The following is a 52,114-nucleotide window of genomic DNA, read 5'->3' as shown; positions in this document are numbered from 1 at the left end:
GTTTCAAAATTTTGTTTGAAAATTTTTTTCGCTTCAAAATTTTGTTTGAATTTTTTTCGTTTGAAATTTTTTGTTTGAATTTTTTTTCGTTTCAAAATTTTGTTTCAAAGATTTTTGTTCTAAATTTTTGTTTCAAAGTTTGGTTTGACATTTTTAAAAGTTTGTGCACTCATTAGTAAAGAACCGGAACTGTTTAGAGCAAAAACCTTTGACAACATTGTGGTGCAATAGTACACGTCAGAACCTGGGGTTGTACTTGAAATGAAAAAACACAATTCATTGAAATGGATCATTTTATTACACTCCACATACATCCATACCAGATAGTGGTTCTGGATATTGTCGATACAATGTATTTTGAACTTCTTGCACTAGTTTGTCTTTAGCATATAATTTTAATTCCAGTTGAAGTCTTTTAAGGTCTATTCCAATATCAATTGGTGGAAACTCAATGTCCATTTGATCACAAATAAACTGTTTATCAATACAGGTATGCACCCACGAACGATGTTGACAACCATCACAATATCTAGATACATGTTGTACAATATGCATAACACATTTTTCAAAATAGTACTTTTTCAGGAATATACTAGTTTTGTTGCACACTTCCACTGCATGTTTCACACACTGAAATACGCTGATGAATTTGTTCCATTCCGTTTGCGTTAGATACACCATATTGCGAGGGACATGAAATGTACTCTTTTTACGTAACAGCACCATCTTCTCTTCGAGGACTGTACGCAGCACCACTTCATGATTTGAGCCTAATGATTTGACTATGGTCACATTTAGCTCATCATGAAAATAATCGTTCATTTGGTCGATTCGTGAACATAATATTTGCCATTCTTCACAGGTCAGTTGTACACCAAATTGTTTTGCTTTGCCCAATCGAATCACAGGTTCAAATGTTCTAGCACTGATACAAATCATCACATGTTTTGTTTGAAATATATTTATTGGATAATAGCTTGCGAAGATGAACTCTTTATCGTTAGAAGTACACATCTTTCCTCCTGAAAAGCACTTGCTCAAATGATTTCGTGGGATGACACTGTATTTGCTGGTTTATAGTTATTGCTGACGTCATTGGTAAGGAATGTGCTGACGTTTGAATTCATGATTTCATCACAGTTGCTGACGTCATGCCGACCAACCAAATTCATACAACTATGTCTGACGTGCTGACGTTTGAATTCATGATTTCATCACAATTGCTGACGAATCTGGCTATGTACTAAATTCAAGTTGATGACTTCGACCCAAGAATCCTTTGTAACATAAAGATACAGATCCAGTATTTAAGAAACACAGCAGTTCTTCTTGTTTTGATGCTTCCATGGGTAAATATCTTGCTGGTAAAATTATATTCTTATCATTTTCAAGCTTCACTACGATTCTTAATCCAAACTTTGTAGGGATCATTTGGCTAGCTAAGATTCTATAAGGTACATTCTGTTGTAAATCAGTAATCTTGGTAAATGATTTCATCACATCACGCGTGTTTAGAAACTGCAGACAAGTAGCCATGATGATGTTATCATAAATACTAACTCGAACGATACTTATATATGATGAAAAACTGATGACGTTGCATTATCATGTTCTGACGTGTACTATTGCACCACAATGTTGCCAGAGGTTTTTGCTCTAAACAGTTCCGGTTCTTTACTAATGAGTGCACAAACTTTTAAAAATGTCAAACAAAAATTTGAAACAAAAAATTTTCAAACAAAACTTTCGAAACAAAAAGAATTTAAACAAAAAAATTTGGAAACGAAAAATTTCAAAACAAAAAATTTCAAACGAAAAAATTCAAACAAAATTTACAAACAAAAAATTTCCAAACAAAATTTTGAAACAAAAAGTTTCAAACAAAAAAATTTCAAACTAAAAATTTTACGTTTCACGGTTAACCGTCAAACTTTATCCGGTTTTTAACTATTCGATTAACAAATAAACGGTTTTGATCATATTTATCAGTGAGTGCAAAATGTTGAACGAAACCAAGATTTTTAAATCTTAAACAAAACTTAAAACTGAATACAGCAAAGATTTGAAAATCATCAACCAATCAGATTGCACGAAAGATAGTGATCAACCAATCAGATTGCAGGAAAGATAGTGGTCATCCAATCAAATTGCATTAACAATAACTTTGCTAGTGTCAGATTACATCACCTTATGATTAAATTTTAAACTGTTGTAGCATGTATTGCCTTTCGTCTATGAGTCATAAGATTCAATAAGGTTAGCTATCAGATTTCAAATCAATCACCACCAATGATCTTAGACTATGAGCTGTGACTAAAGTTCAATGTATTGTTTCAAATTTCGCACCTTATGTTAAAATTCTGTTTATCATCATTCCCAAATTTAAAGAATACTTCTCTTGATATACCTAAGTCTTAGAGTTAATCATATCATTATATGTTCAATAAGGTCAATAATGTCTGTCAATTGTTTACCTGAGTAGAACCAACTGTTTTCTAGAAGTGTGTGTGTACTCAAACTTAAGAAGTACCACAACAAAGGAAATGAATCCCTGTACACTACCTCATCAAGGACAATCACGTGGTACAACGTCTTGCTTACGTTTATATTTGGCGGGAATAATCAAAACCAATGACGCATTCTCAAATTATCCTACAAAGTTTCAATGTACCAATGTCCTGGACTCCTAATCCCATCATAGGTTAATAACTGATCACGTGATCACAATGATTTACCCAAAGAACAATTACCAATTATTGATATGACAATAAGAAATGTACCCCTCCCAAAATTTAAGATTGGTACACAAATACACCTGTGTCTTATGAAAAAGTAATAAATCCTGTACTTATTCAATAATAAAGCCGGTCAATAACCTTTAAATTTTGAATATTTGGCCATAAGAGGAATACCAATGGGTCCTAGAAAACGTTTACCGATTTTTGTTATTTGATAATTCCCAAATTTAAAAGAGAACATAAACATATAGAGGTAATAAACCTCTGTACATACCCATATAACGTGCTAAATAGGTGTCAATAACCTCCGAAATTTGATTTTTTGGTAGTTCTTTACCCATGAAAGGGAACGATGTGGACCATCCAAATTTATAGTGGTACATATTGAAGTCCTGTACTATGATACCAAATGCTTATATTAAAAAATTTCTAAAACCGAGTGGATGAGCCAAGATACTCCTCCCAAATTTTTAAAGGGTGCGTCAATGTACCCATGTCTTATGATAGGAAATGAACCCATATACATGACCATATAACCATATAAGGTAATAGGACCTCATCCAAGGGGATAAATTGAGCCAAAACCAAACACGTGGTTGTACTAAAATTTGGCAATTGTGTACCCATGAAAGGGAACGAGGTGGACCACCAAAATTTATAGTAATTTATATTAGGGTCCTATACTATAATACCAAACATATAAAAGGGACAATTTCCAAAATTAAAGGGGTGGGTCAAAGTACCCCTCCCGGGTGCACAAATGTACCTATGTCTTATGATAGGAAATGGATCCCCATACGTGACCATATACCGTATAAGGTAATAGGACCTCGTCCAATGGAATAGATTAGGTAAAAAAAACGAAACACGTGGTACAACGTATTGCTTACATTTATATTTTGGCAATTTTGTACCCCTAAAAGGGAACGAAATTACATTAATATATATTAGGGTCCTATACTATTATACCGAATGTTTAAATTGGGCAATTTCCAAAATTAAAGGGTGGTCCAAGGTACCCCTCCTGGGGGTGCATTAATATACCCATATCTTATGAAAGGTAATGAACCCCATGTATACGCCCATATAACGATATAGGATAATAACACCTCATCAAAGGTGATAAATTAGGTCAAAAGACCAAACACGTGGTTGTACTAAAATTTGGCAATTGTGTACCCATGAAAGGGAACAAGGTGGACCACCCAAATTTATAGTGATACATACTAGGGCTCTATACTATTATACCAAATGATTAAATTGGGCAATTTCTAAAATTTAAGGGGTGGGCCAAGGTACCCCTCCCGGGGGTGCACCAATATATCCATGTCTTATGAAAGGTAATAGACTCCTGTATACGCTCATATAAACATATAAGGTAATAGGACCTCATCCAAGGGGATAAATTAGGTCAAAACCAAACACGTGGTACTACGTATTGCTTACGTTTATATTTTGGCAATTTGGTACCCCTAAAAGGGAACGAGGTGGACCATCCAAATTTATCATAATACATATTAGGGTCCTATACTATAATACCAAATGTTTAAATTGGACAATTTCCAAAATTTAAGGGGTGGGCCAAGGTACCCCTCCCAAATTGTTCAATGGGTGCATTAATATACCCATGTCTTATGAAAGGTAATGGACCCCTGTATACGCCCATATAACTATATAGGGTAATAACACCTCATCCAAGGGGATAAATTAGGTCAAAAACCTCCGAAATGTGAATTTTTGGCAATTTTTTACCCATGAAAGGGAACGACATTGACCCCCAATACTGATAGAGGTACATACTGTGGTCCTAGGCTACCATACCAAATTTTTAGATTTGGCAATTTCCAAAATTTAAGGGGTGGGCCAAGGTACCCCTCCCAAATTTTTCAAGGGGTGCATTAATATACCCATGTCTTATGAAAGGGAATGGACCCCTGTATACGCCCATATAACCATATAGGGTAATAACACCTCATCCAAGGGGATAAATTAGGTCAAAAACCCCCGAAATTTGACTTTTTGGCAATTTTTTACCCATGAAAGGGAACGACATAGACCCCCAATACTGATAGAGGTACATACTGTGGTCCTAGGCTACCATACCAAATTTTTAGATTTGGCAATTTCCAAAATTTAAGGGGGGTGGTCCTATGTACCCCTGCCAAAATTTAGGGGGTGGGCCATGGTACCCCTGCCAAAATTTAGAGGGGGTGGTCCTATGTACCCCTAGGTCATTGACCCCGGCCAGGGTAAAGGGGTGGGCCAAGGTACCCCTCCCGGGGTGCACCAATGTACCTATGTCTTATGATAGGTAATGGACCCCTATACATGACCATATAACTATATAGGATAATAACACCTCATCAAAGGGGATAAATTAGGTCAAAACCAAACACGTGGTACTACGTATTGCTTACGTTTATATTTTGGCAATTTGGTACCCCTAAAAGGGAACGAGGTGGACCATCCAAATTTATCATAATACATATTAGGGTCCTATACTATAATACCAAATGTTTAAATTGGACAATTTCCAAAATTTAAGGGGTGGGCCAAGGTACCCCTCCCAAATTTTTAAAGGGGTGCATTAATGTACCCATGTCTTATGAAAGGGAATGGACCCCTGTATACGCCCATATAACTATATAGGGTAATAACACCTCATCCAAGGGGATAAATTAGGTCAAAAACCCCCGAAATTTGAATTTTTGGCAATTTTTTACCCATGAAAGGGAACGACATAGACACCCAATACTAATAGAGGTACATACTATGGTCCTAGGCTACCATACCAAATTTTTAGATTTGGCAATTTCCAAAATTTAAGGGGGGTGGTCCTATGTACCCCTGCCAAAATTTAGGGGGTGGGCCATGGTACCCCTGCCAAAATTTAGAGGGGGTGGTCCTATGTACCCCTAGGTCATTGACCCCGGCCAGGGACCATGGGTCCTGAGGCAGGGACCCAGGGGCCAAAAAGTTAGGCAAAGTGACGCGATTACTACTGTAGCTGTGTTGACGTAGGCAGGAGATCTTGTGAAATCATTTTTTCGAAAATGAGTAAAGTAGCAGGTCTGCATTAAAACTTAAAATAAATGTACTAGTGTTAAACGTACTGCTTTGACATTACATGTACTAAAGATTTTCTTCCTTTACGTAATGATGTGTTTGTTTTGCAAATAATATACACCATTACTCGTCAAGGTTATGTTGAAGTTCAAAAATGGCGATGGGGCAGGTTTTCCAATATACGGGGCATTCCAATATTTTTCCGGTCTCAGTTAGTTTCTTTAATTTTAGTGGACTATAACAAATGTATGTAGGGCCTACTGTGTAAAGAAATCTCCGAAAAAACGATGTATGGTACACTACGTAGCCCGTGACCATGCACGCAGTCAGGGGGAACGTAAAAAAAAAGCTAATGTTATTCTATGCTGACTTTTTTTTCTTGCAAAAATGACGTCCGAACAACCCTCTCGAAATATCGAAGCGGCTATTGCCCTATCCCTCACCCCAAAAACAATACTGAATACGTGCTTGCCATTGACTATATAGTCTATTGTGTAAAAAACTTTAATTCGAGTGATGAAGATTGTTTATGCATTTATTGCTTTGAACCTTTCCCCAACTCTCAGGCAATGGTAGAAGTGGGTCAGGTACACAAAATGCAACAACTGGGCACATGAAAACTGTACAAAGGGAGGTGTATTTTTTGTTCGCGTTCATTGTGATTCAGACAATGATGACTTTTGTTAACTTTTTGATTAGTCCTACCATAATCTCACTTCTCTATACTGTCCAAGCAATAAACAAAAGGTACATTTTCAGTAAAAGCAACGATTTATTACCTGTGTTTTAGCATGTGAAGTAGTTGTAACACTTGCCCCTGTATAGTTTTAGTAGGTTGGCCAACTTGCCCCGCATACGGGGCACATTTTCCAACGTCACATGATCACACTTAACCATTGGTAGTGAAACTCAATATTCATTTTGTGAAAAAATACCTATTCCACTTCGTTCATAATGGTATAAGGAAGAAAATGATATCCTGTTTACCTCTAAATAGGTTTCAGATAATATACCACACATGCAATTAAAAAAAGTTAGCAAATGTGCCCCGGTCTCCCCTACACAATTGATTTCATAAACCTCCATGCAAAAAAGTCCAAAGATATTAGATCTGACGATTGAGCGGTCCACACCCGACTTGCCGGATTTGCGACTCGATGAATTCTTATAGGATATTGAGGTAGGTCAGACTCATCACTGTGTATTAGGCAAAGAAAAATGGACTGCACATTTTGTTTCTGCCTAAGTCTAGCTATACATTGTCTTTGGGAGAATCTCGAATCCATTTCATAGTGTCGGGTTGTTCACTGGTCATACATGGTAGTTGTATGTTTACCATACTGCACGTGAAATATCATCTCACCATTGAACATGATGTGATCCATTAATCCTTAACTGGTTACTACTCAAAGTTTACTCGACTAGCAATCCTCATCCGCAAGATTCTCCACATTGTGGTTTGTGGAATGTCATTTTAATGACAGAACCGACGGATAAATGGTTTCGGGTTGCTGGTTATTGCATTCCTTGCTGCCATAATGATCCTTCAGACACACTGGGCTTGCGTAGATGATCATCAGCAAAGTTCTGGTCGATCGAATTTGTTAACGAGACCTCTAATGTTTACCTGCGTTGTAGCTGGCCTGTGGAATTTCTGGATAAGCTTCATAGGTTAGTCCTCGTAGACGTAATTTTACAATGGCTATTATCTCCTCTTTGTTAAACCTCTTCGTCGACTACTGTTGCACCTGCAGATCAAAACAACAAGAAATAATGTTAATATTACCATTATTGGGAATCCTTTCGTACCAAAATAGCCAAAACATGGAAAATATAACAATTTCACAGAAATAAGTCGTTTGTGTAAAATATCCCTGTGTATACATGTGTACAAATTGCAACACCAAGGTATATACATGTGAGAGGATGGGATTTATATCTCAAATCCACTTCATGACTTTGCAAAAATAAATATAATTTCAGAAATGTAGAACACCTCAAACGTTGAGAAATTAGTATGGCTTGAAGGATTAAATTTTTGCCTTCTGAGCCTCTGTACGTTGTGATATCGAATAAAACAAGCGTTGGATTCTTTTTCGTAAATTCTGAAAAGAAATCCCTGAAAGGTAAAGTACTTGAGATGTTATATTTCACCTACACAACTTTGCTGCAGTTTTGAAAATGCTCTTTTATTACATTGTTGGTGCATATCAAGTGCATATTTTAACACATTTGACAGCATAGTTGCGTACATATTTCACGAATTTTAAGTGCATAAAAGTCCTAATGTCTAATTTAAGTGCATAAAATGTCTAATTATTCAACATTGTAATGGTAAGCTCCGCCTTTGCTCTTGTCACTTTTTTTTATTAAAAGCAGAAGTGATAATGTAACATTTCCGGCTTAGGGTCAGGTAGCGAATGGGACACGCTGTATACATACATTAATGTATTACGGTAAAGTGCAAAAAAACGAAACTTTACACTTCGCATTGCGACCACGGTAACTTCCAAACCGGCCTAATATGGAAAACAAATTTGGAAGATTACTGCGTGTGACGAATTAAATCTAGGGTAGCACCTATTTTCTGTGACATGAAGTAGTAGTACTTTAGCTAGCCAGCGTTTCTCGTCGTAACTGACTCAGATCTACTGGTCTCATTTACTTTGAGATTTGTCTGAGGTTGCCTACACAGGTTTATTGTTCGTTGATTTGATTTTGAATTTAGCACCCCTTTCAGCAGCAAGGCTATATGAGAGTGGACCTACAGCTTTACATGGGATCCGAACCACATGAGCTCTAGTCGGAAATGAACACGGGTCTACTACGCCAAACTCGCGTACACAAACTTCTTAGCCACGAGGAGACTTGATTTGTTGTTTGTGTGATTGTTGATAATGCGCCGGTATACTCTAAAACAAAAGCGAAGTTATGACAACAGTGATTCCTGAAAAGGCTTGGACATCTAGTAAGCATTTGGACATGAACCTCGAAACCAAAAAGAGCCTGACCAAGTGAGAGCAGCGGTACACTAAATGTTTCTAACACTTCATGAGAATCTGGTCATTTTAAGCTGCACTTAGGTCTCGGGTAAGTGTCGAATGTAAAGCATATAAATTGTATGATTTTCCGTTATTAGACAAATAAAATTCTCAACGAAAGTTACAAGAACTGCTCTTTTATTTCATTTTTTTAAAGTATAAAAGTTCATTTTAATAACCGGCTAAGTCGGGAAGAGTAAATGTTACAGGAGAGCAGTTTAAAGGTAAATTTTACAGCAGTTACCAGTCTAATTTTGACAACCAAATGGTGTAACTTCCTCAGTTTTATGAGGGGCCACGGTGGCTCAGTGGTAGAGCTTTCACCTCTGGTGCTTGGGGTCCCGGGTTCAAACCCTGCTCCCGCCATGTGAACTTTGTGGTGGACAAACACCGTGTGCGTGGGTTTTCTCGGGGTTCTCCCGTTTCCTCCCACTTTCTTCATTCCACCATTTCATTCATTTCTCATAATCACCGTCTCCTTTAGCCTAACCGGCATAACCGTGGGACGTAAAACTAAAGATTTCATTTCATTTTTTCATTTCATTTTCAGTTTTATGAATTCGTCTTAGCCGCTTCTACACAATGTAGAACTCACCAAAAGAAGCTTATACCTGTGAAATCTCAATTTTTCAAAAAAAAAAAAAAAAAAAAAAAAAAAGAAAAGAAAGAAAGAAAAAGTCGACTTAGCCGGTTATTCACTGAAACCAGCCAATTGTGGCTCGGAATTCTCACCTAAGATGCAAATGACAATATTTCATAGCATTATCACTCATATAAGTTTCGTCAGTGTTAAATGAAACGTGATTGCGTGCCATGTATTACGTGACTCGTATTGGATTATGAAATGTGTGATTGAAAGGAATAGCGCATGGTGAATTTTAACTTGTGAAAACTGCTTCGAAGACATGAAATTGGGCACATAGCATTCAATGATGCATCAATGAATCACATGACGAGCTTTCATTGGTTCGGCCGTTTTAGAAATACAAAGAAGGTCCGTGAAGGATGATGAGGAGACAAGTACAGACAGATCATTAACTGGCTGTCCGTGAAATTGCTTGATAGTTGAACATTTCATGTCCATATCAGCAAATCTTTTACGTAGACTTGACGAGAGGGAAAATTTCCCTCATCATCTCGTTATCAGACCCTGCTTGAACTTTCTGAAAGGCAGTGTTGGGTAAGTTACTTGCCCCAGAAAAGTAGCTCTTACCCTACATCGAAAGTATCGCAAGTAACGCATTATTTTTAGATCCGAAACTTTATGTAAAAAATATATATATTTATTATTTCAATTTTTCCTACTACTACTACCACTATTATTATTACACATTCTGATTTTCCCCAATCATCGTAAATGATAGTAACAGCTGTTACTTTGTTGGAAATTTGATGTGCTTCGCTAACTTTATAAATGCTATATTGCACTTTCTGTCAAAATCTATGACAAAATCTTCCAGGTGCTTGCAATCAGTACACGTGGTTTCCATGAGGCTGTACTCATCTTCCAAAAACAGCAGTAGTGCTAAGATTTTATCTATGTATTGGTGACTATCTGTCACTGGCATAGTTCATGCTCCTTTGCTCCGTTCTCAGAAATTTACTTAAGGAAAGAAACATTTATTTCGCAAGAAAATATACATACAGTATAGTTACTTATCCGAAATGTAACACAAATTAGGTACGCTACTTACAAAATTGTAACGCGTTACCGTTACAGTTACTTTAGAGAAAATGTAATGCGTTATTGGAAAACATTACCTAAAAAGTAATCGTTACAAATAACGCGTTACTTCCCAAGACTGCTGAATGGTATGCAAAACATTGAGACTAACAGTGTAAATAATGTCTTTGAATCAGTAACGTAAGTAAGGATGCGTGGTCCACCCATGAAAATGTCAAAGAGCCCCGTCTTCCCACGCTCATGAATACACGTAAAATTTATACAGCAATACAAAACTTTTTTCTCTTGCTTTGGAAATGTCATCTAGTCGGTCACTACTTATTCATATTATACAAAAGTTGTGCATATCAGTACTAGATATGCATTTATTGCAAATGTGAAATAAAGCAATCGGCCTTTATCGATTATTTTTTAGTGTGTCAATTATTTTCGTGAACAAACACGACATGCAAATAGTTGAATTTGGCATATCCACGAAAAGCATAATGGTTTTGAAAAATTGTTTGCAGAACAAAATTAAAAGGCTTCGCCCTATTTCTAATGCTGAAAATTCTATTTTCCATTGTTTACAATGAGAATCCGCGCGCCAAATGCTTTTCAATGTTAAGTCTATGGGCATCCCGTTTTTCGGTGATTATTCCGCAATAGTATGTCCGATTTGGGTAAGCGATCCGTTACGACAATCAACGCGAGTTCTCGAATCACCTACTCAAAAACGGTTCAGGCATTTCGGAGATCTACTTTTTCGGTGATAATTCCTCAATGGTATGTTCGGTCGGTACATACAACTTCTTACGACACTCAGTGTGTACTTTCGAATCACTATGTCACATTTGGTTAAGAACGACTCATTCATCAGAGGAGTACCCGAATAAACGAACACCTAAGTCGAGTAAAGAGGAGCTTCGCTCCATTATTATTATTATTATTATTAATATTACTAGCTGAACCTGCGCTCTTTATACAGCGCATCATTCGCATAAATCTCCTTCTCATTTCTCACAACATATGTATCCTCGTCGCCAAAAGTGCCTTTACATCGCTGTGACGGGTATGTGATCGCGCAGTACTGCAAGGAAGGGATGGTTGCATAAGAAATTGTGATTAATTTTGAAGAGTTTTTATTTTGACTAGGGAATTAACATAGGTGAAGGGAGAAAAGACACAGATTTTAAGCATCAGTGCACTGTTATTGAAGCATCAGTGCACGAAAAGATTCGTATTCTCAGTTTTTCTATTTATTGTTTTACATGTTAAGTTAAACACCACAATATGTATCACTGATATCGCAGATCGTATTATTTTTAAAATCGTGTTTGTAACCTATTGTCAAAACATTCATCTCCAGACCTGATGTAGAGAGAAGAGAAAGAGATACGTCATCTGTAATATATGTATATGTGATTCACTAAGTAACTGTAGAAATTAGTTAAAGGACACATAAGAGAGCGAAAAGGAGGTCTAGAAGTCTGAACTTTTTAGAAACGTCCTAGATAGGTGAAAATACAGTTAAAAATTGTGAAAGGTATCATGTAATTTACCTTTCTTTTCTAGTATACTTTTTCTTTCACATCCAAACATCTCTATTCAGAATTACGGGATAAAGGTGAGGAGAGAAACATTTCCATTTCAAGAATTATATCAGGAAAAAAATCTATTGACTTAGACTAGTTTCGAACTCGCAACCCTTGAATCCATAGCTCAGCGCTCTACCTATTGAACCAACAACTTCTGCAGGGAAAGCCTCATTTCTGCAACTACCGGTTGCTGAATGGTGTGTATTAACCAAGTTGGCCGAGATAATAGCTTCATATAGCTATTAATAATAATAATAATAATAATAATAATAATAATAATAATAATAATAATAATAATAATAATAATAAAATCATAGCCATACCTTTATCAGAATTTCAGGCTTAGTCAATAAATGAATTCAACGTGGTCTCTATTCGAAGTTCTATTTAATCGAATCCGATAGGAATACAGAGAGAAACTTCGAGAACAAGTAAAAGAAAAATGTTACTCTGGTGGGATTGGAAGTAACTTTTACAGTGCCCGAGAATTATCCTGTCAGTGACGTAGACTTCGCTCTTGTTCAAATGCTATCCCACTGGTTAAAGCAGACGCTTCGTTCAATTTAACGTCCAATCCCAGGAAAGAGAAAATGCGCGAACAGAAATACCAACTTAAAAGCACGCTCCGTTCTCTACAACAGGAAAGCGAAAGGAAATGAACCGAAATGGGAGATTCGTTTTTGATAAATATACTTCTCATCTTTGTTTTATTCTCGTTCTCGAAATTTAGTGTATAAGAATGGCTGATAGTACCTTAAAGAAAGGCAAGCCGTTGCATTGTGATGCAGGAGACATTGTTTTTAATGTTTACAACTTTTCTTGCAGCAAACAATAATAAATCTGACAGTGTTCATGAAACCTCTCGAGCAACATGTGTCAGTGAGAGATCCGTGTGGCGAATTGTGAAAGAGAAGGAGTAAAGTCTGGACAACCCGTCGTAACACCCTGTAAAGCAAGGCCAAATATACAGAAAAGACAAATAAATTTAGATTCTTTCGATGAAGTAGTAGCTCGTAGAACAATTCACAATCTCTATGCTGAAGACATTGTCGCCACCTTAAATAAATTATTGTACGAACTTAAGAAAAGCATTGACTTCAAAGGTTTTGAGTGGGCATTACAACAAATACTGCGCATGTTGGGATTTAGGTTTTAAAAAAATCTATTGGAAATAGAAAACTGCTTTTTAAAAGGAAAGATATTGTCGTTTGACGACATAAATATATGATCTAATCTTATTTTTTCTTCCTTTGTCGTAACAATGCACATATATATGCTTGCATTATTCAAATACATTATCTAAATTCTCTCTAGTTCCCTACCAGCATTATTTTAAACTGTAGTTACGACGTGGCGTGCGAAGCGTTCAGTGTACCATCTAAGCACTATTTGTGAATTAAGTTGGTAGCCTTGCAACTGAGAGCGTTGACGTCACTGCCAAGATAGTTCTCGCCGACTGTAGGAGTTCTTTACAATTTACAAACAAATGCCTTAGACAGTTTTTTTCTTTTCTTTAAGTTAACTTATTCACCGAACGTATCTGAGTAACTTGTCTCTATTTTCTACTCGGTTATATATGTTTTACAATCATTTTCGTTAATCTTGAACGACAGGAACACGAATACAAAACATCTAAGAGAATTAAAATTCCAAACTCCCCCACCGGGAATCGAAACCGGGACCCCATTAACCTAAGCCACACGTGCTAGCCACTAGAACAGCGGGGAAAGCAAGTGAAATGCATTTTGTAGTATCTGAAGTTTACATCTATTTCATTCTGCTGTAATAATGTTTACCGTATTCGTTACTTTGAGGAATGATATATGTTATTCCTATAGGTTCTCTTACGTATTCGTCCCTAAATATTTTATAAATTATCAGAATTATTCATGATCTTGCATGGAAATTCACTGGTGCATGCGCAGTAGAAACAGAAGAATGCAGTTTACTGATATTAGTCAGAATGCAAATTTCTAACAGGCTATCAGAATTCCTTATTGGAAAGTAGTTGTTCCCAACCTGGGGATGCGCAGCTTCCTCCTGAGTAAGCATGAAGTGGGAGTAAGGGGGCGAAAGCTACTGGCAGAAATGAATTGTGAAATAAATTATTATTATTATTATTATTATTATTATTATTATTATTATTATTATTATTATTATTATTAATAGCTATATGAAGCTATTATCTCGGCCAACTTGGTTAATACACACCATTCAGCAACCGGTAGTTGCAGAAATGAGGCTTTCCCTGCTGAAGTTGTTGGTTCAATAGGTAGAGCGCTGAGCTATGGATTCAAGGGTTGCGAGTTCGAAACTAGTCTAAGTCAATAGATTTTTTTCCTGATATAATTCTTGAAATGGAAATGTTTCTCTCCTCACCTTTATCCCGTAATTCTGAATAGAGATGTTTGGATGTGAAAGAAAAAGTATACTAGAAAAGAAAGGTAAATTACATGATACCTTTCACAATTTTTAACTGTATTTTCACCTATCTAGGACGTTTCTAAAAAGTTCAGACTTCTAGACCTCCTTTTCGCTCTCTTATGTGTCCTTTAACTAATTTCTACAGTTACTTAGTGAATCACATATACATATATTACAGATGACGTATCTCTTTCTCTTCTCTCTACATCAGGTCTGGAGATGAATGTTTTGACAATAGGTTACAAACACGATTTTAAAAATAATACGATCTGCGATATCAGTGATACATATTGTGGTGTTTAACTTAACATGTAAAACAATAAATAGAAAAACTGAGAATACGAATCTTTTCGTGCACTGATGCTTCAATAACAGTGCACTGATGCTTAAAATCTGTGTCTTTTCTCCCTTCACCTATGTTAATTCCCTAGTCAAAATAAAAACTCTTCAAAATTAATCACAATTTCTTATGCAACCATCCCTTCCTTGCAGTACTGCGCGATCACATACCCGTCACAGCGATGTAAAGGCACTTTTGGCGACGAGGATACATGTCACTTTTCAGACACAAGTGAAAGACGTCTTAATTTTAAATAAATCGGCAAGGGGTATCATAAAGGGGAGATTTTTTGATTATTTTTTCTCAATATCTCGCACCGTTTGCAAGATTTGAGCCTACTTCCGGTTGGAGTTTCTAATTCATGTATGACCAGTATTTTCTTTTTTCTTACATGCAGTATGTAATACGCAAATACATTACATATATAATTAATTATAATGTCAGTTATATATGGTGTTCATTGGGCAAAACACTCAAAAAATAAAGATTTATCTTAGACTCGAGAAATGATTACCCTTCCTTTTTCATTATTATTTGGCCATGGAACAAACGCCTGAGACATATACAACTCCAATATACAACATTCTGGTGTTGGAATGTATTACGCATAGGATATGATGCTTTAGGTTTTTTTTTTTTAATTTCAACGCTTCCAGTGTACCCGAAAAAATGTAGTAAAGAAATAATGGCCATGTTTTTTTTTTTAAATATTCAATTAGAACTGGACAATCTACGCAAAATTTCAAATCGATCAGTGAAAACGTCATCTTTCTAGAGCCTGTAGTTTCCGAGATCTCATTGTCGAAAGGATTGACCACAAACATATAAACATAGTTTAAAAGAACTCGGAAGATGGAAGCACAATTCACATGCATTGATTTTAGAGAAGGCTTATTAAAATACAAAGGCTTTGAACAATAATTTTATATCATAAACTTTATGAAAAAGATATAGTTAACTATTTTAGACTATTTAAAGTGCAAATACTTAAAATGTTTGTCTTTGTTAAATGTGAAATCACATAACCGTAAATGAAAGATTTGAAAGCCAAAGTTATAGGTTGGAGCTCAGGCGCTTTTAATTGCTATTGTAACATTTTAATAGATTATTATTATTATTATTATTATTATTATTATTATTATTATTATTATTATTATTATTATTATTATTATTATTATTATTATTATTATTATTATTATTATACCCAGCTTGATTGAGTTCTCATTTTTACTAAGCTAGAAGATAAAATTTAATTCACTCTTCCTTCCGTTTATTATTCCAGTGTCCGCGGTAAATTAAATGACCTTTCAGGCATTAACCTGAAAATATTAGAAGACTGCATAATAATATTGAAAGAAATGTGCAATAATATGAAACCTGAAAAATGAATTTTATCATCGTAAAATTCGTCTTCAAAACTTAAATGGGCCGCCTTTTGCTGTGACCGTCCCTGCATTGCGGGCCCTACGACCCCGTTAGTTACGTCACTGCCTTGACTTATTTGACTTCTATGTCTCGTCGTGTCCATCCAAAGCCAATTCAAATTCCCCACAAAATTTAATCACAATAATGATGCGTAACAAAATATTTTTTGCTAACAGATTTTGTAAGTCCATGTCTACATGTACCGCATCCATCATAAAACTTTACCCTAATATCAGTCTATCCAAAACAGCATATCTTGTTTTATTGTGTATTTTTTAAATATATTTTTTCATTAAAATAATTAATGCTAATTTTAGCCCTCGTATTATCTAAATCGAACAAAATGCACTTAAAACAAAAGGGTACGTTAGCTCCAGGTCAGTCGGACATGCATTCCTCTTTCCGTACACGCTTTTATTACCTGCTAGCTGTAAGACCCGCTGTTGTGTGGTCTTAATTCAGAACCTGGATAAAAAGAGTAAAGGACCCGTCATTGCCAACTTTTAATTCAGAAACGAGGAAAAAGTCCGTGGTCCATTGTCTGCTATTTATCCTTTGTTATTATATAAGTCCGCATAAGCATGAGGTAATGGAAATTGCATAGACGCATGCCGTTATCGAAAACTGCGAGAACCGTCAAACGTACATACGTTTCCGCTAGGCCCGTATCCACGGGGGCTAGAGGGCTGGCCCCCTAAATTTTTATGGTAGGCTTGCTAAATAAATATAGTATTGTGATGAACTATATGTTTGTATCGGCCCCCCCATGTTTTTGGGCTGGCTACGGGCCTGGTTTTCGCAGACATTTTCACCCTCTTTCAAATCTGACACCCCACTGCATCCGAGCCGAAAATTTAAAGAAAAAAAATCCCACAGGAATAGATTTGGAGATTTATCTATGTACAAAATTTGTTATTGTAGTTCACTCATTTCTATGCGAAAACTTATGACAGACAGACAGATATAAACATTATTATAGATTGTATTACGAGGATTTTCTCCTCCGTTAGGTAAATAGCTCACATAACATTAATATCATCTGCCGAGTGGGGCTACAATTGAAATAGGGCAAATGACACTATATGGAAGCTATTTCTCTGCCTATGCAAAGTGTAACTATGTTCTGTAAGAAAGCGGCATATGTGTCAGGTCTCAACAATAATGTGCCCAGTTCAATAGAATTTATCATAGTATCCCCTCCACGCCCCACCTCCGATGATAGGGATAATGTTAAAGCAATGAGGCTGGAAGTCCGCAGCCAGAATCCAGTCATCGCGATGTTGTCAAGTTTCATCTAACCCTGATGAATAGTTAGCGTAACCACAGTTACCGTTGGCAACATGTACGACAATTATTGTACGAGATCATGGTTTTCGTCCTCGTATTATGTACGATAACAGGAAAGTGTACGATAATTTAACAACTCCTGGTAAGATAAAAAGATAATTCTAGAGGTATATCCAACTCGAAAGATTTTATTCCTTGGGTGAAAAAAGAACATGAATTTTGCAACATACGTACGTGAGAAAATTACTCAAAGCATTACAAGGGCGAACAATGTCTCGAGAAGCTAAATATTGTTGGTAGATTAACGTTAATAGGACAGTAATTTAAATATTTTTACGTTACACAGTTAGCTACATTTTACGTTTAGTATCGTACTTTAAAATTATAAAACCAATTCACCTGCTTACACATGTTTATTATTACTAAGTAATTGGCTAATCTAATCATTGTAGTTTAACATACATGTTGAACATCGCTACTGTATGAGACGGAACATAAGTAAAATTGATCCTAACCACTACTAATGTTTGTAGCTCAGGCAAGTGATCCCATCTGTAGTCAAACCTGGGACAACGTACACAAGAAACTTGCGTCATCTACTCGATCAAGATGTTATTGCTAGCTCTTGATGTAGATAAGTTGTCAATAGTAAACATACAAAATGTTGAAGAAACATCAAAGATAAGCTGATAAAAGAATTGAACTTCAATCTTGTTACCTATGCAGATTGTTAAATATAGTTTTAGCTGTAAATATCTGTGTTACTTTCCTCTTAATAATAATAATAATAAAACTTGATATTGACACTGGAAACAAAAGATATGATAATTTTAAGTGCTGCGTACGATAATATCTTCTGAACAGATTGACAACACTCCACAGTTCTCTTTAGTTGCAAGATTGAATCGGCTCGGCTTCGGTGTAATAAATCAATCTCTTAAAAAAAAAAAAAAAAAGAAAAGAAAAGAAAAGAAAAGTGATAATATATTTCTATACAGGGAGTCCATAAAGTCCTGCAGGAAAGTAAAACTCTATAACTTGGAAACTACGTAATGTATTAAGAAACTCTTTTTGGTGTACTTACAGAAAGCTTCAAAGTTTTGTTTCAGCTAGTTAAGATTCATCGCCAAACTTCCAATTGTGCACTATTCACGTCCAAACACTCTTGCAGTCTTTTTGGGAAACCAAAAATTGCGTGTTGGCGGCGCTCGTCTGGAATGTTCAAAATCACATCAGTTATTTTGTTCTTGAGATCGTGCAGATCGCTTCTGCGAATACACCTTGGTCTTCACGTGTCCCCACAGCCAGTAATCACAAGGCGAAAAATTTGGTGATCTTGCAGGCCAAGGTGTGGATCCTCTTCGGCCAATCCATCTCACCTTAAATTCTTCGTTAAGAAACTGTCGAACTTGAAGGGCATAGTGCGGCCGTGCCCCATCCTGTTGCATGTGGACCTCATTAAGTATGCCTAACCTAGTAAATTCTGGCAAAAGGAATGTCTGTAGCATGTTCGGATAATTGCTACAATTTATCGTCTCTTCCTGGAAGAAAAAAGTGCCGATAATGTGGTCCATTGAAACAGCACACCACACACTGACTTTGGGACTACCCCGCTTGTGCTCCTCGAATTCACGTGGATTTTCCGCCCCCCAAATTCGGCAGTTGTGCCTGTTCACTTTTCCCGACACATGAAATGTGGCTTCATCTGAAAACAGAAATCGAGACAGAAGGTCACCATCTTCTTGTAAGCGAGTAAGCATTGACTCACAGAATTCCATTCTCATGTCACACTTTTCCTCTATCAGATCGTGCACAAATTTTAACTTATAGGGCCGGACCTTCAAATTCTTGCGTACGATCTTGTGCAACGTTGACTTCGGTATTCCCAGTTCCAATGACCTACGTTTAAGCGACTTCATTGGACTCCTGGCTACGCTGTCCTGCAACGTGTGAATCACATCGTCACTCGTTCCTGGCCTTCCACTGCGTGGTAAATCTGACACTCTTCCCGTTTCTTTGAACTTCTCGTACCACCTCTTGATACTTGTTTCTGCTGGGGGTGTTTTCCCATACTTGTTTGGAACTTTCTCTGCACTGAAACGCAAGATTTTAATTCCTCAAACCACAAAACATATTGTGCCTTTTCTTTAATAGATGCCATCTTAAGTCACATGATTACCAGCGCAAACGTCATCGAGCATTGTGGACAGAACAAAACTTTAAACTTCCCTTCTTCCAACCCCAAAAATTTATACACTTAAACGTAACGGTTTCCAAGTTATAGAATTTTACTTTCCTGCAGGACTTTATGGACTCCCTGTATTATTGTATTTCAGTTCTTTTTGGGGGAAGGGGGAATGAGTGACCTTGTGACCAATACAAAGAACCGTTTCTGGTCATTACTGTAGGACATCTTACCTGTGTCGGACTGGCCACATTGGCTACTTGACGATCGCCAAGAGCCCGAGGGATCCCGCAGGGATTACGAGGCGCAGAACCTGAGGCCTTTATCGAATTTTCGCGATCGGAAATGCTTTCTTGAGTATTCCTACCAAAAAGGTTGCGGAAGCCTAAGTTCGTCTTTCCAAAAGAAGTCTTCTCGGGCACGCCCTTGCTCATATCAGTACGGCCCCGTGAGCCAGTAAAATTTCGTACTTATCAAAGGCCCCCTCTAGTTCGTAACCCTTAAGTCCCCTTAAGTTTATATATACATAAAACATAGGTTGTCTCAAAAGTCCCCTGACATACGGTAACTCTGTTATTATCAGTGTTGCAACAAAATGTAAGGAGAGAGACCATCTCCAAATATGATGTTTTCAATCTAAAGTGAAGGATATTTTTAAATTGGACGAGCCGTTTGGGTTGTACACTCTTTATGCGTCCAAAGTTAAATGAATGCAACGTTGCCATTTACCGGGATGGATAAATTCTGTAAGAGTATGGTGAATGGGGGCTGGCCATCGACACGTTAGTGTAAAAGACTTCACTTAACATTCACATAAGTAACTTCATTCACTTATATTGAGGGTCCAGGTAAATGGCAACGTTGCATTCTCATTTAAAGTTGGGGCATAAAGAGTGCACAGCCCCAATGACAGGATTAAAAAAAAAATCCTTCATTTTAGATTGAAAACATATTTGGAGACGGTTTTCCCTCTTACATTTTGTTGTAACTGTGATAATAACAGAATTACCATATAAGGGGACTTTTGAGACACCCTATACATATAATATTGGGTGCTTGAATTCATTCTCGCTGTTGATAAACAGAGAGTAGTAGTTGTGCTATTGCAGCACAGCGGACTGACAGGATACTTTGGAAGTGCTATCTATCCTTGGTCTATCAAAGCATTATTTGACCTTCGAGTAAAGTGAAAAGAACATCTGTTTTCAGTGTCTTGAACATGGCAGGCTTTGTGCCTAAAAAACAACATTTGCGGGAAGCGCTACTCTTCTGCTTCCATCTTAAGAAATCTGCTGCAGAAAGCTATCGTTTGCCAGTGGAGGCGCATGGAGAGCATGCTCTATCGGAAACAATGTATAGAGTAGTTTCGACGATTCAAAAACATTGATTTTGACTTGAGCGACAAAGTGCGTCCTGGTCAGCCGAAAAAGTTTGAAGATAAGGACTTAGAGGCACTACTAGAAGAAGATTCATCTTAGACGCTTAAACAGTTTCTCAAATTCTGAATGTTGATGAATCAGCTGTTAGTAAGCGTTTAAAATCCATCGAAATGATCCAGAAAGTGGGAAACTGGGTACCACATGAATCGACGAAAAGAGATATTGCGAAACGTTTAACCATTTGTAAAGTGCTGCTTCAAAGACATAAACGGAAGTAGATTTGCATTGCATTGTAATCGGCGATGAAAAATGGTTTCGTTACGATAATCCCAAACACAGAAAGTCATGGGTGAGGCCCGGAGAACCACCAACATCAATACCAAAACCAGGCATTCATGGAAAGAAAATCATGCTGTGCGTTTGGTGGGATTAAGTCGGTATGGTTTATTATGAGCTGCTTCCACCTGGTCAAACGATGAATGCTGATCGTTACCGACTACAATTTCTGCATCTGAATCAAGCACTTCAATAAAAACGACTGAAGTATGCCCAGAGACACGACAAAGTATTTCTGCTCCATGACAATGCCAGACCACATGATGCAAATGTAGTGAAAGAAACCTTAGAGGGATTGCGATAGAATGTCTTAACCCATCCGAATATTCACCAGACGTCGCCCCTTCCGACTACCATTTGTTTCGATGCATGCAGCATGACCTTTCTGATCAACAGTTCAGAACTGTCAAAGATACCCATAACTGGCTCGATGTGTGGATTGTCTCACAGAAGCCGCATTTTTCTATCGCGGAACACATTTGCTACCCGAAAATTGGGAAACGGTTGTAGCTGGCGAGGGACAGTACTTTCAGTAGATGTTCTGTTCTTGTGGAATGACAATTTATCATTGGTACAAACAACGGCGGGAATTAATTGAAGCACTATATATATATATATATATATATATATATATATATATATATATATATATATATATATATATATATATATATATATATACAGTGGCGGATCCAGGATATGATCAAGGGAGGGACTAAACCATAGTTTGCCGCGTTATCCAGTGTAAAGCAGGATTAAAGCCCATTGTATCCAGTGTATACCTGAGCGTCGGCTGTACATTTCCTGTACCTGTACATTTCCAGGTACAAACTAAAAATTAAGAAGAAAAGAAATAAGAAAAGAGAAGACCTCACTAGACCCAGGACCTGCGAAAAGGCAGAATACTTAATAATTACATATATATATGTATATATGGGTAGGGGCCTTTAAGGACCCGGGCCAAGAACCCTCAACTTAGCCAGTCCGACACCACCTTGGTGCAGAGCGATGTTCAAGCGTTACTGTTTAACAAGGGCGCCGATCCTGAGGGAGAGCGTACGGGCCCCTCCAATGCTCATATTGGTCCCCCATGTATTTTTATCGTTTGAATAAGGCCCGGATTTATATGTAAAAACAATTTTTTAAACACGTAGAAGCCCAAAACAAAGTTTATAATCTCAATTAAGAGTCTGCAAGTGTGAATTACAAATTTTATTTCACATAAAACTACATATTTTCTGAAAAAAGTTATGTAATTAAATATATTGGACATTTTTGTAAAAAAAAAAAAAAAAAAAAATACATATTTTTAATATTTCCGTTATTTTATTCTAAATTTCAGAACAATTTGTTCTTTTCTTTCTCTCGAAAGAAATTAAGATCGGGAAAAGAATAGGCTACATAATTTAATGGCATGCTAACATGCTCCTATATATGATAAACAATCCCGAACTCCGAAATTTTCTTACCAAATATACAAACTTAAGTCCACCAGATGAGTCAGCGCTTTCGAAAAACTATCTACCCAACTGCTATGAAGAAACATTAACACACATTATTTCCGTATTGATGCAACTAGTGATTCTGTTAGTCTTAGAAAAGTGGGAAATGTTATGGTAGGTATACTGAAAAATGATGAAATAATTTCCAAACAATATTTCTTGCTAGCCTCTAAAGAACTTTCAGTTACGAATCACGTGACAATTGTCAGGCTGTTCAATGAACCTTTGCACATTTTGTGGCCGAATGATGTGAAATATGACAATGTTTTGCTTTTTCTGACATGATGCTCCTTATATGAGGACAGCTGGTGAAGCTTTTTTTGTGCTACCCTAATATGATTCACATGACGTGTAGCGCACACGCCCTACATCGATTGTGTGAAGAAGGCCTAACCCTTTATCGTAAAGTAGACAAGTTACTGTCAAATAGGAAAAAAAAATCGTAAAATCGCGAACTAGAATTCCACTTTTGAAAGAAACAAATCCCGATTGTTCACTTACTCGAACACCCGTAATCACACGGTGGGGTGCCTGGCTTAATGCAGTACTATATTATACGGAGAATTTTGAAGCATTTGCATGTGTGGTAACTAAATTAAACCCAGACAATGCTTCATCCATTGAAATTGTTCAAAATTTAGTAAATGACAGTGGCTTGAAATGTGACTTGGCTTTCATATTTGCAATTTTGGTTTCTTGACTCACTCTATAAAGGAACTAGAAATATGGTAGATTTATTGAGTACTTCGGTTAAAGAAATGCAGTGAGTTGAAAGAAAGCTGAATGTTCTTTCTGCTTCGAAAACTGAAGTTGTAAGAAAAAATTAAGAATTTGTTTGAGAAAAAGATTGGCTATGAAACTCTATGTAAAATAGCTAAAATATTGGAAGGCCGAAACACAAGTGAAGTTGATGGCGTGAATATTTGTGATATGCCCCTTTTCAAATACGCGAAATTAACATCGTGTGATGTAGAACGTTGCTTTTCTCAAAATAAGGCATTATTCCGTGACAATAGGCATGGCTTTACGATGGACAATTTGCAAAAGACGTTAGTTATTCACTGCAATGCCCATGGAATTTCGAAATCTGATGAATAGAAGCTATTGGTATGTATTTTTCTTATTTTGGGCAGTTTTCCATACTTTTCGTTGACATTTTTTGTTAAATATTTTTTAAAAAATTTTTAGCAAATATTGTTTTTTTCATTTTTAGCACATAAAAAATAAATATTTTAAAGTTTTTTAGCATATAATATCAGGGCCCTGGTTATGAATATACAGTATTTGGCATAATTTGAATTCAATTTGTCTTAAAATTCTCATATATGCCTTCTCAGATCCTTGTCTGCAACCACACACACACATCAGAATTGCCCCCCCCCCCTCAAGATTAGACAGAAACCGGTGCCCTTCGTGATTATGGTTGTTCTTATGGCTCTTCTTCAAATCTTCTTGTGTACACGGCTCCGGTGCGGTAAAAGCGTGTTCAGTTTCTGGTAGGAGCTCATGTGGTTTGGATCCCATTTTAACTTAAGATCTATGTCTCATATAGTTTCGGTGCTGAAAGATGCTAAGCTTTAAATTAACTTATCGAGTTTCCCTGTCGCTTGTATTTCGTAGAATATGGAATAGGAATAATGAAGGGACAAAACATGGAACAAGATATATATATATATATATATATATATATATATATATATATATATATATATATATATATATATATATATATATATACAGTGTGCGAATTGAAAATTTTTCCCAGGGGGGGATGAATTTCACCCATATGCGCACCCAGTCCTCCCCTTACACACACACACACACACACATATATATATATATATATATATATATATATATATATATATATATATATATATACGCAGGCCCGTATCCAGGGGGGTCTAGGGGGCCGCCCCCCTAAATTTTGTCGGCCCCCCTAAAATTTTCACGGTAGGCTTGCAAATGAACTATAATACGGTGATGAACTATAATATTTTTGGATCGGGCCCCCCTAACTTGAGCCGGCCTCCCCTACATTTTTTGGCTGGCTACCGGCCTGTATATACGGTGGTGAAATAAAAATACGAAATTTTAATTTCCGATTGGAGTAAAGTTATTTTCAAGTAACACGGGTTCTTTTCCAGTAACTGCAGACTCTAAAACATTTGGTGACCTTTCCACCCCCTTCGAGTTTCCTTGCGTACTTCGGACCCACCCCCGCAGCCCTCTTGCGGAGGAAACCATCCCTTTACTTGGGGAAGGAAGTCAATGACCTTGGCTGTATTTCCAATTTGTCATTGGCGAGTGAAGATCGTAGGTTACTTAGAAAGGCTAAAGTGCACAGCGAAACCCGCGAAATAGTTCAATGAGGCAAAATGTCTGCATCCAATTATTGAAGGATCTCGGTCACAGCAACTTGTCCCTCCCTCTTTCGAGTGAGATACGAGAAAACACACATCGGCATAACACCAATTGGGACACACTTGAAATATAGTTTTTTTTTTTGTTTTTTGTTTTTTTACTAACAAGTACAAAACATTTGAGATGTGAGATGTTTCATAAATCTTCAGTCAAGCAATATTTAGGTTAGCTACACAAAGTAAGAATTGTTCCCTTTTTCTATCTTCATGTCCATTCAAAAATACTCCAGAGGGGGAAAAAGTTATCCCTGCCAGGGATAAAATTTTTCTTCTCCAGAGGGGGAAAGATTTTTGTCAGGGGGGGAAATCCCTGGCATCCCCCCCGCCAATTCGCACCCTGTATATATATATATATATATATATATATATATATATATATATATATAGAGAGAGAGAGAGAGAGAGAGAGAGAGAGAGAGAGAGAGATAGATATAGATATAGATAGATAGATAGATAGATAGATAGTAATTAGTGTCCTGGACTTTTATACGGCAGTTTAGGGTTGATTTTCGTCTTACATTAATAACTTTGTTTGTTTTGATCAATCTTTGAATTACTTTCATATCAGATTGTGTTCATTTTTATTTTCATTTAATTAATTATGAAATCCTTGTATGCTGAAAACGACACAACCGAAAATTAAAGTATAATTTTAAACTTATTACAATACTCAGTGGTGCCCCCCCCCTTATGTCCATGACGCACCCCTCTCAATTGTCTATCCGTAGGTGTTCTTCCGTGAAAAAAAAAAAAAAAAACTTTTCGATTAATTTTTAACCCCCTCAAACATATTTATATAGATTTTAATCCCCCCCAAATATTTCAATGATGCAGTTGGCGTCATAGCCCCCCTTTGTGGGCACCTCTGCAATACTAGTATTCAAACTTATAAAACATATGAGCCACATTCAGGAACGATTTAAATGTGATTAGAGCAGTACTAAGGATTTGACTAAGGTGTGATTATAATTTCCGTGTTGAGAAATGTACGGCTTATGTCCAAACCGATAGAAGCAACTCACGACCTTTCCGCAAGGCTGTCCAAATACATTAATACAAAATAGGATAAGAGTGAATAGTAAATAATGTAGCTTTATGTCGTACCTCTTTTTCTCGTAATGTATTTAGACAAGCCTACGGAAAAGTCGTGACTTACATCTTCCGATAAAAGTGATAATGATATCATAAACGTCGTTTTGAATACGGGAATTATAGTCATGCATTAGCCAAATCCTTAATAAGATACTAATCACACGTAAACTTGTTTCTGAATATAGTCCATCATGCCGAGGACAAGAAGGTACATATTCCAAATAATAATAATAATAAAAAAACTATGAGTTAAAACTTATTCGTCGTTTCTTTACAGGACATTACCAGTAAAAATATTCAAATCGCTCTCCTAAAAAGTTTAAGTTTGATTTTGAGTAGTTTTACTCACGAGATGAGAAATATCTCTTCTCGTCTCGGAAAAAAAAACTTAAAAAAAAGAGGGTAAATACGAATAATGCATTTTCTAATTCGAGATGAGACGAGATACATTACAATTCTAGTCTTATGGGTAACACTAGTTAGCTTTCAAGTCTAATATCCCAAACATAGTTTTAGTGTTCCATGTTCTATAATATAAAGCCTATATTTTGATAGTACGAACATTACGAAGAGTATTTATCAGATTTAACGATAGGGAAGTTATTACAAAATATACTCGAATAAATTTAGTTTGATTGTTATGTCACACTCATCCTGAACCTCTCGTAACGCAGAAGGTTTTCCACTAATTTGTAGGTGAAATTAAGAATAAAAATCAGGATAAATTTACTAAACGAGACGAGACGAGATGAGAAGAAATTCGAGACAACCGAGAAAGAATTATTCGAGAGAGTCGAGACAAGAAATCTACAAAATTTATGAGACGATACGAGTAAACCTTATTTTTCGTTTCGTCCCGTCTCATGGGCAACACTAATTTTGGTTGCTACTGTTCTGTAAAGTAATTTTATCTGCTAGTTTCAGGTTAGTTAGACCTGTAGCCATCAGTAAACCTTAACTTTGAGATTCTTGAGTGTGTATATAATACTTCTAAGGTGCGAAAAATCAAACAGTCGGTTATCTAGAGCTGTTCCAGCATTAATTATATGTGGACCTACATTGAACGTTCGATTGGAGCTACATGTGCTACCACCGAAAACTGAAAGTACGGCAATTCTATTCAAGGAAACTACAGTGGTTCAGTGGTAGAGCGTTCACCTCTGGTGTATTGAGTCCCTGGTTCGATCCCAGCTTGCCCCATATAGATTTTGTGAAGAACAAATACCATGTGCTTGGGTTTTCTCGGGGTTCTTCCGTCCAACTTCATTCATTCTCATCCAATGTTTCTTTCAGAAATAATATTCCGAGGGAGCACACTTAGTATTCCGAGGGGGCACTGCTGATAATATTCTATTTATTATTATATTATAAACCTACTATTTTGGTCTGCTCCGGAAGCAGTGATCCAAAAAAAAAAAAAAAAAAAAAAAAAAAGCTGTGGAAGAAACACTGTTCTCATCAGTACTGTCTCCTTTTGCCAATACGTAATAACCGTGGGATGTAAAACTGAAAGATTTTAATTCATTTCATTTACTTTTAGGCCTATTCAAATATTATGCTGTATGCACAGAGAGTTGAGACTGTCAGAATCAGAAGTAATAAGCAAACACTAAATCAGAAGAAATAATCATTGCATTTTATTGTATTTAGCAAGTTCAAAATAACGGAAATTTAACCGTGTTATTATTGCATTTTTCCTCTGCTTCTTTCTTTTTGAATATGCATAGAAGGGACGAGATACATTTCCTGTAATAAAATAACTAAGAAAAATAGTTGTGTTATAACATAATATCGATGAACTTTACTAACTTTCACAAACATTTTATTCTATACTGTATTTGTTTGCTACGTAGTACCGTAGAACTACAGCTATTTCTGGTCTCCTTTTCTTCCTTAGCTATTAAAAAAAAAAAAAAAAGTAACTGTAGATCAATAGCCTGCGAGGTAGTTGTTATACAGCTTCAGCGAACGAACGAACGGCTTTCTCTGTTGGCTCGTTCATACAATACTGTAATGTTGTACGGTATATATCTACACAAACAGCAGGCAGCTCTTTTTTTGCTTTCACTATGGTCGTTCAAAAGGAGAAAGCTTAGAACTTCTGTATAGCAGGATTTCTTAGGTGGATGGTTGTGAGTGGCACTGGCGACGAAGAAAAGCAGTCCTTTCTAAAATGTCTGTCTTCGGTTTCTACTTCCAATTCTAGGTAGCTGTAAGCCTGTAACAACATAAAAAAAAAGACGAAAACAGAATTTAATATTTGTAAATTATTATTATTATTATTATTATTATTATTATTATTATTATTATTATTATTATTATTATTATTATTATTATTATTTTAATTTGTATTTTATAGGTTTATCTTTCTGTAATGACTCAATTGTATCATTAATCTGGGGATGCGACTTGTAAACGCGAATTTCTGTTTTGAGTTTTAAAATAATAATCTTTGAAAGATACAATCACCAAAAGTCCATCTTCCCATTAATTTTCTTGTCAATAACTTCGGAAGGAAATGGACAACATGACTACGGTGGAGGATCATAAATCTACAGTTTTCGATGGTTCAGTAGAATTTCGTTCCCCGAACTGATCTCAAATTCGTCAAGAGTTGTGCACTTTTGTTGGCAAGTGTACAATATATACAATAAAAATCTCTATGTAAAAGAAATCCTGCGTGACTGACTCACTGATAGACTGATCTACGCCCGTGACAGTACATAGGCTTTGTAACGTAAGGTACCACCAAGGAAAGATCTTTTTAAATTCGACAGGGAAGGGAGGAAGAATGGGGTGACAACTAATATAGTATATAATATAGTAAACTGTCTATATCTCCAAATCTCTGGAGAATAGGAACATGGAATTTTATATACAGACTTCGCATTTAAAATAATGACATACATGTTTCAGCATTTCGTAATCTTTGCTTTGGAAGGGAAGAAAAAAGGATGAGGTAGGAATCGTTATAACAGGATGACCATATTTCGAAATCTTATAAAGGTTAGAGACATGAAATTTGATATTTACACTTTTCATTTGAAATAATTAAATGTTTTCGCTGCTTTTTAAAAATATTTCGCCTACAAGGGAATAAAGGGAGGGTGGGGTTGCAGTTGCTAAAATAAAGTGGCGATATCTTGAAGTCCCTTAAGGTCAAAGACATGGAATTTGGTATTTAAGCTTTCTAGTTTAGCGTTTTTTTTTTTTTTTTTTTATATTTTCCCTAAAAGAAAAATATTAGGGTTGCAATTATTATATATAATAAGATTATTATATGTCGAAATCACTTAAGATTAGAGACATGTTAGGGATATGAAATTTGGTATTAAATTTCTTATTCAAAACAAGTAGGCATATACCACAGTGTTTCCCGAAATTCCAATTTTAACGAGAGAATGGGAAGCAATTTCTTTCTTTTCTTTTCATTTTCTTTCCTTTTTCTTTTCTCTTTTTTCTTTCTTTTTTTTTTTTTACGTAATAATGACTTCGATGTTGTCAGTTTCATCGTCAGGTAGAAAAAGAGGGCTGGAGCATTGGAAGTTAATTTTAAAACACAATTAGCATTTGGGTTTACATGAGTTCTTATCATTTCACTTTGAAGGAAGTGTGTGTTCTAAGGGAAAAGTGGTTTTAATTTTTCGTAAAGAATAATGCCATAAACGTATTCTTGCCGTGCGAAGAACGAAAGCAAAGACTGAAAAATGAGATACGAGACCGTATGACGATTAAATTCGGAGATCTGCTGATCGCGAGACACAACTTTATTCATTTGCTGCGCTAAGGAATAACTTCTGTTGTATATCGTTGGTATAGTTGTCATTATGAGAATTTATGACCTACTTAACTCCAACACAACATAGTGCGCTCGATATAATCACTGTCTCATGTGTGTCAACAAAACAGCGAGGCTGGAATAAGAAAATGAAATTTACAACGAATACGAAGTATAGACGATGTTTAAAAAACAAGAGAGAGAAAAAGAGAGAGAGATTGAAGAAACATTCAGTGTAATGAGTTATATGATAGGCAATGTAGAAAATAGGTGGGGAAAAGTTAAAGAGATTCGAAATTCATGAGAATATCCTGTGGAAACACGCCCTTACGGATCAGAGTAGAACAAAGAGAACTTAAAGAGGTCGATCATTTCAAATATCTGGAAAGTGTTTTGACGGGAGACGCTTATTCTACCAAAGAGATCAGGTCAACAATTGTCGTAGGTAAAGAGAAATTAAACAAACAAACAAATCTGAACTAGCAGGCTTAATATTAGACTAAGGAAGAAACTTGTCAAGTTCTATATATGGAGTATTGGAGTGTATGGTTCAGAGACTTGGACATTACGGAAATTAGAGAAGAAATATTTAGAGAACTTCGAAATGTGGTGTCGGAGAAAAATGTACAAAATGAAAGAGAGAGAGAGTAACAAACCAACGTAAATAAATAAATAAATAAATAAACGTGTTTTAAAATGGGTAGGAGGGAAGAGGACGCTTTTAGTTAATCCTTCGTACGAAGGCCAATTGGATTGAACACATTTTGCGAAGAAATTTCTTGAGAACACTATAGGGGGGAAGATGAAAGGAAAGAGAGGAAGAAGAACACAACTGATCGATGATTTGAAAGATAGAAGAAAATATTGAGAGTTAAGAGAGGGAGCTGAAGTTCAAGAAACGTGAAAGGCCCGAACCTAAATAATAATAATAATAATAACCTCCAGGTCCTGCAAACAGGCCGAATACTTAATAACAAGATCAACTACTCAGCTATAGAATGCGTTTGCAGCCTGCTATTATGGTTGCAGAACATTGTGGAAGAGCGTGGCACGTGTGCTAATTATCTTCTGATGGTTGAGAAAGAAAACGAGTCGCTCAGGAAGAAAAAGTAGAATCTAGAAGTTTCAATCCAAGGTTGATCGGTTTGAATGCATGGTCCCCAGTAAAGCTTATGCGCACGAAATGATCACATATTCAAATTTCCTCGGAACACTTGGAAAGAACGTGTGACTGGATTTATATATTAACGACGTAGACTAATCATAAACAAAAGTACGTGAATTATATCCGTATAATCAAATTTCCGTATGATCACATATTCAGATCTTATACGTGACGAAGGTCATACCCCGGAAAATGTTTTGATATGTTTCATGCTAGATTTCAAAAACTACACATGGTTCAGCAATTAGGTCCGCATTTGTTTGTGTTCAGTTGTGCAAAAGCTTGAGAGTGGCGTTTGTTCCATCTTTCTAGCTCCATGATCATTGCCACGTCTACAGATTGGGCAATTTATCTTGACATCCGCTATAACGGACAAACCAAAAGAGAGAGAAAAGCGAAACTTTGTACGAAGCAACTATAGAAAGGGGGATATCTTTCTATGTATTAAACAGAAACATTCAACAAACAGTGTTGCCAACCCAATAGGAAGTTATTTTTTTAAAGTGGCACCACCGCAGATTATTAGGTATTTCAAATCAACTTGTCAAACATAATCTTAAAATACCACTTTTATTATTCAGTGTTGCAAACCAATGATGTTATAGTATCAAACATCCAAAGTTCGGAAGCTTCTAACTCAAATACAGCATAACGGAGATGTACAGGATAATGCACATTGAAAATACTTTAGTGTTGGATACGATGGTCATGGTATGACTTGTTTCGAACGAATAGGAACCAAGTTACCAGAGCTTGAAAAAAAAATTGAAAGTATTTATTTCGAAAAAATGCTGAAGTAAGTATCATATATAGTTACTTCTATGATTTGTAATTGATATGTAAATTATTTTGCCGTTTACAGAACTTCGATATCACAAACCGTTCCGGAGATATGATAAACATTGCTGAAGTTTGCAACACTGGTTAAATCGTGTAATTGTGAGAACTTGTAATTACAGCTACTAAAAGCTACAGTATTGCTGTATTGCTATATAAGAGAAGGGAAACAACAATTATTTTAAATATTTCCCACAAATACGCTATTTTCAGCAGGAAGGATAGATACAGGTAACACAACCTTGTGAACGCATTAACTTCCGTAGCTGGGATTGGATTTCAATTATACTTTGCTAAAACATTAAGTGCCTTAATAATGCGGTTCAGTTCGACGATGGGTGTTGTGGGTGTAAGGGGGAGCTAACCCGCTTACCATATAGACGTGGCAATGATCATCATGGAGCTAGAAAGATGGAACAAACGCCACTCTCAAGCTTTTGCACAACTGAACACAAACAAATGCGGGCCTAATTACTGAACCATGCGTAGTTTTTGAGATCTAGCATGAAACATATCAAAACATTTTCCGGGGTATGACCTTCGTCACGCGCGTGCTTTCTTCGTGTTTTTACCATGTCCTCACTCTTTTTCTCCATGTGATATGAATCATGATTTTTTTTTTTTTTTTTTTGCAATAGTTTATTCACATACAGAATTACTTTGTGGTCTAAGCAACATTTTTTTTTTAGCACTTTGCCCACCTGAGATATTACGCTCCAAACATGGCATAAAAATCATGAACTTCAACTTTCGGACCCCCATAATTCTATAATGCCAGTAGTATCATAGGTGTGGATATTTCTACAGACTCTTTACATGCAATAGTATTCAGCACAAAACTTATGAACCCCCCACTTTATGCCATTCCAAAATACAGCCCCTTTAAAAGTGTAATTTTCTGTACTTTTTCTAGTGATTTCATGTATTGGTTTGCATATTTATTAAGAAGCGAGAGTAGATGTTCTCCGTGTACCTCAATCTCTCCTCTCAACATTCGTTTTTGTTTGGTGTTCGTCTGATTCGTACGTCCTGAGCAACTGTAGTTTTCGTAAACGCTTGCAAATGAAAAAAAAAAAAAATGGCACTCCATCGACAACAAAGATGGCCGCTATTCAGGAACACATGCACATACGACAACGTGAATAGTGTTATTGACCTTCTCATACACAAGGCTCGTCACACTCAAAGTTTTATAATTTTCGGAGATGGTCGAGCAACCATTTTCGTCATTTTTGGACCACTTCATATGGATTGACCCATGTGCAAGTGATTTCGAATGGAACTGCAAGCGACGGTCGTCCCACGGAATTGCCGCTTGCAAGATTGTAAAAAGTCAGTTAACCATCCACGTGGTTTACATGATGGGACAAGAGGGTTTCCATAGCAGATATGCTCGTCGGTGCCCCCTGGTAGAGACATTTTAGTTGGAGCCTTAATTGATAGGCCGGCAAATTCCAGTACAATCGGATTCAACGTGACGTGCCGTATTAGCACATGAATATTAAACAATAGAAATCCATTGTTAAGACAGACAATGCTCCGGCGCTCCTCTCGTACTATTACCCCTGACACCTTCTCATCAGCGAGAACATCTTTGGTGGTTTCGGGATAGATTGCAGTGGATTAGATATGCTTCGTACCTGGATTGTTAACTTACTCGCCTTCGGTGCAAGAGAGCTGGGTTTGTTTCCCTATTTGAGCTCATTCGGTTCGGATCCCACGTTAAGCTGCAAGTTTATGTCTCGGTATTGAAAGAGATGCCTTGTATGAGTGCCAATAAGTTACACATCTAGTTCGTCTCTGATCTACATTCCGGTGAGTCATACATTTGTCGTGTCATCTTGTGCTCCGAAAGTATCTGAACACATTGTCGCACCCTATCTTACATTAGAATAATACGCGTCTCATACCATCAAGGCGACCCGACATGGTCTAATTGGCATATGCCTCCTACTTTGGCCAGGGCTCGATTAACCCACCTGGAGGTCCAGGGCTAGAAAAAATATGTGGCCCTTGCTGACTTCACCTAATACATTTCTGTGAAAGTACAGTAGGAAAAAGTTAAGGGAATATGTTTCATATTTTTGCTCATATTTTATTTTATGATGATGATTGTATGTTCATGATTCTTTTTAGATAGCTAGTTTAAATTTTGATCAGAGTGGAGGCAACTGTCCACCTGGAGGCCCGGGACTATACGAAAGAGGTTCAATCATTATTGTCCCCGGTACATTTAAAATACTTGAGCTGATAGGGGATATTGTAGCCTAGTGTCTTAGATGCCTATATGCTAAATTTCCGAACCATAGCTGCTATATTAATATTATTTTTTGTCGTTTCAGGTGTGAGAGGTGGCACCTAGCTTGAAAAATGGAGAAAACCAAACAACGAGCTGTCATCAAGTACCTCCAGAAAAAGGGGTTAAGCCCAAAAGAAATTCATGAGAACATAATCAGTGTGTTGAGTGATGGGTCTCCTTCTTACCAGGTGGTAAAGAAACGGTGCCGCGAGTTCCGTTGCGGCAGGGAAAGCTACCAACAGGCCCCTGGTGCTGATCCTCCAACAACAGCATGCACCCCAGAAAACATTGATGCTGTGCATGATACGATTATAGCAGACAGACGAATCACGGTGCAACAGTTAGCAGACATCATGCACATGTCTGTAGGCTCAGTGGAAACCATTGTGCGTGAACGCTTGGGATTCAGAAAGGTCTCAGCGCAATGGGTACCCAAAATATTATCTCGTGAAAATCAGAAAGACAGAGTTCGATGTTCAAGGGCTGGTTTGGAGGTTATGGGGGCAGACCTGAAACAGTTCTGCGATAGATTTGTGACAGTGGATGAGACGTGGCTCCACCACTATGTCCCCGAGTCCAAACGACAGAGCATGGAGTGGCGGCACAACAGTTAGCCTCCACCACGCAAGTTCAAGGTGCAAGCATCAGCACGCAAGGTTATGGCCACATTTTTGGGGGGGATGTGAAGTGTGTGCTCCTTATTGACTACCTGGAGGTTGGACACGCTATCACGGGGGCCTATTATGCAGTCCTAATCCCTAAGTTACGCGAAGCAATCAAGGAAAAACGGCGGGATGTTGCAGCGAACAGTGCTGTTCCACCAAGATAATGCTCCGGCCCACAAAAGCCATCTTACTGGTGCCGCAATCCATGCTGCTGGTTTTGATGTGTTGGAACATCCTCCCTACTCACCCGACCTCGCCCCTAGTCACTTTCATTTGTTCCCAAAGTTGAAGGAGCACCTCAAGGGGAAGAAATGCAGCTGTTATTGAAGCTGTGGAGGAATGGCTCACGGCTCAACCAGAGACTTTCTTTGAAGCTGGCATAGTGGTTTTACAACATAGGTGGAAGAAGTGCATTACTAAGGTGTGAATCAGGTTTATTGTTCCAAAACGAAAAATAAGAAAAAAAAATGAAACATGATTCCCAAACCAAAATTGTTTATTTCATAGACTACATGATACATACATGAATTAAAATTTCTTCAAGCAGACAGCATATGGGCCTTCTTTTCCTGCCACGCGCAGCTTCTTGAGGTTGGCAAAAAGGCGTTTTCCGTATTTTGCAGCCACTTGCTTCGAAATACGGGTCCAATTTCGCTTAAATTACGTTATGTTCTCGCAAAGAAGCTTTTTAGCAACCATTTCTCTCTTTACCATAGCCCAGAACCGCTCAATTGGTCTACATTGTGGCACAGACGTTGGGTTGTCAACTCGTGACACATATGAAATGTGATTGTTCTCCAAAAATTGCACGGTGATCTGAGCATAATGCGATGATGCCTTGTTCGGCCAAAATAAAATGGGCTGGGTAATGTTCAGACTATGTATCCATGGCAACAAAATGTTTCGTAGACAATTGGATACATACACTGTTTAATGTTTTGGCAGTCACAAACGCTGGAGAAAGCCTCCCATTTCTGTGTCAGTGCCTGCCACACCATAATTTTCTTTGGAAATTTGGATTTCTGTTTTGTCATGGCTTCCAGAGGGGGTTGGCACCCTCGTACAATAGAGACATATTCATTAGCGTTCATCTCTGAATCGTCCCATTCGACTTTGTTTCATCATCGATGATGAAGAAAAAGTTACCTCCCGAAGGTATGGCTTTCTTAATTTTGCACAATTTTTCTTTGCTTTCTCCAATTCATCTTTTCGTATTTTTGCCACTGTCTGTCTTTTTCGTGAGTGAATTCCGGCAGTTTTCCGATTTCTCATCACTGATGCTTGCGAAATGTTTAGTTTTAGAGCAGCTTGTCGCGTTGACAGATTTGGTTGTTTCACGAACATCTTCTTTGTTTTTTCCATCTTCTTGTTACATGCTGTGCGCTGGGGCCCTGAATTTGTGTTGTATCGAACTTCACCAGTGTCAAGAAATCGTTTAATAATTCTGTTGATCCTTCTTTCACACACACCTTGTTCTTTGAAGTAAGACACTGTCACCTGACGAGCGTAATTCTGTTCCTGGAAAAACCTGGCGATCGCAGTGTTTTGCTCTTCCGTATCTTTTGATTTAGGCATACTGCCCATGTAAACCGTACAGTCGCTATCAAACACTCATAAGTCACTGCACAATTTGGGTACAAGGCGCCTTCACTCCTTGCTCCTGTTCACAGTGGTGCCAACTCAAAGTTTGGGACAATAAACCTGAATCACATCTTATGAAAGGAGACTTTTTGGAAAAATAATACTGCTTATAGGTCAGGGACAATAATTATTGAACCACCCTCGTAGACCCCTAAGCCTCCTCCCCTAATCCGGCTCTGACCTTGTCCTACTAGATTTCCAGGTGTAAGCCCTATCGAACCGCTCTGGGACATGGTGAGATGTGCCTTACCGCCAGCCAAGCACAAACAATAATCATCATACAACTACACTAATATCTATAGCGTAGCGTGAAATATATCAAATACACTACAAGCATTCAGCATGTGTATGACCGGTCACCTCTCTGAACGGTAGTTGTTTGTGTGACCGCTTGGAGTAGTTACATGTGCTAATTGAGGTATTTATTGTGTATTTGAACACCCTGATATGTAGGATGTCCAACGGGCAACACTTTGTGTTCACTACCATCTAGCGTACCAACCTCCGAGCAGATCCGTGCATTCCTATTTGGTGTTTTTAAATATGTTTCCATCAACATACTCCTAGAAAAGGCTTACGTTGAATGGATTTCGACGACTTAATTGTCTTTTAAGATATGCCTTGCTTCTTATTGAATTGAGTGTAGATATGGTCATTAAAGGTTGGGATTTTTATTATGTATTTGGTATTAACATTAAAAAAAAAAAAAAAATCTTTATCATACAAGTTGACCCAATGTGTTGGATGTATTATATACTAGGACTATTTCCTTGATTGCATATTTCAATTGTTATGTTCGTATTTTATTACTTTTTTGTTTTTATTTTATTTTATTTTATTTTTTATAGGATAGTGTGTACTTAGCGCTTTCATGTTTATCACTCGAGTGAATGTTAATGTTTCTTGAATAAGCGTAATATTTACTTTCGTCTGTATTAAAATTAGACAACTTTTGAATACTTTATAATTTTTGCTGGCTGGTAGGTACTTGTACATAAACTCCTATTACACTGCTCTTCTTAAAATTGAAATATATATTATTTCAACCCTTAACATTTTACTCAAATAGAATTTTCCGATTTATCCAGGAGAGTCCCGATTTTTCTGTTATTTCAGTAAGAAGTAAGTGCATAATTTTAATATATTGTAAATTTTCAATAAGATGTCCCGGGTTTTTAGTCTAGTAATATGGGAGCCCTACACGTAAATCTACATTATTGATATTATTTAGATCTTTGCGAATAAAATAGTGTAATGATGTCGTAATTCACAGACATGGCCTACTCTTTTGTGTCCCTGTCGGATGTTTTTGCTATTGTAATTTTCCAATTTATTTACGTAGATAACTAACAAAACATAGTTGCAATATAAGTTTCTTCCTTTCCCATGTTTTATTCGGTGTAATAGTAGTGATCTCCATGTTTATTTGCTTTTTAAGAAAAATAAAAACTTTTTAAATGAATGATTTTATACACTAAAAAGGATATTTATAGGCGGGGTTAAATGAAGAAGTGGGACTAAAACTTTAATAAACACTGGGAGCTCTTCCTAAGGTTGAGAGCTAAAGTTTTATAGATATTAGGGAAGTTTTTTGCTATAATGAGTTATAATCAGTGGATCCCGTGCTTCACGGAATGTACTTGTCACATGTTCACAATTAGAGATCTATAATAGAAATAAATATTACTTAAACATTAAATTGTAATTAATATTTTTATTCTTATGCCCATTTCTTCATTAAATACACATTCAGGACACGTGCAACCCCCCTCGTTGTAAATAAACACTATCTAAAATGAGGAGCTAGCAGTGAAAATAGAATACTTTCCGAAATTTTTTGCCGTCATGTTTCTTGCAAAAGCAATAGTTTACGTGTAAGTCGGTTGAAGGAAAAGGATTTACCATGCAAAACAGTATAACATTTTTCAAGTAGGGAAGAAAACAGAAGCCAGGAGGGAAGAACATTTTTTCCTGCATGCCCTTGCGATCCTCTTTGAAATAGGTCCGCCCCTGTTCTACGCATTAGCGTTGTCAGGGGTAAAGTATTGTCACATATCACTTTGAGGAGTTGCGTTCGGAAAGTCGTGGGTTCGATTCCCGGGACTAGATACCAACCATTTCCAAAGCAACGCCTCATAAACAACAGAGATGTCTAAAGGTATTTTTTCTAAATCAAATTTGACACAAATTTACTGGTAATTATTAGTGCCCCCCACAGAAAATCTTGGATCTGGACCTGTACATATCCATTCTCCTTTATACTGCATTTTATAAAATAAACATTTTTGTTTTTGTAATGGTTGTTATTTTCTTTTGTCTACTTAATAGCCTGCAATCAATTTTTTACTTGTTATTTCCTTAGAAGTAATGCACAGTAAAATAATCAGCTAGAGCAAAAATTATATGAGACTATTGTATTGCTATCAGATTTACTCATCTGTACAAAATTTTAGACTTCCAGTTAGTGTGAAAGCGTGTAAAATTGTAAGTTGCAAGATTTAACTGTAATAAACTAACTGAAATTTATCCTAATTAATAACATTGCAATAGAAATACTTCAATGAAAGCAATTGAGTTTATTATTTAACTTTTGCATATATAAATGAAATACTGTAGGCCTATATAATACTTATTGATTGCTAGATAGGATGTCAAGCTCTCTTAGTTCCAGGGATTCTTCAAATTACAGTACGTTTATTATTATTCATGGAATTTTCTTTTTGAAATTGATTACAAAGTTTGATTGTAAGGCATATGTATATTCTTTTAAGCACGAAACTTTTTTCACTCTTCTACAACATAGTCAAATATTAAGAATAAGATATTATTTGTACGGGAGTGAATTTATTGTACAATATCCACCTTTGACATGATTATATAAATAAACACGTCCATAAATATGCTTTCATTTTGTCAATTTTTCACCAGACATTGTCTTTAAAGACACTCGAGAAATTTTTAAAGAGCTATCCATGTCAATTTAAACACCTTTTAAAGGAGAACGACTGTATTTTTGAAAAAACGTCTGTTCCGATATATTCACCACAGGCCAAGTCACGTCTTTTAAAATGTCTCGCCATACACAGAGCTTGGATTTTTTTCTTTCTTTATGTTTATAACGAACAACTCAGGTCCAGCGAAGCTCGTTTCAAGTTACTTCAGGCAAGAAAACATATACACAACATATAAAATGGAATGGCCATGAGCAAAGGACATTCTATCGACGTTGCCACATCGATCGGTTCTCATAAAGCTTTGCTTCTCTGTCTGGAAGGATCAAAACAACGCGTCCCCGTCAACCAAGATAAAGAAAGTAGTGGAGATACCGAGATACGACGTGAAGGAAAGCACGATTCTGCTATGTCAAACAACATAGAGCCTCGATTTCACTTCCCGTTTCGTACAAGATAACAAAATAAAACTCATGGATATTACAACCGGAATTCCATGACGATGCACGAAGCACAAAAGCATTAAAATCCAAGGATGTTACTGAGGGAAGTAGTGTGTACTGACTGTATAAAAAATACAGTTCATTATGAACTATGCTAACAAAGCGTACAAAAGTTACATTAAAGCGAAAAAATAACAACTGTGTTACAAACATTTGATACAAATGGCATGTTTGCAAATAAATTATGATTCAAATATGGTAATCGGAAGTCATGGCTTTATTTCGATGTTTCCACTTTTCGTATCAATGCTATAGTAAAGTTAGCAATTACACTCGATCATGATTCCTTCAAAAAGTGGGAAATACAGTTCGACACCTTAAAAAAAAAAGTTTCTATATTCTCTCCCATTTTTCAAAACTGTATTCGCTGTCACGAATTCTTTTACTGTGGAGTTTTGTATATACGTACGTACGTAGACATTGACACTTATGTGTTGCTGCCATTTCATATATTCTCTACATCAAATAACTACAAATATAGTATAATGAAAGCAAATACATTCAACCAACTCCGTTTTACACCGTATTTCAGTAAATTCTAATGTAACTTCTTTTTCTCGTTTTCATTGAAATGTTTAAAAGCAGTCCAAATCATTTAAAGTAACTCGTGATTGTGAAATTATTGGAAAGTGGGTCAGCGCTGGCATGTTCATTGGATGTTTAAAGCACATCCAGGGTTCGTCCATGGGACCTGGATGACGCTTCATTGGATGATATTTGGACTCCATTAAATTCTAATAGATATCCAAAAGTGGTTAATAAGTATTCTTACGTAACTATGCATGAAGCTAGACTTCCAAGATGTAATTACTAACAGTAAGAATACCGTTTTCTAATTTATGTTCCTGATGTTTGTTTGTTGAAATTTAGGGCTCCTTTTCGGTATCGAGACTATACGAGACTTGAATTTACTGTTGAAAATGGAACCTGAACCACCGTAATGCATTCAAGAATGGTCTCCCACCGACAATCGAACCCGGGACCACGTGCACCAAAGGCTTGCGCGCGGGCCGCGCGCTAGCCAGGAGAAAGGTTTCTATATTTGTGAATATGATATTAGTGGACTGTTATATGTTAAACAACATCATCAACATTGTACTAGTAATAAATCCTATGACTTCAGAAACCCAAAACATCAGAAACAAACTCAGTTGTTGATTCTTACTTCTAAATGTATTGTTTTTTCCTTTTTTTTTTTTTTTTTTTGCTTGCCAACCAAAAATCTCCCCAAGCTTCGCATATTTGTCATATGAGTGACATTCGCAATTGTAGTTTAGCATAAATTTTGACGCCGATGTAGGCCTACTGTTTACCTGATGGATTTAGTCACAGTATTTGAATATACGAGGCAGGCATGTTTTTTTTTTTTTTTTTTTTTTTTTTTAAGTAAGTACTGTTTTAAAATTCAGCCGCTGCAGCGCTACACTCGGCATGCCGCACATGCGTGCTGTGTACCTACATCTGTTGACAACCCACAAACGTTATTATTTAAACATTCGACCGTGTTTACGTTTGAGTAAATGCCTCCACCGATTGAGAATCCCGCCGACTGTGAAATACGCGCTAAGATTCGTTTTCTTAGTGCTAAAGGTGTGAAATCGGCTGAAATTTATTGACAGATTAGTGAAGTGTCTGGAGAAATCACTGTAAGCCATGGAATAGTATTGCAATGGGCTAGAGCCTTTAGAGATAGCCACGCGAGTGTTCGTGATGAGGAACGAAGTGGGCGGCCGAGTCTTCAGTGGTGACAGAAGGTCGCCAGTGTTTCTTCCAGGTTTACTTTCGGAGGGATTTGAAATTAAAAGTTTTCCTGGAGCTACAAAAAAATTATATCGCTATTGCCAATGTTTCAAAATAATGTCCCATTGGATCCCTCTAAGTTAAACCCTGTATATAAACGTATGCATGTTCCATCATAACTCTAGAACGCCTGGGGCAATTTCAACCCGCTTGGTACACATATGATTTACAGTGTGAAAAAAAATCCTGTGAGGGTAAGATACCCCTAACACCTTCCTAAGAACGAAATGAAAAAATAATCTAATACTAATAACATTAATGTCAAATTTATAGTTTCTAGGGGTCACTGAGACGAATAATGACACTCTCGATACCGTTTAAGTCCAGTGGGGTAGAACTCTCCTAGGATCCCTCCTAGGAGAAAGGGGATGCCATGTAAAAATATTCGGAAACGACCGATATTAGTGTCGAATCCACAGTTTTCCTTATTGTTAGGGTGAATAGTAACACTTTCGATGTTGTTTACGTCCAAAGTTCAGATCCATCGGCATGGCGAAAGAGGGGGAAAAGGTCTGAAAAATAACATCTCCAAAATTATCGATATTAATATCAAATTCATATATTTCGGGATCACTAAGCGATTTTTGATGATCAAGTTTAGGCAAAGACGGGCATGTTACCTGCCCCGGAAATTGACAGTTTAACGCCGAAGGCGCTGCTCGTTGTTATTTATTCTACTCAGTAAGTGGCGGATCCATGGGAAGTGTGCTGTGGTCAACCGCCCGCTGCAAAGGCTATTTTCTTTCTCTGCAATTAAGTTTGTTTGTGATATACAGAGCCTCATGCTCCCCTCCTAACTAAAGTTTCCTACAAATGGTACAATAATCAGACATCGTTGTAAGGATTTAAAGTAACACATACAGTACTTTTATTACTCAAATATTCTCTACACGATGGCTGATATACAACGATTAAAATCACTGGTTCCATTTTATATTAATTTTGAGCCATTAAATAATACACACTCCGTCCTTTTTTTGATTCCATTTATTTATACCTGGTTGTCCTGCCAACGACGTTCCAAAACCTTATTATTTTTAAACATTTGAATATCTTTATACATTGACAATCATATTATTTAAAACATTTCTTTCTCTTCTTCTGATAGTAAAAATCAGCCAGCCTAGTACATATTTGGAATAATTTATGACCCAAAATTACAAATATACAATGTACTGTTGTAGATACAACATTCACGTGCTAAGTGGACAAAGTGAGAGAATGACATCACCAACTTTCTAAAATTACAGTTCGCGTACTATTTTTTTTTTTTTTTTTTCATTAGTGCAGAATTATAGTTTGGAATAAGCAGGAAGGAAGGGAACAGGTAAGCACCACTCCCGCACTTTCCTTGTTTCATTTCGAACACTGTGGGGTATATGTTTACCATCACATTACAAGTAATTATTGTAGCGTATCATATATTAATTAAAGCTACCAAAAAATACGACAAGCAATGCGTATCATTCTTACATTACTTGCTGAATATATATATATATATATATATATATATATATATATATATATATATATATATATATATATATATATATACAGAGAGAGAGAGAGAGAGAGAGAGAGAGAGAGAGAGAGAAAAGGTGGATGGATATGTATTGTATGTGTATTACCATGTTTCACCATAACTCTGGAATGTTTGAAGCAATTTCAACCAAACTTGGAAATATATATGACACAATCTGAAACAAAAAAATAATAATAAATTAATAAATAATACTGTGGGAGTAAGTTTTGGAAGAGGATGGCACGTGATAATAAATCAAAACGATGTGTATTAGTGCCCAATCCATAGTTTTCGGGAACGCTAAAACGAATAGCGACGCCTGCAATGCCGTTCCATTGGCATGGTGTGGAAAGAAGTGGAAAAAAAAAATGACTTAGATTAGTGTCGAATGCTTAGTTTTCGGGGACGGGAAAACGACTAATTCGTTTGAAATGACTTTTGGAACACAATATTCACCTCAAGCTCAGTTTTTAAATTATATCAATTTGATTAAAGGGCGTATTCTAGTGGGGTAATGTATGCCAAAAATAGAGTATTTTATGGATTTTCACCATTAAAATTTTCATTTAAAAATAGTATCCTAAAGAGGAAGCGGATTCAAATATTTTCTATAAGCGTATCCTCCCTGTCCGAAGAATTGCAGTGTTGCAACCTGTAGTACATAATTAATCAAACTCAGAGGGAAAGTGTCCCATGCCCTTTCCAAATGATATCCTTGTTACAGAGTACTTGCACCGATAAAACAATTTTCAATGTTTAGACAAACATTATTTTTCCTTTTTTTTTATTTATTGTTCATTCAACCTATAATTTCATGGAGTTGAATTACAATAATAACGAGCTCGTTTAAAATAGTTTATTAGACAATTAAAACGTAGGCCTGTAAAAAATCCATTAGCAAAGTACACCAGCTGAAACATCAGAATAATGCATTCATAATGGAAACATTAATATGTCCTAATTTATTATTGTATAAACTCCTTTCTATAATTTATTGATAGTTAATTAATGCGATTGTGTCAAATTACCATGAAACGTGGCCTTACTGTCCAGGTAAGAGGTTTACGCTATTTGGAAGCAGCAGGTGGTAGAGAAATGTGAGAACATTTTAAGATTTTTAAGATAAGATTTTAAGAATTTTACGTTTTGCCAAATTATCTCCGCAGCCTGGTAAAATCTCTCTCATTCATCAAATAACTTTATGAAACCTTTTTCGTGCCAATATTTCATAATTTAGACATCAGCACTTAAACACAGAAAAATAAGATAGTCGTGCCTGTGTACTCTCAATTTGAGCAATGATTTTTCTTCTTTTTTATGCATCTACATTTCGTTGTAATAGGCTATTTCGCTTTTCTAAAAATGATAGTTCTAAAAAGAAAAAAACATAAAATGGAAAATTCCCAAATTTGTGGGGTTTGATATGTTTGCAGAATTCCCTTGCAACTCACAAATAAAATACTGTACAATGCTAATCAAACTTATCGAAATTAAGAATGGAATGATTGTTTTAACATTTTTCAGTAGTTCTATATTGTAATGTACAGTATATAACATTCTTATTCGTACACATTATTTTTTCAAACAAAATATTTAATTTCTCCATTAAACTACAATATTGTGCTAGCTAATTGCCACACTTGGATACATTAGAGCTTCACAAACTGAAACACATAGAAAAAATAATTCGTATCAAATTAAATATTAATTAATAAAAACAAACAATGAGGGAATCCCTGTTTTCGTGCAACTTTTCTATTCGTACATACGGGCTATTATACCATAAAGAAATCATAAGAAAACACAAACTTGGTACATGCTAAGTCTAGCTTTGTGTTTACTGTCATTGTCCTGTTGAAATGTGTACCTATTCTTTTTTTGCAAACTGCTTGACATTGTTCTTTAATATTTCACAATATACATTGGCATCCATAATGCCGTCAGTAAACTGGATAGTGTATGACATACAGGCCCACACCATTAGTGACCCACCACCATGTTTAGCTGTGGGGGGTGTTCATATTATTGTTCTCTGTATTTGGTTTTCTCCATACCCTACGTACCCCATCTAACCCAAAAAGGTTTATTTTCGTCTCACCGGACCATATAACACTATCCTAAATTCTTGATCCTTATCACGATATTGTTTTGTAAACGCAAGGCGCTTCTTTCTATTCTCCTTACTTACATACGGCCTCTTTCGCGATATTCGACTATGATACCCATGTTTTCACAACACACTCCGGACAGTTTGGTCACACATCTGCTTCCTGGACACATTTTCCACTAATGGACGTAGTTCGGGGACACTTAATTTGGGATTTTCTCGAACTCTTTGAAGAATGAAACGTTCGTGGCATGCTTTTAATTTACGTTCCTTTGGTTTCTTCGATAAATTCCTCGTTGAATCGTGCTCTCTGAATTTTTGTACTATGTACTGCACAGTGGAGTGCGAGCTAGTAACGGTACTGCTATTTGACGTAAAGAATTTCCTCTCAGTGCTAAGTTTATAATTATTCCTTTTAGGTCGGAACTCAGCTCCTTCTGCTTAGCCATTTTGATCCACGGTGTTCGAAGGAAAGCACGCGCAGCATCTTCTACTAACAAGTGTCACCTACACCACAAACACTGCTTCAATACAAAACGAACAATACTCGTGAATGATAATATTTGCGATTAACCCGACACGTCATATTAACCCTCCTTTATAACACTTCATAAATTGTCACGTAAATATAACACTGGGGTCTAAGGAACCCCATTACTATTTTTATTCTCATGAGCATGTTTATACATATTTATGTAAACGAAATATTTTTTATATATAATTGTTTTATTGTGAATGTATATTAATGACATTACTCGAAAATGTGAACTATCTTTGAGCAAGAAATTTGATTATATGTAGATAATGCTATTCTACTGTTTTAAAACCACAAAATCTAAAACTATTTCTTTTACATTCAGAATTCTTTCTAAAATAACAGCACACGCCACCAAAATGAAAGGGTAATACATTAACTTTCTTCCAAATATGTGGCACCCAAAACTGTTGAGCTACATAACTTGTGCTAAACCTTGTTATGCACTTCGCATTTTGCATTGTCTACTCTTATAAGCAAAGAATACTTATAAACTATTGATACAAATCTAATAAATGCAAGGTAAATCAAACTGAAACTAAAAGTTCCTTTTTTAGGGGCGGGGGATTGAGAGTCATCTGTTTTTACTGAGAACAATCAATACACAACACACTACGGTGCTCATCACAGATAGGAATAAGGCAACTGGTGCATTGCAATTTTGTCTTGCGGTCCTTCGAACGTGGGCACATACCACATCTCTGCTTCCTTTGGAGTGTTCCTTGATTCACTACTGGCAAAGGTAGATTTAGAATATCTTGTATTGCTAAGCGAATACTTCTTCGAAGTGTAGACGTCTCCAGTCTTTTGTGTAGCCAAGGTTTGATCAAAGCCATAGCCAAGTCCTCAAGGTACTTCCTACGTGGCAGTCGCGGATTCTGCATGTTCAAACTATATAAGACCATAGAGTTTATACCACATTGATCCAGCATTGCAAACAAAATTCTCATTGGCCACCTGTTTGTCTTACGCGAAACACTAAATGTCTTACAAAGCTCATCAAATTTGTCTGTTCCTCCCTTTGTGGCGTTATAGTAAAGAACAATGTCTGGCTTTCCAGTAGTTTCGTCAATATCTGCAGAATAGTGCATGGATGACAGCAAAAGAACATTTTTCTTCTCTCTTGGGCTGTAAGATACCAGTGTCTTATTTTCGTCGAATGCAAAAAGACATTCCCCTTGCCGCTTTTTAGCTAAGAACTTAGGTGGGATTTCTGGTTTGTTGTGTCTCAGTGTGCCTACCATTGTCAATTTATGTTCAGTTAGCATTTCTTGGAAAAGTGGAACAGATCCGAACCAATTGTCAACAGTTAGGTTTCTGTTTGTTCCATGAATAGGCTCAGAAAGCTTTTTGGTATAGAATGACGGTACACTTTCCCCCTTTTCAGTATGAACACGACCAACATAAGGGATAGCATTTAGCATGTAATAAGTCTTTGAGTCATTTATCATTACAATCTTGATACCACATTTGTCTGGTTTTGATCGCATATATACTTTAAACGGACATCTTCCTCTGAAACTAACAAGTTGTTCATCTACAGTACAGTTCTCATAAGGCGTGTACAAGTTCTTACAATTCTCAATAAATTGTTCCCAAATGTTTCTAATTGGCGCAAATTTGTCGTTTTCCTTCCTTTGCTCTCTGGTAGATTTATCATCAAATCTCAAACACACACTCAACCATCTAAATCGTGGTAAAGACATAGTCACTCTGTAAAGGGAAACTCCAAATTTTGTATCCCACAAATCTGCCAAATGGCTTCGACTGTTTTTCTCTACACTAGAGAAATAAAGAAGACCAAAAAAGGCCAAAATCTCAGTTTCATTTGTATTGTTGTGGTATGACTGCCTTTCTAACTTCTGCCGCTTTCTTTCCATTTCTTCATTAATTCTAAAAGTAATATCTTTTATGATGTTTTCGTCAAACAACAATCGCCAAGCTTCAGCTGGAGTACTTACGGTTTTTGCAGAACCCTTTGCGCCTGGAAAATGAGAAAGCAAATTTCTTTGAAGTCGCCGACCTCTGCGATCCGGTTCCTGGCATGACCAACGGTAACCATTCTTTCCTTTCAACGAAGCACTTTGTTCTTGCGAAGCACTCGATACAACGTTATCTTCGTCTTGTGCACTTGATTCATCATCTTGTTCACTTTCTTCTAAAACATAGTCAGAATCCAAGTCTGAATCATCATTACCAAAAACACTTTCATCGCCGGATGAACTGTCATCAGATTCTTCTATTAGTTGTCTTATGGCATCAACGTTATTTGCAATATTTTTGTTCATTTTTGAGGAAAAACTAAAATCACACTCAACGAAACTAGTTCAGTTAACGCAACCGCAAATATAACACTGGGGTAAGGGAGACCCCAAACACACTTCCGCTGTTCACTGCAAGTTTCTCGTCGCAAACTGAAATAAGTTTTGCCATGCATTGATGACCTAGTGTTGCCAAGTAAATTTACGTGGATGGAAAAAGGAACTAAATAATAAATAAAGAAATTACTAAAATAAGTGATTTTTGGAGGGGTCCTGTGGACCCCAGTGTTATAATTAGGGGTTAATGTACGAATAGAAATGTTGCATGAAAACATGCTGTATTTCTTTATTTATTACTATTGGATAATTTTTAATACTAATTTGGATTGGTTTTTAAATTGAAAACTGTGATCAAAACCTCCTTTACTCATATACACATAGTACATATAAAAATAATAAACGTAAAGTACACATACGTTATATTTATTCTCATAAATTCAGGTGTACGAATAAGAATGTTATAAACTGTATAAAGAAACGAAAATATGGCCAGCCTACTAAGTGTAATACGAGAACAGGGCATGTTATTTCCTTGACATGTAAACCTGTCCGTTTGGCATGCCTGGCCTAGCTTGGAGCTTGGACCCTTGCTCGACTACTACGCAGGCAAGCGAACAAAACAACAGCGCAGAGCGTTGAAAGTCACCTTCACAGCTGTCAATGCTCAGCTGTTTACAGAGTTGCCAAGTTGTCCAGCACCTGATTTGTGTTTGCAAACACGAAGATGTATATAAACAAAAGCCAGCAGCCGAGCATGCGATTTAACAGTCACACGAGTAGAATGGTAATAATGTAAAAGTACGCATGAAGAAAGTTTTCCGAGCTGTGTTGCTGAAAACAACAACTCAACGTTATTTCATATAGACCTATATATATTTTGAACTTCCACATAAAGCTCGTAGCTAACTTAAAATAAGAGGCCTGTCTTTCCCTAATGGCATCGATCGTGAGAAGGCGTAGGGATCTTGAAGTGGAAAATGGGGTCTGAGATGAAAGAGGGGTGAAAAGGAATGAAGTTAATGGAAGAGAAGCAAAAAAATAGGAAGAAAAGGCCAAGGAAAGACAGGCAACCCACATTAGGGTAACCTGAGAAATGGAGGGCCTCTACAAAGAAAAGCTGCTAACAGAATCAGTTGTGTAAAATAAGCCAACCAAAATTCCCATAGTACTGTACGCGAGAGATAGCATGAGCTATGAGAAGCGGGAGGTAGGAAGAACGCTAATCGCTGCGAGGGAAGAGTGGAGAGAGAGGGAAGAATTTTTGGTAGTGTTTCTAACCCATGCCGATACTAACCTCCAACATAAGTAACAACAATGGTTAATAACTACTTAACGCAACTTATATATATTATGATAGGCTTACCTGTAGCTTCAGGTATTTATAAAGGCTCAATACCGTCCATACAATCCATCTCATCATCATCGTCTTCCGTCTCGTCGTCACTTTCTTCAGAAGAGTCACTATTACTGTCACTGTCCTCGGCTAAGTTTATTGTAACGTTTTCAGTAAGAACGTCTAACTGAGGTTCCATTTGCAAATATGCTTGTTCACATCTTCGTACTTTATCACACCTAGCCTTCCACTCTTCCGCTGTTATCATTGTAAATTTCTCTTCGGCGAGTTTCATCGCATCGACAATGGAAAAAGTGGTATTTCTTGCTGCTACATATTCTTTGACTGCAGCCCAAATCAACTCTATCGGGTTTAGATCAGGATGATACGGGGGCAAACGAAGAACTGTATGTCCATATTCAGCAAGGAGCGAATCTACTTTAAATACCCGAAAACGAGCTTTATTGGCTTTGATTAAATTATAAAGTTCTGGTTTGTACATATTTTCTCTGAAAGGAATATTGTGTCTTACAAGCCAATCGATCATTACAGCTTTACGAGATGATGATGTCGGTGAAGGATCTAAACAGACATTGTGATATGGTGCATTGTCTATCACAAGAACTGAATTACTTGGCAAGTTAGGAATTAGCCGTGACTTCAACCACTTTTCATAGTTTTCATAATTCATGTCGTCGTGATAATCGCCAGATTTCGTTCCAGATTTGAACATGACTAACGCGTCTGGAATGAAACCGTTTTCTCCGCCAGCATGCATGATTATTACGCGTTGTCCTTTAGAAATTGGTGTGAGTAAACCTGTATTCTTCTTATCGCTCCACGCGTGTTGTTTTGTGTGCGATGAATGCAAGTACGTCTCATCCATGTAAATTATGGGGCGGTTCTGCGTTCTGTAATGATCTATAGCTCGCAAATAAGCCAACCTCTTTGACCGAAATTCATCTTTTTCAATAAGTAGTCGTCTATTGTTTTCAGCCTTAATCCATCTAAATCCTAAGGAACGGATTATTTTCCGTAAAGACCAAGTGCTTCCATTAAAATTAATCTTTTCTCGAAGTACTCGCAACAGTAATTTTACAGAAGGTCGTTGACCGTGAACAATATGAAATTCATTAATTGTTCGACGAATAACGCATTTGTCAAAATCATCCACTGAGATTTTTGTTTTTCGTTGTGCACGCTTTTTATTCGGAGTAGAAAAGCTCGTTCCCGTGATTTTGTTTTTTTCCCGCTCACTCAAAACACGTTTTAGTGTACTTACTGAAACACCGGTAGCTTCAGATACTCGCTTTTGCACTTGTTTTACATTAATTGGATTTCCACTGTCAGCCTCTCTCTTCATAAAATCATACACATTAACCAAAATCTCTCTGCTTTGGCTGTGAATTACTTTTGAACCTCCGAGTTTTCCGCTCTTCTTACCCTCCATTATGACTTTTTTAAAAAAAGGAACAAACCAGCACACAACACAGACTAAAATAACACAGAACTATGCACAAAGAACCACTCTTCACTGAACACAAGAACACTGTGTCCAGTTCGGCTTCTGCATGTGTCTCTTAAGACGCCCCCCATCTATGTCATAAATAACCACCCCGGGAGGGAGGGTACCAATAGGACCGCTTTGTTTTACCAGAGAAAATGACAAACTTCCCTGTATGAGAGGGGAAGGAGTTGACAGGTCTGTAGCTACGATTTCCCTAAGGCTAGGACATGAGTCGTGGTCCCCAGAATGAATGGATTGCAAATATAGGTGGTGTTATGTGATATCATTTTTAGTTATTTTAGCTTCCTTTACGATCATCATGTATTAAAAAAAAAAAATAAACGAGTAAGGAAACTAACGGACCGAGTGCACTTTTACATCTTATTAAATAAATATGCTACTTTATTGTTCAGATTTTTCTAAATGAAGATGAGAAATGCAGGCTACAGATTGATTCAAAGTGTCTTTGTTATCCCTTCCCAGAAATGCTTCAAATCGACAAATTCTAGTTCACCGCTGTGGCAGTTAGCAACACTATTACGATTGCCTGATCCTTTCAAGTGTGTTGGTGGCGGATTTCAAGGTCATAGCTCATGCTATCCCTCGTGCACATTAGTTGCTAGGGCTTTTTGAAATACGTTACAATACTAG

General features: G+C 36.7%; 1 protein-coding gene across 3 annotated transcripts; it reads right to left on the bottom strand.

The window, feature by feature from the left end:
• Positions 1-5,802: 5,802 nt before the first annotated feature.
• LOC145666543 (uncharacterized) lies at positions 5,803-51,485 on the bottom strand. Of its 3 annotated transcripts, none has more exons than XM_081733867.1 (2): positions 49,987-51,485; positions 5,803-7,552 (listed from the first exon to the last, which is right to left on the bottom strand). In XM_081733867.1, exon 1 carries the CDS (start codon positions 51,404-51,406, stop codon positions 50,003-50,005), a length of 1,404 nt encoding a protein of 467 aa, XP_081589993.1. In that variant the 5' UTR covers positions 51,407-51,485; the 3' UTR covers positions 5,803-7,552; positions 49,987-50,002. The 3 variants fall into 3 exon arrangements, with proteins under 3 accessions (XP_081589993.1, XP_081589987.1, XP_081590003.1); XM_081733861.1 differs by lacking the exon at positions 5,803-7,552 and adding an exon at positions 28,121-28,717; XM_081733877.1 differs by lacking the exon at positions 5,803-7,552 and adding an exon at positions 43,703-43,835.
• Between the last annotated feature and the right edge of the window lie 629 nt (positions 51,486-52,114).

This window comes from Thermobia domestica, chromosome 1, assembly GCF_964235325.1.
Source record: "Thermobia domestica chromosome 1, izTheDome1.hap1.1, whole genome shotgun sequence".
Classification (NCBI taxonomy): domain Eukaryota; kingdom Metazoa; phylum Arthropoda; class Insecta; order Zygentoma; family Lepismatidae; genus Thermobia; species Thermobia domestica.
The sequence above is the reverse complement of the archived record's forward strand: the minus strand, read 5'-3'. Positions and strand labels throughout refer to the sequence as shown.

What these genes read in the sequence shown, in the direction of transcription:
- LOC145666543 (XM_081733867.1), bottom strand. Translation starts at nt 51,406, where the DNA reads ATGGAGGGTAAGAAGAGCGGAAAACTCGGAGGTTCAAAAGTAATTCAC.